This window comes from Nelumbo lutea, chromosome 1 (assembly GCF_056320005.1).
Source record: "Nelumbo lutea isolate HS-2025 chromosome 1, American lotus-T2T, whole genome shotgun sequence".
Lineage (NCBI taxonomy): Eukaryota > Viridiplantae > Streptophyta > Magnoliopsida > Proteales > Nelumbonaceae > Nelumbo > Nelumbo lutea.
This window is the reverse complement of record NC_142684.1, coordinates 50,700,051-50,772,139: the sequence shown is the minus strand read 5'-3', so window position 1 is coordinate 50,772,139 and position 72,089 is coordinate 50,700,051. Positions and strand designations below refer to the sequence as shown.

The window sequence follows — 72,089 nt, the reverse complement described above, 5'->3', positions numbered from 1 at the left end:
GTCTTTATATATCGAAGTCCTCGCGGGTTAGGTGGGTGAAAAGCCTCCAAACGGTAAGACTCATCACATCCTGTCAGAACCGTGGTACGGTGGTGAACTCTTCGAGGTCGTCAGGCTGCCGCTTGTGTTAGGCGGCCAAGTCGGCGCCTGAACGGGTTGTCAGAGGGGTGCCTGCGTCTGTCGGCGGGTCAATGTCTAGGCCAGGTCATCAGGTCGGCGCCTGTGTCAGTCGGCGGGTCAATGTCTAGGCCAGGTCATCAGGTCGGCCCCTGTGTCAGTCGGCGGGTCAGTGTCTAGACCAGGTCGTCAAGCTGGCGCTTGTGTCAGTCGATGGGTGCCTTGGCCGGATCATGCGCTAGGCTGGTCCAGCTCGGCCAGGTCGCGCAGGCCGTGCGCAGTTCGCGCAGGCCACGCGCGCGCGCCGTGCAGGTCGCGCGTGCCGTGCGCAGTTCGCGCAGGCGCGCGTCAAGCCGCGCACGTCAGGCCGCGCGCAGGTCGTGCCAGACCGGCCAGACTGGTGCCCGGGTGGGTCACTAACTTCGTAAATTTGTTGGCTGGGTATTTTCCTAATTGTCACGAGATGCCACGTGTCACAATTTCACTGGAGGGCCAAATCTGCTATCATCAAAAAGGGCTGCCAAAACTTACTGGTGCTATTTAGGGATCCATTCCAGCTGCTGTGATCAGCAGCACCATTTGGACTGAAAGGAACAAGTGGATATTCCAAAATATTACTAGAACTCAGGAGGATCTAATATATCTTCTTTTTATATTCTAAGTATTAGTTGTATCTCTGGTTTTCTATTATAGAAGATTAGTTTATTTAAGCTGAGTTAGCATTATCTAAAATAAAATCTAAATTTATTGGCATTCACTCACTTTGCAGATGTGGATTTGGCCATTTGGGTATTATAAATTATTGGGTAGTTAGACTTGAATTTAATTGAGGCATTATAAATTATTTTTTATATTTGTGATTACAAATGCATATATACTCCTTGTACTTCTTTGCAATCCATTAGACTCCTTGTAGATTCCTTGCAGTATAGGACATTTTCTCAGTATAGTAACAGCTTCCAAAATCATTTCTAGACCTAAATATCAACTATTTTCTTGTTATTGAAGTTACATGGTGTTTCAATGTTGAAACATTGAATCTCTGTCAAAAGCTGCATTATGTGTGGGACACCAATCCATGCTCAGTTTGAAAGAATGCTAAAGGGGTTAATTGAAAGAATGGAGTCCACCCCTCCCAAGACCCCAGATAGCTGGGACCAGCATTGGTTGCGGATTAATTTCAATTAGCTCTACGAGTCCTTGGTGAATATATGTCTCTGATATCAAGAGACCTGTATGAGGAGGGCATCACTTGGGATACTTAAAATGTTAGTGTAAATTCCATTCTTGACACATTGATATAACCAGCCATGTCCTTGCCATATATAGTAAAGCAAGGCACAAATTTTGGATTCTTAGGATACCTTCATGGTGGAGCCTCTCTTTTGTCATCTTCATCTTCCTTGTTGTGAAACTACACCACTGATCATGCCTTTCCGCGTGTTTGTTTCTTACTGTGATTTGTTTCTCTTATGTCACATATTTACAACATTTGGGGTCTTGATTGATATAACATATAGATGCTAAATAATGAAATGCATGATAGGGATTCAGGATGCATGTATTCATCGGACGTTTTTTGTACTACAAGTACATTATGAAAGGTGGAATAGTTAGATCAATTGTCTCTGTCTGAAAAAGAATATGCTCTCCCTTCTTTTCATAGATAAAGCCTCTTTAATTTTTTCTTTTTTTGAAACCCTTTCTTTATATATATTGCTTTTTAGTTCTAAACTTTGCTACCTAATTAATCATGTACATTAGAGACATCAGGTCCTGTTATTAAAATAAAACAATAAGTTACTATAAGCAAAATCAAGTATATACAAACATATAGGACAATCTTATCTATTTAAGACTAGAAAGAAATTAAAATAAAACAATAAGTTACTATAAGCAAAATCAAGTATATACAAACATATAGGACAATCTTATCTATTTAAGACTAGAAAGAACTCACCTTGACTAAAATGAAACCTTCATGGTAGGTACCAAAGAAACCTGGTTATACCCATAAAACGACAACAGGACTATGAGCTTTTATTGTATAAATTGTCAAATTATCATTCTCAAGAAGAAATATTCATGATCAAAGAAGAGATTACACAATAGGGTCTTTACCCTACCAAGGGCCCATGGTCATCCACCGAGGGTCCTTAACCTATTTTCATCCATCATCAATTGTTTGATGCTCAACCACTTTATCAAGCCATTTAGGAAGTAATTAAACAACCATGTCTAGAATAGTTGTTAATGTTTTCCTTCCAAAAATAACAATACAGGTTACCGAATACCACACATATAAACAGCAGAAAACAAGTTCCAAAGCTCTTCTTTTGGGAACAATAAAGATACACTAAGATATATATATATATATATTCTATGCTAAGCGACCGCTTTAGCCATACAGCTTTCCACATAAACACGTCTAGGGCTGGTGCGAAGGCAAGCACCAAAGCAGCTGCTTAGAGCTGAGAAAGAGACAAGGGTTCTGTGTTGTATTTGGGAAAGATTTAAGGTAGAGAACTCTGGGAAATTTTGGTAAGCATAGAAGAATATTGGAGAATATAGATCATTTGACAAACAAACTAAAACAGTAGTGATTACTGGTCTATAGAAGACTGTTCATGAAATCCCTTTCCATCCTCATGAAATCCCTTGGGCTTATCAGCAATGCCACAAGCAGCCTTCCTTCGAGCAGTTAGGCAAGGTTCAAAGTAAAACAGTAGTGATTACTGGTCCATAGAAGACTGTTCATGAAATCCCTTTCCATCCTCATGAAATCCCTTGGGCTTATCAGCAATGCCACAAGCAGCCTTCCTTCGAGCAGTTAGGCAAGGTTCAAAGTATCGACACGTATCTGCCGATACGTATCATTTTAGGAGTTCCCTGATATGCCCCTATAGAGGGTGTAACAGGGATCTGACCGGTTTAGGGGGTGGAGGAGCCTTAAATTGGCCCCTTGAGTCGGTTTTGAAAAAAATAAAAAAGTGGAAAAAACAATACTGATACCACCTGATACACCCGTACCGGCGTATCGGGCATATCGATATTTAGAACCTTGTAGTTAGGATTGAAGTGAGAGTTTGGATTTTCTTCTTGGATGATCTCTGAGATATAGATCTCTCCTTTTTAGTGCCTTCTTCTGTTTGAGTCGTTTCCTTTTTTGGGGCTTATCTCTCTTTTTTTGTTGCTATATGTGATTAGATAGTCAATGGCTATTAATTTACAAAAATTATACCTATTTACTTTGTTTTTTTCTTTTTGTTGATTTTCTTTGCAAGTTGTAGAGGAAGAAAGGGTTGGATGAAGACTACAAAGACCATTTTTTTGAGATGTTCAAAGGAATTTCTTTTGGACTACTGTATATTTGATTTATAGGTTGTTCAAAAAGGAAGACATCTACTCAAAAGGAAGAATGAATATAATGAGGGATGAATGTTGTGTTTTTTTTTTTTTTTGTTCTTAAAATGATAATGGAAGTCAATTAGAATTTTATGGATAAGGTGTATCTTTTTGGATTTTATATATATTTTTATACAGGTTTTATGTTTTTATTGAATATATTTTCATACAGGTGTATCAATTGGAATTTTTATATAGCAATATTCACAATATATTGCACATTTTTTTTTAAATAACTTTGGAACCTTTTTAGAGGCAACCAAAAATGCCTCTAAATATTAAAGCATACAAATTTTTTCTTTTCTTAGATTTCTTTTAGAAGCACATAAAATTGCTGCAAAATCATTTAGAGGAATTCAAATGTGCCTCTAAATTGAACTTTTAGAGGCACTTTTAACTACCTCTATACAGAACTTTTAGCGTCAATGCAATAGAGTTAGAGGCAGTTATGGTCACCTCTATACATTAATTTTCCAGTAGTGAAATTAAATATTTATGCCAAAATTATGGTTTAAAATATAAACATTTTATATTAGAGGCAAAGCATAGGTGGAATTCTACCTATGCTATGTTAGAAAGCTGTATATCTCATAAATAAATTCTTTCTAATTTTTATAATTTAAAAATATCTAATGATATGATATTTGTGGAAGATTGGGAAATGACAGTCTGTATAAGAGATTTTTTAAAACATTCTTATGATGCAACAAATGATTTATTTGGAATTTATTATCCAACTAGTTGTAATTTACCATATCAATTAATGATAATTAGTGATTGTTTTGCAAAATGTAGAAATAATCCACAATTTCAATGTATTATTGAAATTATGGAAAATAAATTTAAAAAATATTAAGAGAACATTTCTCCCCTTTATTGTTTAATTACAATATTAGGCTCTAGGATTAGGAAAGATGGTTTAGATATTTTACTTGAATCATACTGTGAAAATATGAATATTGGTATAGAAAATAAAAAAGAAGAAATTAATAATTTATTATTTGAAATGTATAGTTTGTATGAATATGCAGTTGTAGGAAATATTCCTACAATTTGTTCATCATCTTCTATTTTTGACCTTGAGCCTAGTAGTAAAAGAGAAAAACTTTTTTATTTAATAAGAAGAAGGCAGAAATCTGCTACTTCTACAACAAGTTCATTTACTGAACTTAATTTTTATTTACAAGCATTTTTTCTAATTTTGGTGAAGGATCAAATAATTTTGATATTTTAGCCCGATAGAATGAACATTCAAAAAATTATCCAGTTCTCACCGCCATGGCACGTGATCTACTAACTCCTTAGGTGTCTACGGTTCCATCGGAGTCTTGTTTTAGTATAGGTATCAAGGTGTTGGATGAAAAAAGAAGCTGCATGAATGATGAGAGCATAAAGATGTGCATCTACTTCAAGGATTGGCTAGATGCAAAAGATAGATTACAAGACAAGGGAGGGCATGATACAACACCGGACATTTCACCCGAAGCAGATGACGAAAGTCATGAATGATGATTCATGAATTTGACTACTTGAATAAAATTTTTCATTTTTTCAAATTATTGTAAATCTTTTTTAATTTTATTTAATTTATTTGATATATATATATTTTTTAATTTTTTAACAATGTAATTTTGTATTTTCAATTTGTAACCATATTGCATTTTTTATATTTTATTAACTTATTCCATTTTTATATTTCATTCATCCAAGTATGCAATGATCCAATCATTGTATTTGTAATTCACTAATTTATACCATTCAAATTTAAATGAAATAAAATTCCTATTTTTCTTCCATTTTGTTATTCCATCATTCTTATTTCAATTTGGTTAAGTATTTTTTTCATTTGTGTTAAATAACTTAAAATTCTCATTTCTTAATTTTTTAAATAGTTCCCAATTCCCAAAGTTATTCCATCATTCTTCCATTTTGTTATTCCATCATTATTCATATTCTCTTGAGTTTTGGCCTAGAAAAGCAACTACCATCAAGTGTTAGATCGTAATCATACATGTGAAACACCAAACCATTTCACTCAATTATATATCCTACACTCTATCACTATACATAGTTTTCCACAACATCCTACAACACATCCCCGCTGTGTATTGGAAACATTTCCTAATGATAATATCATAAATGTGGAGGGCTGATTTCAACTCGTCAGCAACTTACAAGTTATGACAGCTAACCAAACAACCAAACAAGCACATTTTTTAATGGATGAAATCGATTTCCGTTTAACTATAATTAGATTCGAAAATATGGTCCATTTGTTAATCGGATTGAATTTGGATAATGTGTGGACTAATTTATTAGAATGAAGCCTTCTGTAGAATTTCTTTATAATGTTCTTGAATAAGTAGTTTAAGAGATTTGAAAGAATCTATGATGCTTGAATGGTATGATATGGTAAGACTTTTGACCAATTAAAAACTTCAATAAAATGAATTTTGATTCAATGAATACCACCTAATTGGTTATTATTTTCATGATACCTATTGATTGGTTATGAATTTTTTTTCCTGTTATCATGTCCTTTGGGTATGATAATAGTACCGTTGAAATCCATGTCTTGTTATTCTTTTCTTACTTCAAAGTGTATGTTCTATAAATAAAGGAGGGTTTCATTAGGTTGGCGAGAAGTATTAAAACTTTTGCCAAATTCTCATGATGATAGATATTGATTTATCTTTTCATGTATAGATATAGTGATGGAGTGCAATCCGGCCGGTCCTAGCTATCAACGATCTTGTCTCTGATTGGAACAACGGGTAGCCTAAAACGGAGAAGATGAGGGAATTCCGGGGGAAACCCGGTGAGATAACTCCGAAGCTCAAGTTAGTATTCTCTCAAAGGCAAGATAAAGACCAAATAGTGCAAAGTTCACATACCTTGTTGTTGGGGGTAGGGGGCCTTTTATAACCACTTCGCGCACTCACTCCGAGGCCTCTGTCAGGTCGGGTATGATTACTTCTGTGTTTTTGCTAGTTCGGGTGTCATCCTTTCTGCTGGGAAAGAACCACCACTGCTCCTTGTCGGAGCCGTCTCTGTAACTGGAGATGGCGGTGGCAGGTGGCGGTGGCAGGTGGCCGTTTGAAGTGCAGCTATCAAGCGTCAGATCCCAAGTCAGTCAGGTGCGCCGCCCCTAGGTACGAACTTCTTCGGTGTCAGGCATAGTACGATTTGTTTAGTTTGGTGTCCTAGAGGTGAAGTGCTGGAGTGGTGAGCTAGGCGAAGTCTTGAGTTCGAAGGTATGTCCCGAACTGCCATAGGGTAGGTCAGTTCGGAGGTATGCCCCAAACTGCCATAAGGCAGGTCAGTTCGGTGAGGTGTGTCCTGAACTACTATAAGGCACGCCAGTTTGGTGAGGTGTGTCCCGAATTGCTATAAGGCATGCCAGTTCGGGTTTGGCTCGGGGCCTAAGGGAGAGTTCGGGTTCCTAGTAGTGAGTTTGGACTACTGGTAGGTAGTTCGGACTGTTGGTTCCTTCGCACCTTAGGCGCGCTGTTGTGCCGAGCTGTTGCCTTTGCCACGTGTTGCGTAATTACGAGGTCGGGCCAAATCTTCCTTCATCAATTGCCCCCCACTCCTCGTGCTAAGGGTCTTGCCCTAGCACGGGGAGTTCGCGAGGTGGCAGGTGGATTTGTCCCGTACTTCGAATCTTGATAGCGCGAGGTGTGTTGTTAGGGTTCTTCGGGCTTCTCAAGCACCAAAAAGGCGGGAGACACGCCTACCTGCTTACGAATGCTGACAGACGTGGCGGTGTGCGCTTATTTCGAATTTCAAAAAAGTGCGCCGCTGGGAGACATGACAGCAGGTCTTTTCGATTTTGAAAATACGTGCCACTGCCATTTCAAAAAGAGAGAAGTGCGCGATGTTTTGTCAGTTTCAGAAAGATGTGCGTCATCGTTTCGTCAGTTTTAGAAAGACGTGTGCCGACGTTTTGTCAGTTTCAAAAAGATGTGCGCCAATCACGTCTCGGTCTTAGGGGACGTGCGGTCAGCGCGAATGCGGGCCATCGGATTTGGCTCTGATCTCCACTATTGGTTCTCGGTTACTGTGGGTATAAATAGTAGGGGACCCCAGTCGCTTTGTCACTTCTACGTTTTGCTTCTTGAACTCGCGTCCAAGTTTCAGCTCGCGTCCAGGCCTTTCAGCTCACGTCTAGGCTTTTTAGTTCGCCTTTGAGGTTTTTTGCTTGTTCCAGTTTCCAGAGTCTTCAAACCTTTTTTCGGGTGAGTACTTTCCTGGAATCCACCTTTCTCCTTGATGTCTAGCTTGGATAGCTCAGACAGTTCTTCAAGTGGGTCTGATGTAGGTTCTATGAACCGAGTCGCATCCCTCGTAGGCCGAGCCACTTCGGGCAATTTTGCGTCTACCTCTTGTCGAGGTCGGATGCTAGATAGGTTTGGTCCTTCGACCATGACACCCGATCGGCTCCAATCTCTTATTATCTCTTACAATTTGCCTAGGGGGTACACCTATTTCATTCCTTCGGGTAGCTTTCCTTAGGAACACGGTCCTAATGAGATCGTGATATTTCGGGAGCAGCTCGCTATGGGGCTACAATTGCCTTTCCACCCCCTTCTTGTCAAGGTCATAAACCACTTCGGCGTTACCGTTGGCTAGCTTCACCTGAACTCTATTCGCAACTTGGTGGGGACAATCTCCCTTTTTTGCGAGCAGGGCTTCCCTTTAGACTTGGAGATATTCTCCTCCATTTTAATGCTCAAGAAACAAGCGGGTCCTCTTCCCGGGAGTAGGCAGGCGTATTACCTGTCTCCTCGCCCGGGTTTTAAGCTTTTGCACGAACTTCCCAATAAGGTCCCGGCGTGGAAGCAAAACTACTTTGGGGTGCAAAGTGCACAAGGGTGGCCTTTTCAGACCGGGTGGGGGATGACTGCCCCTGACTCCGGTGTCACTCTTGATAAAGAGACGGTGAAGGGCCTCCGGCAATGGGCATGAGTAGGGCTAAAATGCCATCAGTACCTGACGGAGGCCAAACCCATTGCGGCCGGCCTGAGTTCGGGTAGGTTTCTTGCTCAGAGGTTTCTTGTTTCGCTTTGTTCTTTTGTTTTTTTTGTTTTTTTTTTTTATGCCAAACTCTTTTTTGCAGGTGTGATGGACTCAAAGAGGACTCGCGGCGGGCACCTATTCCAAGGCATGAAGAGGAGGAAATGGGTCACCAAGCGAACTCGTACCGAGCTGCCCCAGGATGCGGAGCCTCAAGTTCCAAACTACACATCAGAGGATCCGCCCAAGGAGCCCGAGGTGGCTCCTTCAATGTAGGAAGCAGCAAGGGCCCTTATGCCGAGACAACTCACATGGGTGCTCCCGCCTACTCTAGTGCTCCTGCTTACTCTGGGTCCACTCATACGCGAGTTGGGCCCTCAGGCTCGGGAGCTTAGGGGGAGTTCAGGAGCGTGCTGTCGCCGAACTACGCTCTTCAAAAGAGTAGGGAGGCCACTTTCCTAGAGGAGATCATGGCGTGGACCGATCTTCCCTTGAACCAGATCGCCTGTCGTGCCGCAACTCATGCTATGGTGGTGAGTCAAATTTCTTGTCGGTCTTCTTTGTTTTTATCCTTCTTGTTGTCGTTCTCTTAATCACTTGTTCCTTTTGGTAGGTGAATTCTTCTATTCACGCCTTAGCGGCCTAGGTGGAGTGGAGCTCAAGGCAGGCGCGAGCTGCAGAAGAGGCCTTTTGTGCTACCGAGGTGACTACCCGAGCTGCTGAGGCGGTTGCTGCTCATGCTGCTGAGGAGGTTGCTCGTGCTGCTATGGCTAGGCAGGCGAGGTCTCAGAGGGATGCCGAGGCCATGGGGGTGGTTGTGAAGTATATGGTGGACCTGAGGCTGCATCTGCCGCAACAGGTCAAATACCTTCAGGAGAACATAAGGGAGAAAACACAGATCTTTTCCCAAGGCATCGAAGATGCCAAGAAGAAGGCCATTGATGACTGCATCGCCTTGCCGTGCTTTGACAACCTGATGGTGGATTCTTATAGAAGGGGATTCAAACTAAGCCAGTGGATGATCCAAAACACATACCCCGAGCCAGGAGATGGCCAACGCTGCTGATGGCGAGCCGGATTCTGAGGGCGAGGCAGGACCTTCGGGTATCGTTGAAGTGCCTTCTGATGAGGAAGAAGTAGTTCCAGGCTTGTGAATTTTTTTTTTCAAATGTACTCTTCCTTATCTTGCAATGTAATGGACTTTTCTTTTGGTTAAGTGTTGGTTGTTCTTTCTCCCGAACTGGCATATTTGCCGAACTGACAATATGCCCAATCAGTTTCTTGCCTAGGTTATTGCACTTGCGTGACCTGCTTCAGTGTTTGATACTTAGTCTTCGCTTTGCCTGAGTCTTTTGGCTGCATTTCCTTTGCTTGCCTGTGCCAAGGTTCCTCTGTTAGCTCGGCATCCTGACCCTTAGGCTCTTGTAGCGATTCCGTTCACTTCGCTTGGCGGACTATAGGTAGTATCACCGTAAGTTAGCGATGTTCCACGCTCGGGGTACTTGTTTGCCCTCTAAGGTTTTGAGCTCGTATGCCCCCTCGAGCACTCTTTTTACTCTGTAGGGCCCTTCCCAGTTTGGTCCAAGTTTGCCCACACCGGGTTCGGGCACCATAATCTTATGGAGAACCAGGTCGTCGACTGGGAAGCTTCGCTTCTTTACTCTGGCATTGTAGTACCAAGCTACTTACTACTAGTAGGCCACTGTCCGGATGTGCACGAGGTCTCTTACCTCGTCCAGTAGGTCAAGGTTGGTACGCAACTCTCCATTTGTCTTATCATCATATGCTTCTAGTCTCAGTGTAGGTATTTCGATTTCCACTGGGATTACCGCTTCAGTGTCGTAGGTGAGGTTAAAGTGGGTCTCTCCCATGGCGGATTTTTCTGTAGTCTGGTGAGCCCATAAAACACTTGGTAGCTCGTCCACCCATAACCCTTTAGCTCGGTCTAGTCATGCTTTCAGTCCGTGCAGGATGGTTCTGTTCATTACTTCTGTCTGATCGTTTTCCTGCGGGTGTGCGACCGATGTGAAGTTCTGATGAATTCCCATATTCTGACACCATTCTTGGAACTTGATATCCTCGAACTGCTTGCCGTTGTCGGAGATCGGTACTTGAGGTAGCCCGAAGCGACATACTATGCTCTTCCAAAAGAAGTTCTGTATGTCTCGGGTTGTAACTGTTGCCAGAGGTTCAACTTCTATTCATTTTGTGAAGTAATCTACTGCCACCACTAGGAACTTTCTCCCACCTGTTGCTAGCGAGAATGGCCCCAGAAGGTCGATGCCCCATTGCGCGAAGGGCCATGGGCTGGTGAGGTATTTGAGGTCGGAAGCAGGCTGATGGTGGATGTTGGTATGCTTCTGACACTTGTCGCATTTTCTAATGAGCTCGACAGCTTCTGTCTTCATCGTTGGCCAGTAGTATCCTTGTCGAAGTGCCTTTTGGGTGAGGGCTCTGCCCCCCAGGTGTCCACTGCATAGACCTTCATGAGTGTCACGGAGTACGAGCTCGGCTTTGGCAAGTCGCAGGCAATGCAAGTAGGGGAGCGTGTAGGACCGTCTGTACAACCGTTCGTCTATTATGACGTATTTGGCTGTCTGGCGCTGCACACTCTTGGCTGCATTGCGGTCTGCAGGGAGGGTTCCATCTAGCAAGAAGCTCACGAGTGGGTCAATCCAGCTCGGCTCTGCTTCAAGGATGGGAGCGACCTCCTCTACCCCCCCGAGAATGCTAGGCCAAGGTAAGTCCTCTATGTACACTGTTCTCATGGTGTTCTGATTCGTGCTGGCTAACTGGGACAAGGCATTGGCCTCAGTGTTCTCTGACCTCGGGATTTGTCTGATGAAGTGTGACTGGAAGTTGAGCAGAGCTACTTTTACTTTCGCCAAGTATGCGATCATAGAGAGCTCGCGTGCTTTGTACTCGCCCGTAACCTAGTTGACCACGAGCTGGGAATCACTGCAGATGACTATGTGCTTTGCTCTTACCTTTTGCACTAGGTTCAGCCCAGCTATCAGTGCCTCATACTCTACTCCGTTGTTGGATGCCGTGAACTCAAAGCGTAGTGCGTATTTTAATTTTGTGCCACCCGGGCCGCATAGGACTATTTCAGCCCCGCGTGCTTCGTACTCGCCTGTAACCTGGTTGACCACAAGCTGGGAATCACTACAGATGACTATGTGCTTTACTCTTACCTTTTGCGCTAGGTTCAGCCCAGCTATCAGTGCCTCGTACTCTGCTTCATTGTTGGATGCCGCGAACTCAAAGAATAATGTGTATTCCAATTTTGTGCCACCCGGGCCGCATAGGTCTATTCCAGCCCTGCTGCATTGCTAATTCGAGGAGCCATCTACGTGAAGGATTCAGGACTCCTCATCCCAGTTCGTGCTTGGCCTAACCAGGAGAGATGCCACACTGGCTACTACTTCATGGGATTCAGACTCTATTGGCTTGGGAGCTCCGGGTTTATTCGAACTGGGGATCTCGGGCTCAACCGGCCCCGGGGCTTCGAGGCTGAATGTGCACTCGGCAATAAAATCTACTAAGTCTTGGGCTTTAATGGCAGTCTGTGGCTTGTACTGGAGCTCGTACTTGCTGAGCTCGATGGCTCACTTCGTCAGCCGACCGGAAACCTCGGGCTTGAGTAAGACTTGTCTCAGAGGTTTGTTAGTCAAGACGACGACGGTGTGAGCCTGGAAATATGGGCGGAGTTTCTGAGCTGCAATCACCAGTGCGAACGCTAGCTTTTCTATCTGCAGGTATCTCGTCTCTGCTCCCTGTAGAATTTTACTAACATAATAGACGGGCCGCTGGACCCAATCTTCCTTTATTAGTACCAAACTAACCACCTCGTCGCTCGCCGAGAGGTACAGTTCTAAGACTTCTCCCTCCTCAGACCTAGCTAAGGTTGGCATAGTGGCGAGGTAGGTCTTCAACTCATCGAGCGCGAGCTGGCAATCACGGTTCCATTCGAACCCTTTGCCTTTGACTGCCTTAAAGAAAGGCAAGCAGCGGTCTGCCGATTTGGACATGAAGCGGCTGAGGGCGGCTATGCGGCCGTTTAGCCTCTGAACCTCTTTTACTTTTCAGGGTGGTCTCATATCTAGGATGGCATTTATTTTGTCCGGGTTGGCCTCAATACCTCACCGGTTGACAATGTACCCTAGGAATTTACCCGAGGTGACACCGAAGACACACTTGTTTGGGTTCAGTCTCATGTTATATTGACGCAGAATTTGGAAGACAGAATCTAAGTCTTTTATTAATTCCTACGAGAACTGCGTTTTGACGACCATGTCGTCTACATAACACTCTATTTTCGTGCCAATTAAGGGCCAAAAAAGCTTATTTACATGTCTTTGGAAGGTCGCCCCAGCATTCTTTAGTCCGAAGGGCATGACCTTTTAACAGTACAGGCCGAACTCGGTTATGAAGCTGGTTTTTTCCTCATCAGACTGGTCCATCTTAATTTGGTTATAGCCTGAGTAGGCGTCCAAGAAGCTTAGCAGCTCATGTCCTGAGGTCGTGTCCACTAGGCGGTCAATTCGGGGCAGGGGGAAGCAGTCTTTTGGGCAAGCATGGTTCAGGTCGGTGTAGTTGACGCACATGTGCCACTTGCCATTTGCTTTTTTCACCAGCACCGGGTTGGCTACCCAACTTGGGTAATGAACTTCCCTTCTGAAGTCCGCTGCGAGGAGCTTTTCGACCTCTTCGTTGACCGCCCTCCAACGCTCTGGGGTTAAGTTACATTTCTTCTATCTAATGGGTCTGACTACAGGGTCAGTGTTAAGTTTGTGAGTTATAAGGCATGGGTCAATACCGGGCATATCCACCGCGGACCATACAAAAATATCTAAATTTTGAAGTAAGAAACTCACCAGTTCAGTTCGTAGAGGCTCTTTGACGAAAGCACCGATCTGTAGCGTTCGAGCCGGATCTGTAGTCGAGGTCGGGATCGCGACCGTTTCCTTTGTGGGTGCAGCTCATTCCTCGCCCTGCTCCATAGGTCACTCCAGTTCGAGATCGTCGGCTGCCTTGGTTTTTCCCTTCAGGGTAGCAACATAACACTTGCGGGACTCAAGTTGGTCGCCCCACACTACCCCCACACCGAATTCCGTGGGGAACTTCATTGCCAGATAGTAGGTGGAGACCACTACCCGCAGAATATGCGTAATTGGCTGCCCTATTTATGGCATTGTATGGGGAGGGGGTCGCGACCACCAGGAAATCGTGGTTGAGTCTGACCGCGCAAGGCCATGTGCTGACTTCCACAGGTACTGTTATCTTCCCGAGGGGCCTGACTTCCTCTCCACTGAAACCCACCAGAGGAGTGTTTGCGGGCTTCAACTCGCTTCTCTACAACTGTAGCTGGTCAAATGCCGATTTGATGAGGATGTTCGCCGAACTACCTGAGTCCACAAGTACACGTCGGACTTCGAAGTCACTAATCCTTAATTTCTATGATGAGTGCGTCATCGTGGGGATAGTGGACACCTTACGTATCGTCTTCCATGAAAAAGATCGGTTCTTCTATCTTCGACCTCTTTGGAGGGTTCTGTTCTTCTTGAAGCGATAGGAAATCCATCACATGGACGCCCAAAGATTGCGGAATAAGGGGGCGAATTTCAAAAATTTTTCTCTCCCTTCAACTGGGAATCGAATTCCCTATTTAGAAAATCATATTTTCAAGGATCATTCTTGAACCACAAAATGAACCAGATCTGAACCAAAAGGAGTAGGGAGAGATAATACCTGATACAGAGAAGTAGTATCTCCCAATGGAGGTGTTCACACCCAATGAAGGATCCAAAATCTGCTCCCACTGAAGATGGCGCAGTGTAGGGAGGAGCAGAATCAGCAGTGTTCTTCCAAAAGAACTTGACCCTTTTAAAGAATCACCTGGACGGCTTGTGAATACAACTCCCACCAATCTTTTCTCCAAAAGATTGGTATCAAGATCCAATCTTGATATCCCCCAAGAACTGGAGATCGAACTGCTGTAGGCGGCGGCTGCAGGAAGGAGGCAGCAAGAGAGTATTTGCAGGGTGCAGAATTCTCTCTTCTGTGATTTCAACTCTGAAAACAAGACTATCTATTACTTTCTTGGGATGTCTAAAGGCTGCCGCCCCCTCTTCCTTTTATAGACTTAAAGGGATTAGCTTCTAATCCCATTAGGAATTGCTAACCCAAATCATATATGGATTAGAAGTCCCTTTAAGATAAGGGATAACCCTTATCTTATCTGCAGATTAGATCAGCCATCTCCTAATCTAATTAGGAAGTTTCCAAATCTAAATCTTATTTAGATCTTGGACTCTCTAAGTGGATAGGGTGTGGCCCAATCCTATCAGCTGATCCATCTCAGAATTCACCCCTTAAGTGACTAATCAAATTACCCCAGTTCAAAATGGGCTTAAGGCCCATTTAAGGTTATGTATTCATTTATCCTTCCAAACTGCTACCCAGTTGGGCTTCCGTGTATGGCGTGGGACCCAAACATTGATCTACACATCAGCCACATGGGTTCGGCCCAGCCTTTGTTACAAGGCCTGGCCGAATACATTGTTACGGATAGTGCACTCCCTGAAAACCATCTCATGGTCTCTATGGGCCCAACACTTACCCTAAGTGGTCCCTGGGCCAAGCCACCTTGTAACACCCAGGGACTATGGGCAGATGCAAGATTAGCCCATCAGGTATTATCCTCAATGGTTTTACACTTAACCTCTCAGCCCATAATGATCATACACTGCCCGACAAGAGAGGACCTCTCCCTTGGCTGCAAGGAACAGTGTTGCACTCTCTGCTTATATGGATCCCGGGAATTAAAACCTTTTGCAAATCATTTCGAAACCATAGTTTATATACTTTTATATCTCATATAAAATATATTTTGCAAAACAAATCTCAATGATTGAAATCGGCTGCCGGCAATCTTGGTTTCCATCAGTGAGAGTGCATCCTCGATCATTACCTTTGTCCGACAAAGGGACTGATCCTATCACTATGATCACCCACTCAGATGAATTCTCGGACTGTCCCAACATACCCAGGTTTTGACTCCCGCTAAGGATCTCACTGATTGGTACATCAAAGATAGCTCAATCCGACACCTAGTTCAGTATCATAATCGAGTCTAGGGGTCGTGTGTAACTTTTCAATTTTGCCCATCAATGTCCAAGGTCCAGGGCAATACTGGAAATCTGGTCCAATTCAAAATTTCAATTAATCCTACATTGTAAGTGCCTAGGGTCTCACCCCGGTGGCTGAGACAAGCCACCCCAACCGACTTGGTGGCACCACAGTGTCTGCCTTGTCAAGATAGGTCTCCCTAAACCGACCCACTGGCTGTGAACATTCAAAACTAACACGAGTCTCATTAAATGTCCAGTTTAAGGGTCTTACACAGAAACATACCAAGGGAACATGAACCAAATATGCACTTTTATTCATTTACAATAAACTCATAAAGTACATCATTTTGATTGAAGCTAAGGGCATACAAAACTATCTAACAGCTCCCACTTGCAATTAGGTCCAATTAGGTACTAGCCGGAGTCCCATGCTTTCCACGTGTTTCTCAAACACTTTCTGTGATAGTAGATTCGTCAATGGGTTTACCACATTTTCCGCTGATGCTACCTATTAATATCATCCTCCCGTAGGTCCAGTGTTGTCATACAACAGTGGAATAGGTGATGTGCTGAATTCCAAATTCAGGAATGAACACCTTCATTCATAAGGCAGCCTCAGTTACAGCAATGCACTCAGCTTGGATTGTTGACTATTAATTTTCTACTCAGGACCCCTGTTTGCTGACATTCAAGAAACAACACACGATCCTATAGTAAAAACATATCCGGATGTAGACTTTCTATCATCTGGATCCGACTGGAAATCGGCATCAGTATACCCTTGGATCTGTAGTGAATTACCATTGAATAATAGACAAAACTTTTTTGTCCTTTGAAGGTACTTAAGTATGTTTTTCATAGCAGTCCAGTGCTCTTGCCCTAGGTTGGCCTGAAATCTACTTACTACACTCACCACCTGAGCAATGTCAGGACGAGTGCACAGCATGACATACATGATGCTCCCTACGGCAGAGGCATAGGGAACGTCTTTCATGCCATCAATCTCCTCAGAAGTCTTGGGAGACATCTTCTTGGAGAGAGTGACTCCGTGCCTGAAAGGAACATTTCCTTTCTTGGAGTTTTCCATGCTGTATCTTTTGACTATTTTGTCAATGTAGGCAAATTGGGATAATCCTATTATCCGCTTCGATCTATCTCTATAGAGTCGAAGACCCAGTATATAGGAGGCTTCTCCAAGATCTTTCATGGAGAATTGCTGTGAAAGCCATACTTTCACCGTAGTCAACATTCCTACATCATTCCCAATGAGTAGAATGTCATCTACATACAGAACCAAGAAGGTAACCTTATCTCCATTGTACTTCCTGTAAACAAAGGGTTATCTGGATTCTGCTCGAAGTCAAACGATTTGACAGTAGAGTCAAAATGGATGTTCCAACTTCTAGAAACTTGCTTAAGTCTATAAATGGATCTATTAAGTTTACATACCATGTTTTCTTGACCCACAGCTATGAAGCCTTGCGGCGGCTGCATATAGATATTTTTAGTAAGATCTCCATTCAGGAATGCAGTTTTGACATTCATCTACCAAATCTCATAATCATGGTATGCTACTACAGCTAGCAGGATCCTAATGGATTTAAGCATGGCCACAGGCGAAAATGTTTCCTCATAATCGATGCCCTCTTTCTGAGTGTACCCTTTCGCCACCAGACGAGCTTTGAAGGTCTCAACCTTACCATCGGGGCCCTTCTTCCTCTTGTAAATCCATTTGCAATCGATTGCCTTTACCCCAGAGGGCGGATCTACTAGAGTCCAGACTCCATTGGTCTCCATTGAGTCCATCTCTGCTCTCATGGCCTCCACCCACTTCTGTGAATCTATGTCCAACATAGCTTCCGCATAAGTCACAGGATCCTCCTCACTAGTCAAGGTTGCCACCAGGTAACTATCCTAATCATAACCATAACGGACAGGTGGCCTGGATACCCGAGTGGATTTTCTAGGTTGGTTACTACTTGGAACTTGTGGGACATCTCCCACTGCTCCTGAGCTCTCCTCATCAAGAACAATTTCCTGACGATGGGTGTCCAGGATGTAATCGGTTTCCAAGAATTCGGCATTTTGATTGCAGAATACTTTCTGCTCACTTGGGTCATAGAATAGGTAACCTACAGAGCCTCTCGAGTAGCCTACAAATAGGCAACGGCTGGTCTTGGATTCCAACTTGTCTGCACTCGTTCGTTTAACGTGTGTTGGACAACCTCAAATCTTCAAGTGTCTGACACTTGGTTTCTTTTCGGTCCAAAGTTCATATGGAGTGTTCGGAACCGATTTGATTGGAACCCGATTCAGCATGTAAATCGCAGTCTCTAATGCGTAACCCCAAAAGGATGTGGGTAAGTTTGAGTGTATGAGAAGTGACCAGACCATATCCAATAAGGTCCTATTCCTCCTCTCTGAAACACCGTTAAGTTGTGGTGTAGCAGGAGGATCTAATTGTGATACTATCCCATTGTCCTTTAAGTAGTCCATGAATTTGTCAGAGAGATACTCGCCACCTCGATCAGATCGAAGGGCTTTAATTTCTCTCCCCAACTGTTTCTCGACCTCTTGTCTAAACTCTTTGAACTTTTCAAAGGATTTAGACTTGTGTCTCATTAGGTACACGTAACCATATCGTGAGAAATCATCTGTGAAGGTGATGAAATACACGTGTTGATTTCGTGTCCTAACACTCAGGGGACCACCAACCGACTTGGTGGCACCACAGTGTCAGCCTTGTCAGGATATGTCTCTGCAAACCGACCCACTAGCTGTGAACATTCTAAACTAACACGAGTCTCATTAAGTGTCCAGTTTAAGGGTATTACACAGAAACATACCAAGGGAACATGAATCAAATATGCACTTTTATTCATTTACAATAAACTCATAAAGTACATCATTTTGATTGAAGCTAAGGGCATACAAAACTGTCTAACACTTCTCGGGCTGCCTTGTCAACTGACGTCCGAGCTGCTGTCGAAGTGCACCCTGCTATACCGAACCTCCCACTATCACATGGATGGTTCCCCGAACTGGCCTCTCTTCTGGAGGAGGCCGCTGCAACGCTTCGGCCGGTCTACTGCTGGACTCGGGGGTGTCCTTTCCATGCTCCCCTTGCCGACTTGCCTTATTATTATCATTATGTTGTAGAAAATTTCTCAAGTATCCACGACGGATGAGTCCCTCTATCTCATCCCAGAGATTATTACACTGTTCGGTACTATGACCGTGATCTCTATGAAAATTACAATATATATTTTTGTTTCTTTTGTTTGGATTACTTTTTAGGCGAGTTGGCCATTTTACATATGGGGCATCCTTGATTGTCATCAAGATCTCGGTCCGCCTTGTGTTTAACGGCGTGTAATCCGTCCGAACTGCTAAGAGAGCTCGGGACGGCTGGCTTGGCTTTGCCTCCCGGACCTGGTTTCTTCTGTCGCCTGGGTTGGAGGGCTCACCTTCTATTTTTCTTTTCTCGACCCCACCTTCAGTTTTTTGGTTGATTTCTTCCTCCATTCTCATGAACTTGTCTGCGAGCTTGAGGAAATCGGCCACGATTGTGGGCTGGCTGGCCACCATGTGCCATTTGAACTCCTTATGCGTTACCTCTCTCTTGGCCGCCACAAGCTGTACTGCGGGGTCTAATCGCAGTATCTGCAGGCATGCTTCATTGAACCACTTGATGTAGCCCCGGATGGATTCTCCTTCCCTCTTGACTACTCCGAAGATGCTTTCCTCGGTCATGGGGCACCGCTTGCTGGTAATGAAGTGTGCGGTGAAGACCTGCACGAACTGGGTCCAGCTTCATATTGACCCGAGGGCTAGGTTCCGGTACTAGGTGCGGGCCACCCCCCTGAAGGTGGTGGTGAAGGCCACGCACATGCATGACTCATTGGCCCTAGCGAGGTGCATTTGTGACTAGAAAACGTCAACATGGTTGTTGGGGTTAAAATACCCATCATACTTGTTCAAAGATGGAAGCTTGAAGTCTCTGGGCATGGGGACTGCCAGGAGTTCTGAAGCGAGGGGGGAAGGAACCGAGAGAATTGGGACAGTTTTTACCTCGTCCGAGCTCGTCTCTTCCTTGCCTCTGAGCTTGGGTAGGACACGGGTAGCAGTTCGGCGACTTCGTCGACGACTTCGTTGAGCGGGCCTAGTGCTAGTGCTGCTGGCCTCCGTGTTACCAAGCTCGATGGACCTGGAATGTTGGTCCACTACTAGGGCACTGAACCGGTTCTTCATGAGTGGGAACTCAGGCTTGGAGCGCCGAGGTGCATACTTTGTGGGCGGGGAGCCTGACCCAACTGCGAGCTGCAAGGTAGGGGTAATTTTTCTTTGCTTTCGACCTAGGGATGAAGCTTGGCTATTAGGGGGGTTCTGGAGTTGGGAAGCTTCTCCTCGGTGAGGGCATCCACCTTGAGGGGAAGCTTTAATCGGCCTCAGAACAGGGTGTCGAGGTGGAAGCAGTGACTGGTTTAGGGGTAGCTGAGGGAACTGCTGCTGATAATGGTGCTGGGAGAGGTGGTGTAGTACCTAGTGCTGCTAGAGTTGATTGTTAGACAATTTTGTATGCCCTTAGCTTCAATCAAAATGATGTACTTTATGAATTTACTGTAAATGAATAAAAGTGCATATTTGGTTCATGTTCCCTTGGTATGTTTCTGTGTAATACCCTTAAACCGGACACTTAATGAGACTCGTGTTAGTTTAGAATGTTCACAGCTAGTGGGTCGGTCTAGGGAGACCTATCCTGACAAGGCTAACACTGTGGTGCCACCAAGTTGGTTGGGGTGGTTTGTCTCAGCTACCAAGGTGAGACCCAAGGCACATACACTGTGGGATTAATTGAATCTTTGAACTGGACCAGATTTCCAGTTTTGCCCTGGACTTTGGAGATTGATGGGCAAAACTGGAAATTTACACCCGACCCCTAGACTCGATTATGATACCGCACTAGGTGTCGGATTAGGCTGTCTTTGATGTACCAATCAGTGAGATCCTTAGCGGGGGTCAAAACCTGGGTATGTTGCGACAGTCTGAGAATTCATCTGAGTGGGTGATCATAGTGACAGGATCAGCCCCTTTGTCGGACAAAGGTAATGATCGAGGATGCACTCTCACTGATGGAAACCAAGACTATCGGCAGCCGATTTCAATCGTTGAGATTTGTTTTGCAAAAATATATTTTATATGAGATATAAAAGTATATATTATGGTTTCGAAATGTTTGCAAAAATGTTTTAATTCCCGGGATCCATATTTGAGAGAGTGCAACACTGTTCCTTGCAGCTGAGGGAGAGGTCCTCTCTTGTCGGGCAGTGTATGATCATTATGGGCTGAGAGGTTAAGTGTAAGGCCATTGAGGATAATACCTGATGGGCTAATCTTGCATCTGCCCACAGTCCCTGGGTGTTACAAGGTGGCTTGGCCCAGGGACCACTTAGGGTAAATGTTGGGCCCATAGAGCCCATCTAAGGGGTTTCAGGGGGTGCACTGTCCATAACAGTGTATTCGGCCAGGCCTTGTAACAAAGGCTGGGCTGAATCCATGTGGCTGATGTGTAGATCAATGTTTGGGTCCCATGCCATACAAGGAAGTCCAACTGGGCAGTAGTTTGGAAGGCTTAATAAATACATAACCCTAAATGGGCCTTAAGCCCATTTTGAACTGGGCTTATTTGATTAGTCTTTAAAGGGGCGAAGATAAGATCAGTTGATAGGATTTGGGTCACAACCTGTCCACTCAGAGAGTCTAAGATCTAAATGAGATTTAGATTTGGAAACTTCCTAATTAGATTAGGAACTGGCTGATCTAATCTATAGATAGGATAAGGATTATCCCTTATCTTAAAGGGACTTCTAATTCATATATGATTTGGGTTAGCAACTCTTAATGGAATTAGGAGCTGATCCCTTTAAGTCTATAAAAGGAAGAGGGGGCGGAAACCTTTAGAAACAATATCCAACAGACTCAAGTCTTGTCTTCAGAGCTGAGATCACAGAGGAGAGAATTCTGCACCCTACAAATTCTTTCTAGCCGCTTCCTTCCTGCAGCCGCCGCCTATAGCAGTTCGATCTCCATTGCTTGGGAGAAATCAAGATTGGATCTTGATTCCAATCTTTTGCAGAAAAGATTGGTAGGAGTTGTATTCACAAGTCGTCCAGGTGATTCTTAGGAAGAATCAAGTTCTTAGGAAGGACACTGCTGATTCTGCTCCACCTTGCACTGCGCCATCTTCAGTGTGAGCAGATTTTGGTTTCTACCTTGGGCGTGAACACCTCCATTGAGAGATATTGTTTCTCTATATCAGGTATTATCTCTCTCTCCTCCTTTTGGTTCAGATCTAGTTCAGTTTATGGTTCAAGAATGATCTTTGAAAATATGATTTTCTAAATAGGGAATTCGATTCCTAGTTGAAGGGAAAGAAAAATTTTGAAATTCGCCCCCTTTATTCCGCAATCTTGGGCATCCATATTATAGATTTCCTATCCCTTCAGTGGTATCAGAGCCATGGTTCAAATCTTGAACCATTCTGTTTCAGATTTGAACCTGCGCAAATAGGGAGAAGGCGTTCTACCCAATTTGCGCAGATATGGGTTTTGGGAAATTTGTTCCCAAAACCGATGGGCAAATAATCTGAAATTAATTTTAAATAAATCTTATTATTATTTAGAATAGTTCTTTATAATTTTCTTGATTTATGGGCTGTTCGTACAAGAGAAGATCGAAATCTTGGTTTACATAGGGAGAACTACAAGATTTGCAGTTTATTGAATTTATTTATTACATTTGGTCTGTAAATAATTTTTTTTTTATTTTTAGACTCAATGTATAGGCATTCAATCTGATGTAATAATAAATAGAAATACGATTTCTATATATTTTTAATTCTAGATCGAAGATGGCAGCGCAGAGAAGGAGATTTTGCAGATGGGAAATTCCCTATCTGCGATTTGCAGTTTGAGAAACTGCAATCTGTGATCTAACCTTTGTTTTGCAGGATGGAGTGTGCGAACAGCCCTGATTAACTGTTTTTTTTTATTTTCTTTTATCAGTTATTTAATTTCAAATTATTTTCTTGAATTAAGGATTTAATTAAAAATCAAACCCTATACCCATTCGAACCAAGATTGGTTCAAACTGTTTGGACCAATTCTAGGGTTTAATCAAGGCTGAAAGTCAGCCCTAATTTTCCCACTAATGGGCCTAAGGATTGATATTTAATTAAATGGTTAATTCGGCCCAGGCTGTAAAAGCCCAGTTTTAAATAGTTAAAACTGGAAAAGCCCATTTTAAAAGATAAAGCTATATGGGCTGAACTGGGTAACCCTAATTCAACCCGTATACCTAGATAATATTAATGGTTAATATTATGGAATTTTAATGGGCTTCCAATGGGCCTTACAGATAATTAATTGATTGGATCAATTTATCCCTGCATGAGATGTATGGATGTGTGATGTGCTTCGTACATGGGCCATAAGTACTTGGCCCATGCTCATTCAACAGTGGCTCTTGTGCACACCATGGCTGAATGCACATCATTGCCATGGTGTACCTTTTGGTCATTGGATGACCTCCCTCAGTGGTGGGCCCCACACCTCATCGAGAGGTTACATGCAGAACCCTAGCCGATTTAAGGCCCATCAAAATTTGGCTTTATGAAAGTCAGTGGGAGCCACTTTGGTTTGACCTAAATCAAACTAGGGCGTAATTATTTGTTCCCTCCAGCTAATATGAGTGCAAGTGATAGGGAGATTCATATGATGAACTCTCTAAAGGCCTTCCATCATTAGCATGAGGATGGGTCCTTCAGTAATGAGGAAACGCACTAGAAAATGGGCTATCCATTTGCTATTGGGCTTGTCCGAGTGTTTCATAAGATGATAGGGGTGTCATAGACCGATGTGGGAGGGGCTTCACCAGAAAATGGGAACTCTCTCACGGTACCTTGGCGTTCATGAATATGATGGGTAAGCACTCACTGGACAGAAAGGTTTACCTAAAAATGGCTCTAAACCTTGTCTGATAGAGGCCAAAGGAAAAACTCATATGATGAGTGGATATGATCCTTCACAGAAAGGTTGTGGGGTTATGCAGCTGAAACAGTTGGCTCCATGCACCCTATGTGATTTCCCACATTTCCAGAGACAACTTGTAGTCTCCATCACTGAGAAAGGAGGGAAATCTCATAGATGAATAAATGGAAATGGATCGTAGATTGAAAGCCATATCTATGAAATGAACATGAATCAAATTAGGTTGTGGACTGATTTTTGCTCTTTTATCAGAAAATGGCAAACGGATCTTTTGGAAAGCTTCTTGATGACAACAAGCTTAAGGGCCCAAACTACGCCGATTGGTACAGGAACCTTATGCTAGTTCTAGCTTCAGAAAAGCTGAACAAAGTGGCAAAGAATCCTGCCCCGGAGTGTCCAGGAGACAGGGCTTCTGAGGCCCGAAGGAGATACTATCAGGAATGGGAGGAGAAAAACTCCCTAGCCTGGTGTTACATCATCGCCTCCTTGGACAACCCAATACAGAGGCAGTTCGATCAGATCGAACTTGCCAAGGACATATTGGATAGGCTGAGGATGATGTATGAAGAGCACAATCGTTCTACTCGGCAAAAGGTCTTGAAGCACTTCATGACCATTCAAATGTCCAAGGGCCAACAAGTTCACGACCATTGTCTTCAGATGATGGGTTACATCAGCGAACTGGAGGCTCTTGGATCCTGGCTGGACCTCGCAACCCAGATAGACGCTATCCTTAATTCTTTGCTTCCTTCCTTTAATCCGTTCATCATGAACTATAACATGAACAAGCTGAATGTCAGCTTACAAGAGCTCAGCAATATGTTGCAAAGATCTGAAGAACTGATTAAAAAGGATGAGCCTGTATCTATACTTGTTGAAGCTAGCAAAATAGGCAAGAGAAAGTGGAAGGCAAAGAAGCCTCAGAAAAAAGCCACTAAGGGCAAAAGGCAGAAGAAAGACAAAGCATCGGATGCCTGTCACTTCTGTAAGAAGACCGGCCACTGGAAACGGAATTGTCCTGCCTACCTGGAATCCAAGAAAAGTAATTTCGAAACTTGTGTTATAGAAACCAACTTATTGGTAGCTTCTATGTCCTAGTGTATTGACTCCGGGGCTTCAACTCATGCGTGTAACTCACTGCAGAGGTTCAAGGTAAGCAGAAGGCTGAGTGAAGGAGAAGTCACTCTCTACTTGGGGACTACTGCAACTGTTGCAGCCGCGCAATAGGAACCGTAGAGTTAATTTTTAGAGAAGGAAAAGTTGTACTGAAAGATTGTCTTTATGTATAAAACTTAAGAAGAAATTTGATTTCTGTTTCAAAACTGTGTGCAGATGGTTATTCTGTCTTCTTTAGTAATATGATTACTATTAAAAGAAACAATAGATTCATCGCATACGGGGAACTGGAGAACGGTCTCTATGTTCTACATCCTTCTCTAGAAACTAACATAACTGAAACTACGTCGGCTGAAATCCCCAAGAAGAGAGCCCGTGATACAGTTAATTCCACGTGTCTGTGGCATTACCGACTTGGCCATATCAGTGTTGACCGAATCACAAGGTTGGTAAATGATGGTCCTTTGGATTTTCTAACTATAGAAGATCTTCCCACCTGTGAGCCTTGCCTGTAAGGCAAGATGACGAAACGGCCATTTAACGGTAAGCATGAAAGATGTACAGGCACGCTTGACCTAATACATACTGATGTATGTGGTCCCCTGAGTGTTAGGACACGAAATCAACACGTGTATTTCATCACCTTCACAGATGACTTTTTCACGATATGGTTATGTGTACCTAATGAGACACAAGTCTGAATCCTTTGAAAAGTTCAAAGAGTTTAGACAAGAGGTCGAGAAACAGTTGGGGAGAGAAATTAAAGCCCTTCGATCTGATCGAGGTGGCGAGTATCTCTCTGACGAGTTCAGGGACTACTTAAAGGACAATGGGATAGTATCGCAATTAGCACTTCCTACCACACCACAACTTAATGGTGTTTCAGAGAGGAGGAATAGGACCTTATTGGATATGGTCCGATCACTTCTCATACACTCAGAGTTACTCACATCCTTTTGGGGTTACGCATTAGAGACTGCGATTTACGTGTTGAATCGGGTGCCAACCAAGTCGGTTCCGAACACTCCATATGAACTTTGGACTGGAAAGAAACCAAGTGTCAAACACTTGAATATTTGGGGTTGTCCAGCACACGTTAAAAGAATGAGTGCAGACAAATTGGAATCCAAGACCAGTCGTTGCCTATTTGTAGGATACCCAAAAGGCTCTGTAGGTTACCTTTTCTATGACCCAAGTGAGCAGAAAGTGTTCTGCAGTCGAAATGCCCAGTTCTTGGAGACCAATTATATCCTGGACACCCATCGTCAAGAAATTGTTCTTGATGTTGAGACCTCAGGGGCAATGGGAGATGTCCCACAAGTTCCAGGTAGTGACCAACCTAGAAGATCCACTCGGGTATCCAGGCCACCAGTCCGTTATGGTTATGACCAAGATAGTTTACCTAGTGGAAACCTTGACTAGTGAGGAGGATCCCGTGACATACGCGGAAGCTATGTTGGACATAGATTCCCAGAAGTGGGTGGAGGCCATGAGAGCATAGATGGACTCAATGGAGACCAATGGAGTCTGGACTCTAGTAGATCCGCCATCCGGAGTAAAAGCAATCGGTTGCAAATGGATTTACAATCGGAAGAAGGGCCCCGATGGTAAGGTTGAGACCTTCAAAGCTCGTCTGGTGGCGAAAGGGTACACTCAGAAAGAGGGCATCGATTATGAGGAAACCTTTTCGCCTGTGGCCATGCTTAAATCCATTAGAATCCTGCTAGTTGTAGCAGCGTACCAAGATTATGAGATTTGGCAAATGGATGTCAAAACTACATTCCTGAATGAAGATCTTACTAAAGATATCTATATGCAGCAGCCGCAAGGTTTCATAGCTGCGGGTCAGGAAAACATGGTATGTAAACTTAATAGATCCATTTATGGACTTAAGCAAACTTCTAAAAGTTGGAACATCCATTTTGACTCTGCCGTCAAACCATTTGATTTCGAGCAGAATCCGGATGAACCCTGTGTTTACAGGAAATACAGTGGAGATAAGGTTACCTTCTTGGTTCTGTATGTAGATGACATTCTACTCATTGGGAATGATGTAGGAATGTTGACTACCATGAAAGTATGGCTTTCACAACAATTCTCCATGAAAGATCTTGGAGAGGCCTCCTATATACTAGGTTTCCGACTCTATAGAGACAGATCGAAGCGGATAATAGGATAATCCCAATCTGTCTACATTGACAAAATAGTCAAAAGATGCAACATGAAAAACTCCAAGAAAGGAAATGTTCCTTTTAGGCACGAAGTCACTCTCTCCAAGAAGATGTATCCCAAGACTTCTGAGGAGATTGATGGCATGAAGGATGTTCCCTATGCCTCTGCCGTAGGGAGCATCATGTATGCCATGCTGTGCAGTCGCCTTGATATTGCTCAGGTAGTGAGTGTAGTAAGCAGATTTCAGGCCAACCCAGGGCAGGAGCACTGGACTGTTGTGAAAAACATACTTAAGTACTTTCGAATGACAAAATAGTTTTGTCTAGTATTCGATGGTCGCTCACTATAGATCCAAGGGTATACTGATGCCGATTTTCAGTCGGATCCAGATGATAGAAAGTCTACATCTAGATAAGTTTTCACGATAGGATCATGTGTTGTTTCCTGAATGTCAGCAAACAGGGGTCCTGAGTAGCAAAATAATAGTCCACAACCCAAGTTGAGCGCATTGCCGTAAGTGAGGCTGCCATTTGAATGAAGGTGTTCATTCTTGAATTTGGAATTCAGCACATCACCCATTCCGATGTTGTATGACAACGCTGGATCTACGGGAGGATGATAGTAAGAGGTAGCATCAGCGGAGAATGTGGTAGACCCATTGACTAAGCCACTTTCACAGAAAGTGTTTGAGAAACACATGGAAAGTATTGGACTCCGGCTAGTACCTGATTGGACCTAAGTGCAAGTGGGAGCTGTTAGATAGTTTTGTATGCCCTTAGCTTCAATCAAAATGATGTACTTTATGAATTTATTGTAAATGAATAAAAGTGCATATTTGATTCATGTTCCCTTGGTATGTGTAATACCCTTAAACTGGATACTTAATGAGACTCGTGTTAGTTTAGAATGTTCACAGCCAGTGGGTCGGTCTGGGGAGACCTATCCTGACAAGGCTGACACTGTGGTGCCACCAAGTCGGTTGGGGTGGTTTGTCTCAGCTACCAGGGTGAGACCCTAGGCACATACAATGTGGGATTAATTGAATCTTTGAACTAGACCAGATTTCCAGTTTTGCTCTGGACTTTGGAGATTGATGGGCAAAACTGAAAATTTACACCCGACCCCTAGACTCGTTTATGATACCGCACTAGGTGTCGGATTAGGCTGTCTTTGATGTACCAATCAGTGAGATCCTTAGCGGGGGTCAAAACCTGGGTATGTTGGGACAATCTGAGAATTCATCTGAGTGGGTGATCATAGTGACAGGATCAGCCCCTTTGTCGGACAAAGGTAATGATCTGGGATGCACTCTCACTGATGGAAACCAAAACTATTGGCAGCCGATTTCAATTGTTGAGATTTGTTTTGCAAAAATATATTTTATATGAGATATAAAAGTATATATATTATGGTTTCGAAATGTTTGCAAAAAGGTTTTAATTCCCGGGATCCATATTTGAGAGAGTGCAACACTGTTCCTTGCAGCCGAGGGAGAGGTCCTCTCTTGTCGGGCAGTGTATGATCATTTAGGGCTGAGAGGTTAAGTGTAAGGCCATTGAGGATAATACCTGATGGGCTAATCTTGCATCTGCCCACAGTCCTTGGGTGTTACAAGGTGGCTTCGCCTAGGGACCACTTAGGGTAAGTGTTGGGCTCATAGTGCCCATCTGATGGGTTTCAGGGGGTGCACTGTCCTTAACAGTGTATTCGGCCAGGCTTTGTTACAAAGTCTGGGCTGAACCCATGTGGCTGATGTGTAGATCTATGTTTGGGTCCCACGCCATACAAGGAAGTCCAACTGGGCAGTAGTTTGGAAGGCTTAATGAATACATAACCCTAAATGGGCCTTAAGCCCATTTCGAGTTGGGCTAATTTGATTAGTCTTTAAGGGGGCGAATTCTGAGATAAGATCAGCTGATAGGATTGGGCCCACACCCTATCCACTCAGAGAGTCCAAGATCTAAATGAGATTTAGATTTGGAAACTTCCTAATTAGATTAGCAACTGGCTGATCTAATCTATAGATAAGATAAGGATTATCCCTTATCTTAAAGGGACTTCTAATCCAGATATGATTTGGGTTAGCAACTCCTAATGGGATTAGGAGCTGATCCCTTTAAGTCTATAAAAGGAAGAGGGGGCGGCAGCCTTTAGAAACAACATCCAACAGACTCAAGTCTTGTCTTTAGAGCTGAGATCACAGAGGAGAGAATTCTGTACCCTGCAAATTCTTTCTAGCCGCCTCCTTCCTACAGCCTTCGCCTATAGCAGTTCGATCTCCATTGCTTGGGAGAAATCAAGATTGAATCTTGATTCCAATCTTTTGCAGAAAAGATTGGTAGGAGTTGTATTCATAAGCCGTACAGGTGATTCTTAGGAAGAATCAAGTTCTTAGGAAGGACACTGCTGATTCTGCTCCATCTTGCACTGCGCCATCTTCAGTGGAAGCTGATTTTGGTTTCTACCTTGGGCGTGAACACCTCCATTGAGAGATATTGTTTCTCTGTATCAGGTATTATCTCTATCTCCTCCTTTTGGTTCAGATCTGGTTCAATTTATGGTTCAAGAATGATCTTTGAAAATATGATTTTCTAAATAGGGAATTTGATTCCCAGTTCAAGGGAAACAAAAATTTTGAAATTCACCCCCTTTATTCCGCAATTTTGGGCGTCCATATGATGGATTTCTTATCCCTTCATTGATGCTGCTGGAATTGTTGCATTTGGGCTTGCATTGCCCGCATGCATTGCATTAGGTCGTCCAGCTGGTTCTGGCGTGTTGCTAGTGGGACAGTAGTTGGTTCAGCGAAAGTTGTTTCGATGGGGAGTGGAAGAGGGACGTTCAAGGAAGGAAGGTTCAGGGGCGCCACTGCTTGTGGCACATTCAGGCTGGGGATCCCATCCACTGAAAGAGGGATGGTGAACTGCCCGATTTACACCACGGGAACTTGAAGTTGTTCCCCGGTGGTATTTGTTTCTGTGCCACGTCCGACATTGTTGGAGGAAGCCATGGGTGTTGGAGTTTTTTGGAAGAAGAGTAGGTAAGAGTAGGTAAGAGAGATTTAGAGGGAGGCTTTTAGAAGCATTCCCACAGACGACGCCAATTGATGGAGCGCAATCTGGCCGGTCCTAGCTGTCAACGATCTTGTCTCTGACTGGAGCAACAGGTAGCCTGAAATGGAGAAGATGAGAGAATTCGGAGGGGAACCCGGTGAGATAACTCTGAAGCTCAAGTTAGTATTGTCTCAAAGGCAAGATAAAGACCAGATAGTGCAAAGTTCACATACCTTGTTGTTGGGGGTAGGGGGCCTTTTATAACCACTTCGCGCACTCACTTCGAGGCCTCTATCAGGTCGGGTATGATTACTTCTGTGTTTCTGCCAGTTCGGGTGTCATCCTTTCTGCTGGGACAGAACCGCCACTGCTCCTTGTCGGAGCCGTCTTTGTAACTGGAGATGGCAGTGTCAGGTGGCGGTGGCGGGTGGCCATTTGAAGTGCGGCTGTCAAGCGTCAGATCCCAAGTCAGTCAGGTGCGCCGCCCCTGGGTACGAATTTCCTCGGTGTCAGGCATAGTACGGTTTGTTTAGTTTGGCATCCTGGAGGCGAAGTGCTAGAGTGGTGAGCAAGGCGAAGTCTTGAGTTCGGACGTATGTCCCGAACTGCCATAGGGCAGGTCAGTTCGGAGGTATGTCCCGAACTGCCATAAGGCAGGTCAGTTCGATGAGGTGTGTCCCGAACTGCTATAAGGCAGGCCAGTTCGGTGAGGTGTGTCCCGAACTGCTATAAGGCAGGCCAGTTCGGATTTGGCTCGGGGCCTAAGGGAGAGTTCGGGTTCCCAGTAGTGAGTTCGGACTGCTGGTAAGTAGTTCGGACCACTGGTTCCTTCGCGCCTTAGGTGCGCTGTTGTGCCGAGTTGTTGCCTTTGCCATGTGTTGCGTAATTACGAGATCGGGCCAAATCTTCCTTCATCATATAGTATTGAGAAGGTTTAGTATAAGAAATGCAAGGTATATCAAAAAGGAAAGTATCAAGACACACTATTATATACATATTTATATAGATTAAAAATCAAGAAACACACATAAACAAACTAAAAAGCTCAAATAAATCCGAAAATAATATATTAATGACAGTAAATATGAATTTTATATTACATAAATAAATTATTTAAATATAAAAGATCTATTTTAATCTATATCTATATATTAAAATGGAATGCACTAAGTTGTCACTTTCATACTTTATGGTTTCTTCTCAAAGACACCTATCTTTTTTTTCTTTTTAATTTTTCTAATTCTAAAATTAAACAAAATAACTCAAATGGCCAATCACCTTAATACTTTTAACTATCAAATCATTCTCTCTTTCTCTCTCCGCTTTTTGAACTTGCATCTTACGACGATCGCCAATCAAAATTGAACACGCCAATGTTTATCATTTTCATTTTTAATGGTAAGTTAACAGGCGGGACTCATGTAAACGTTAAAAAACACGTTAGCATGTTTTTGAGTTCCACTATTCCAACACTCCTAAATCACTCCATTCGTTCTCATTCTTTCCCATGCCTTCTCTGAGCTACAAACCCCACCCCCATTCCCCCCCCCCCCCCCCCTTCTCTGAGCTACAAACCGACCCCATTCTCACTCTATGTTCTAATTATTTTCTCTAAGCTACAAACCCCTATCCCTATTCTCCACTCTGACATCTACCCCTTCTCTGAGCTACAAACCCAAAATTAGAAATAAGGCCGAGTGATGGTTTGAATGGTTTAACTATCCGAGTCAATAACAGGTTGAAAATATTGAATAAAGCATCGTAGAAATAATAGTCTATTTAGTAAGTTACTTAAATAAAATAAAAAATTATTAATTATTGCTATTGATAAAAAACATTTTTATTCATATAATAAAATAATTTAATTAGTGAAAAGGAATATGATAAATTAAAAAAATATTATCAATTTAAAATTAATATAAACTAATAAAAAACTATCTAACAATTATTAGTTTTGTAATTATTTTTCACTAATTTAAAACCAACTTAGGTTCCACTAAAAAAATAAAAACTTGATATAGTTAATTAAATTTAATAAGGATTGAGAAAAACAAAAATTAAGAAAAAATATTAATTTTAGGTATAGTTGAATTAATTTAAAAGAAATTTAATTTCCATTTAAAAATATGGAAATTATAAAAGCCTCCTTGGGTTTTCTAAAAATCCTATAAAGCTCCCTTGTGTTTTGACCTTGACAAAAACCTCTCCTATTGTTTTGAAAAAATGTGCAAATACCTTCCTTTCATTAGCATCAAATGTTGATATAATGCATATTTTTTAAATACCAAATTTACCCTTAACTAACTTCATTTACATGTAAAATTACTAAAATACCTTGAAAAAAAAATCTACTTCCTTTTACTTAATTTCAAACTTTTTACCTTACTTTGTCCAAGAAAAGTAGGGAGAACAACTCTTTGAAAGTTGTCTAGCAAAACAAATTAGTAAATGGTAAAATAGGACCTTTAAATTGTATATAATAATGCCTTAACAATGATAAAGATATTTTGGTAATGTCAATGTCTTTGTTATTAAAAAGCCAAGGAAAATGAGGTATTTGCATTTTCTTTTAAAACTATATGGAAGGCCTTTGTTAGGGTCCAAACACAAAGGTGGTTTAAATTGTTATAAGAAGAGTTTTTTTATAATTTTACCTAAAAATAATATGAATATAATAACAAACCAATAAAAATTAGCATTAAAATACAAAAAATACAAATTTATCTAGAACATAGAAAATTGACCACTCTCACTAAAGTGCAACTTTAACAGTGATTGGATAAACTAGACATAATCCAAACAATAATACTTGAATTGGACTTAGATGGGTACCACTTAATTGGAAATGTCATAAAGCTCTATCCTCATTTTTTCTTATAAATAAAGCTCATGCATCGCACAAGTCATGACTAATAGTTTATATAAAATGTAAGATATTAAAAACATTGGTAAGGGTTGAAAAATGATGGAAGAACTAAATGTATATATCCATACCTTAATTTTCAAAAAATCTATAAAATTTATGTCAATACTAATAATTAATTTCATCATTTATTGACAAATAGCCACTAAAAAAGTTTAATTGAGAATCAAAATAGTGGTGGGTTTATTGTCATTACAAATTAATGAAACAAATGGTTGGTTGCAAAGTTTTAACATTGGCAATTGGCAATTAAGAACACAAAATGGTAATAAGATTGATATAATTAACTCAAATGAGGCCATGGCTTCATTCTTATTAGAATAAAAAATCAACCCATAGCACAAAAATTGAAGTAGCTTGCGCATGAAAAATAATCATGTCCCTTTGTTCTCATTTTCATTCTTTAAAGGAACTCTATACCAGTGGTCATAAACCATTGACCTAGGTCTACATAGCCACCACCATAAATGTTTATTGGTAGTCTTTCCATGGAAATTTATGTCAAATGGCATTGACCACCTGCCATCCATTGGTAAACATCTATACCATGATTTTGGAGACCTAGGCTAGCGGTTTATGACCACTAGCACCATTTTTATTTTAATTTTTATTCTTTATTTTTTAATAATGAAAATGAGCAATACAGGGCATTTGCCAATTTGAAAAGAATTCACATTTTTTGAGAAATAAGTGTTTGGTTCATAGCAATATTTTCTCATATTTACCCATTCTTGTCTATTTTAGAATTTCATCTTAGATAAGAATGGGAGTTGAAACATGATCTTAAGTGATGATGATGATGATGATCTTGTTTTTATTTAAAAATATATTTTAATTTATATTAAGCTTTATAAATTTATACTTGTTGTCCAAATTGAATTGGATTCAAATTAGATAACATTATATGTAAATGAACCGAATTTGAACCCATATTTTACATATCCATTAGATATCAAAGCGAATTTGGGTTTGTTAGATTCGGGTATTATCTGTATCTGAAATCAGTCCAATTCGTTTGTAGTCTAGTCTCTAAGCATAGGGATGGCAATTTCTACCCTACTTGGTGGGTACCCGCCTCTACCCTCCCCGATTAGGCAAGTTTTTTTTGCTAAAATGATTGGTTTTGGGGTGGGTACGGGTTTTGAGATTCTATAACCCGTATGGGTACAGGTAGGGTGCGGTATTAGGCTAAACCCGATCCTCCCCAACTCCCATATTGTTGGAAAGCATATAAATTTTATGTACTAAGTGTTGAATTTAATAATATTTTGAATTTTATGTGAAAGATAATTGCTAATTTATGTATTTCTTACATGCATTAAATCAAGTAATAAGAAATCTTTGATGTTTATTTGTATTATTTTACTTATTCATTACTTATATATAACAAGAAATAATAGAACATTAGATGCGGATTTTAAACCTAACCCGCCTCTACCCTTGAATGCAGGGAAGATAGGATTGGGGAGGGTTTTGTATTCTTATGTACGAAGAGGGTTTAAATTCTCAAAATCCAACCTACAACGAGCGGACCCTGAACCCACCCGTTGCTATCTATTTTAAATGTTTTGTACGATTTTTTTTCACCTCAATGCCAATAGGCGCCACTAAACGCCATATAAGCCAAACTGTGACGTTAAAATTAGTATTTTTTTAATAAACGGATTCACACGATATTTTGAAAAGCCTCAACCAAACAACTTTTTAGGCGTTTTTCTGTTAAAATCATCTCCAGAGCTGGCACCGTTTCTTGGAAAGGCTACATCATACCAAGCACCATCCTAGCGAGCAGGATACTGACTCCACCTTTCACCCACTACTCTACTAGCCGCCTCCAGTGAAGTGGGTTGGTGGAGTTATGTGGGCCCTACATTTCGCACATGCGAATAAGGCTGACACGAGCCAGATCATCCTGTTGCCGTACAAATTATAAAGAACGTTTGTGGGGCCCGCTTCAATTGAGATTGGGACCATGTGAGAAGAGCAAATGGAAAAGCATCCACACGTTCGGAGATCAACGGCTGCCTTACGTTTATGGCTCAGCCGCTCCCAGATTCTTCGGGTATAAATAGGAGCCATCTTACTCGATTTCCCCACCCGGTTCTCCGCTTTCGGTTCTCTTTGTGCTGTCCGTTTGGACTCTCTTTGGTGAGAGGGTCTGTTGCTTTGGTTCTTCAGTCTTCTATCATTTCCAAAACTTGTTGCGGTTTTTTCTTTGGCCTCTGTCATAGATTCGTCTTACTCATCTGGGTTTGCTCTCACTCTTTATCCGGGCACCTTTGAATCTGAATTTGTTTTTTCCGTGTTTCAGAACTGGTTTTGAATTTTGGGTGTTTTGGTGGGGGTGTGTTTCTCTGGTTCTTCATTCTTTCAAAGACTTGGTTTCATTTTTTTCTTTGGCCTCTGTAATCTATCCATCATATCCATCTGGGTTTGACCTCACACTTCATCCGGGTAACTCTAATTCTGAATTTATTTTCGTGTTTCATAACTGGGTTTTGATTTTTTTTTTTTTTTGGTTCAGTGGTTCTGTGTTCTATTCCTGATTTGGGTCGGTGTAGTTTTATAGTTTGTGGGAATTCGTTGTCTGTCAATGGGCGCTTTGGATGGGGGGCATTTTAATGGAAGCCTTGAGAATGGAGTGAAGCTAGAGTCTCTTAAGCTGGATCTAGAGCACGAATCGGAGACTGCCGTCATCGAGGACGCCGTCAAGGTTCTGTTGCAGGGCTTGGGAGAGGATTCTAATAGAGAAGGTCTCAAGAAGACTCCACTTCGTGTTGCCAAAGCCCTTCGAGAGGGAACAAGAGGTAAGAGGTTGTTAATCCTATAGTCTTCTTTAGATCCCTTTTTTATTCATTAATTAAGTATCTTATGGAAGGAATATTAGTTTTTATTCCTCTTAGATCTATTCATTTGGTTTTTTTATTTGTTTAAAGTTGAATCTTATTTAATTAGTCATTATCTCTGTTCAATTACATAGGGTTTTGTTTATTTATGTTGCTGCTTTTTTTTTTTTTTTGGCTAAGAAGACACGGGTAGGCGCTGAAATTTGGGATCTGCTTTCAGTATTGGCAGAATTTCAGTATCTAAACAGTACTTCCAGTGTATCCGCAAACATATATAATCGTAATGGATCCATTCTTGGTCATCGAATTCCTATATTTTCAGCTCTGTTTCTATATTTTTAATGGGATTTTTGTCTTCTTAGTTTGGTTGCTTTATTGAAATTGTCTGTTCTGTATTACCTAAGAGGATGTGCTAGACTATTGATTATATTAGAGATCTAAATTTAACTCACAAAACCAGCTTTGTCTTTCAGAACTTGTGGGAGTCACTGTTTCTGAATGTTGAGCTCAAATTCATTTTATTGTTCTTTTATATCGTATTTTCCTTTTCCACTTCTTTTTGGTGAGGGTTGGATGTGAGGCAAGGAGAGGTTTGGATTGGAATGTAAACACACCTTTTGAGTGAGTACTTTGGAATGGTGACGGACCAGAAGTTGGTTATGTACTGTGTAGAATTAGGTGTGAATGGCGGAAAGTGCACTCCTTTTGGCCCCAGATCCTTCATTATTGTTTCTTGTTCCTGGTCAGACAGCGGTAGTTGGTGACTTAGTGGTCAATTCATATATTGAAAGGAACCTACAAATAATACAATTTCAGTTTATGTCAAAAATTATATTATTTGTGTGGCAAACGCCAACTCTCGTGATATTCAATTTGAATATGTCTTCCTTATTAGATGCTGTGTGGTCCCTAAGTTAACATGTTTCTTGTGGGGTCCCATTCTGATTTTTCATTTTTTTTTTTTTGTTTTTTGATGGCCACATCCAAATCCAATCCGATTATTGAACCTTCAAATCTGAAACCAATCTAATATCCAATATGTTGGACTTGAATCTAATTCGGATTTAATCTGAATCCACGTTATTTTGTTTAGAAGAAGAAAATTTTAAGATAAAAAAATAATTAGTTTTTAACTTGTATATATATATATATATCTTATTGAACTTTTGTAGGGAAAACACTGAATTTATTAATTATAAACTTTAGGTAATTATATATGATATCTAGATACATATATAATTGTGTTATATAAGTATTAAATTTTAATCAGACTCAGACTACATTGGCTATGGTGTCAGATCAGGTTTTGGATTTTTGGAGTCCATTGTATATATATATATATACATATATATCTTATTGAACTTTTGTAGGGAAAACACTGAATTTATTAATTATAAACTTTAGGTAATTATATATGATATCTAGATACATATATAATTGTGTTATATAAGTATTAAATTTTAATCAGACTCAGGCTACATTGGCTATGATGTCAGATCAGGTTTTGGATTTTTGGAGTCCATTGGCAGCCTTAGGTTTAGGAAATTCAAGTGTAAGGGGAATAACGTCTCAAAGCATATCTTGTTATTTTCTCCTTTCAGTATCCTTTATGATGTATACCACTAAATCTGTGTTGTCCCTAAGTTGTGTGGGAGTGGGACCAGTGGGTGTGGAGTGGCTAAGGCTTCTTTTTCTATATGTGGTTCTTCTCTCCCTTCTCATCTGGACCACCCTAATACTGGGACCTACCTTACAAAATGGAATATAGACAAACCAACTAGACACAAAGTCTCTCGGTATTTTTCTTTTTTGTTTTTGATTATTCAAAGGAAGCTATCAGGTGGTGTAGCATATAGACTCCTTTTTCTAGGGTCCATTCATTATGAAAGTCTTAACTTGTAAATCTGCTTGCTAAATCTGTTCTATACATGCTATGATGCTATTAGTAAAATGATAGAAATCCAGATATATCTTAAGCAATTTATGATTTTTTGTGCTAAAAATTTGAAAGGAAAAAAGTAGGAATTGATAGACTTGGTTACTCCTGAAATTTGTAACAATAGGAATATTGCTGTTTACTCTTTTTCTAGCTGTACATAACATATTATTCCATGGGCATACATGTGCAAAGTAAGTTTGGGGATGCCAAGTTACAAATGAATTGTTTGGTTAGGTAAATGACTTGTGGTTGTTTATCTAATTAATTATATGTTGAGTTATTGCATAGGAAACCAAAATAAGTCTTCCTCAAGAACTACATCGATATTAGTATTGGGTTTTTTATAATTTAAAATAAGATTATTAATAAAATAAATTGGACCTTTTGGATTTGTCTTATGTGACATCATGTTTCAAGTTTCTTCAACCAATCTCAGGCAACTGAATGAATTATCTCAGTTTCCTAGGCACCATTTGGATCCAACTTGTAATGAACTGCACATGGATGTTACAGTAATTCAGAGAACTGATTTTTTAAATATCAATTGCCTGTAATTTGGTCTTCATGGATTTGTCTTATGTTGTATTCATTTATCAAGTATTTTCGACCAAACTGTAGGCAACTAAACTGAGTTATCTCTGTTTTGTGGGTACTATTTGAGTTCAAATTGTGATTAAGTGTGCATGGATGTTGTAGTAATTTATCAAAGTTTTGACTTCTGTGACATTTTTGTTGCCCAAGTCTCAAAACAGGATTAAAAAATTACAATCCTTTTTTGTAGTTTTAATGACAGGCATGATCACGTGTATAGATGATCATCAACAGCACCTATAAGAAAGTGATTTTGTTGCAAGTTGAAGGGGCTAGAAGGGTTAGGAGTAGACCAAAAAGGACTTGGGTAGAAGTAGTAAAAAATGTTTTAAGCACCAATAGTTTAACAGTGGACATGGCTTTAAAAAGAATGGAATGGAGAAACAGGATTCATGTAGTTGATCTCATATAGTTGGGATAAGGCTTGGGTGATGATCAATGACAGGCTTTTGTCATGCTTTTATCAAGCTAATCAACCAAACCTGAGCAGATTCTTAAAGTCTGGATGCTCTTTTTTGGTTACAGTTACACATTCTAAGTGAAGTACTGAAGTTGGGTTTGGGTTGGATTCATCAGATTGGGGTTTGGGTTAGGTTAGGGTTGAGGTGCCCTTGACTTGGGTTGAGTTGGATTGACTCATTGACTTGAAGCTGACCCAACCTGACCTAAGGTTATGCCCCTTAACAGGGGATTAGGTAAGTTATAATTCAGCAAACAGTTATTTGGCTCCCACTGCATGCTTTTGCCAATATAAAGGACAACCTAGGCTTTCATATGCCCCTTTTTTTGCAGTAACTGGTGTGAAGCTGGGATTTGGTCAAGTAACAATCCAGCTGAACTGTTATTCTACTCCTGCTGCATATTTTCACCTGTTTGAAGCAAGGCCACTGATCTGACCTCTTGGTATTTTCTTTGAATGGGATACCCCCACCCATTCTAAATGGACTTGTTTATTTTCCTTTTTGGTTGTGTGAATAAAAAAGCAAAAAGAAAACTAATATTTTATCTGATTATTTTAACAAACCCTGGATTCTGCAATTTACATGCATATAGGGATGTGAAGCTGACCCAACCTGACCTAAGGTTATGCCCCTTAACAGGGGATTAGGTAAGTTATAATTCAGCAAACAGTTATTTGGCTCCCACTGCATGCTTTTGCCAATATAAAGGACAACCTAGGCTTTCATATGCCCCTTTTTTTGCAGTAACTGGTGTGAAGCTGGGATTTGGTCAAGTAACAATCCAGCTGAACTGTTATTCTACTCCTGCTGCATATTTTCACCTGTTTGAAGCAAGGCCACTGATCTGACCTCTTGGTATTTTCTTTGAATGGGATACCCCCACCCATTCTAAATGGACTTGTTTATTTTCCTTTTTGGTTGTGTGAATAAAAAAGCAAAAAGAAAACTAATATTTTATCTGATTATTTTAACAAACCCTGGATTCTGCAATTTACATGCATATAGGGATGTGAGCATGTATTTTAAATTATTTCAATATATAATTTTAAGTGCAATTCTAGAAATGACAAATAATAGAATATTCCCTTTTTTCCAGGTTACAGGCAGAAGGTAAAGGATATCGTGCAAGGTGCTTTGTTCCCTGAAGCTGGCTTGTATAATGGAGTTGGGCATGCAGGAGGAGCAGGTGGACTTGTAGTTGTTCGAGATCTTGACCTCTTCTCCTACTGTGAATCATGCTTGCTACCATTTCAGGTTAAGTGTCATGTTGGTTATGTTCCATCTGGGCAACGGGTGGTAGGCCTAAGCAAGCTCTCCAGGGTGGCTGATGTCTTTGCCAAGAGACTTCAAGACCCACAGAGACTGGCAAATGAAGTATGTTTGGCTTTACACAATGCAATCAAGCCAGCAGGTGTTGCAGTTCTACTTCAGTGTTGGCACATTCAATTTCCTGAAGTAGAATGTAGTAGTGCAGAGCAAAGTAACCATCTTACAGAAGTGGACATGCCAGGGTGGGTGAAGATCTCTGTTACTTCAGGGTCGGGAGTGTTTGAGAATGAAAATGGAGATTGTTGGGCCGACTTCCTTTCTCTTCTGAAGTTCAGAGGTGTAAATGTAGAGAACAATAGTCAACCTTCTTGGTGCCCATCTAGGTCTCTGGATGTGCTGACCTGTAATGGTCATACAAGCACAAGGAACTCCAGTTGTTGGGCTTCCACCAATATGGTACCCACGCAGCCTGCTATGATCACTGCAGTAACTACAATTCTCCAGTCTTTGGGTGAAGACCCATTAAGAAAAGAGCTTGTCGGAACCCCACAACGTTTTGTGCATTGGATGATGAACTTTAAGAGATCCAATTTGGAAATGAAACCGAATGGTTTCTATTCTAGTAGAATGGGTCTGCTTAAATCAAGCCTACAAAATGATAATGGTAATATTAATTCTAATCTGGATGAGATACGGTCTGTGCTGAATTTGCCATTCTGGTCCCAATGTGAGCATCATCTCCTACCATTTCATGGTGTGGTACATATAGGATATTTTCACCCCCATGGAGCTGATCGTGTTGGAAGATCAATTTTGCAGTCAATAACACATTTTTATGGTTGCAAACTCCAAGTGCAGGAGAGGTTGACAAGGCAGATTGCCGAAACAGTTTCTTCAGTGTTGGGAGAGGATGTGATGGTGGTAGTGGAAGCCAACCACATTTGTATGATTTCCAGAGGGATTGAGAAGGTGGGAAGTAGTACAGCCACAATAGCTGTATTGGGTCGGTTCTCAACTGACCCTAATGCTAAGGCAATGTTTCTGCAAACTATTTCGAATAGTACTGGTTATGGAAGGACATAGTTGCATTTCTCTGTTCCTAATTTCTCCTAATTTTCCCCCAAGAAGTTGTTAGTTACCCTTCTACTAGTGCTTGCAGTTGTGTAGATTATGCCAAGAATAAATCACACATTCTTTCACGGGCAAATGCACAGTGATCTGGGTTTTTGCCAGATTTTCTATCGGTGATTCAACAATTACATTCAGTAGCTGGAGTGAACAAGGGTATGATAGTTTAAGTTCAATGTACTCAATTTTTTTTTCCCGCTCAAAATCTTCCTGTAGGATATACCTTCCCAAATGAGGATGAAGGAGAAAGTTTAATCTCTGTATAACATTGCTTTGATATTGAAATCGAGTTTAACATCCGTCCAGAGCAAAACATGTCTCAACAATTAACAGTTACACCTATCATAAGAAGTCATTATTATAACCCACCAAAATAGAATGCTAAGATTTCAGTAACTCGACTATCAAATCTGCAACTGAAAATCATTATCAAATCTTACAACGAAGACAAATTTGGTAATTTCTCCAGAAGCATCTAGCCTCTCCATTGTTTTTGGGTGGTTATCCTTGATAAGAAAATAACCTTGAAAACCTATGATAGATAATTGGTAGATATTATCCCTACCCATAACCATTTACGAAAATAACCTGAGAATATGTCCTAGTTGTCACGGCGGATTGAAGCCTAGACTCCAAGCTTCAGAACCCGTTTGGAAATTGGAAGGACTTGTGTTAACTGAACTGCTTTGGAGAAGCTACCTGAAATATTTTCATAGGAAAGTCAATTTTACAAGTTTTGTAAGTATATTTTCAATATTTTGGATTTTTAGTTTTTACCAAACATGGCTTTATGGTGTTTCAGATTTCTCAGCTCATGTAACGTCAAAACCCACTGCATCAATGCCCTTCCAAACAAAAGCCACTGTGTCAAAGCCCTTCCAAACAGACACTCAAACAGTATATATCTACTGTTGTTGCCTTGGATGGGATGAGGGAAACAAGGTAAATTTGCATCTGAGCCCAGGGCTGATTGATGAGTCCGAGGTCCATTGTGGCCGAGGGCCTATAAGTCCGACCTGTGGAGGAGGAAACACGTCAAAGGCCCTGGGTGTTATCCCGGGGGCAGAGACTTCGACAGTCAAGTTAGTAAGAGTGTAGCAAAGAAGGTGGACAGGCCTGAGTAGAGTAACTCAGATGAGGTTGGAGTAGTGGGTGTTCATATCCCTTACCTTAGGGGGATCATCCCCTATTTATACTTGAGGCCGCCTAGAGGTAGGTGTGTGTAGATAGCTAGGATGTAGTTTGGCCATGCTCGCACAACCATCTAAGGTCACCATGTGTGGTTGTGCCATTGGATCCGCATCGCACATCGGCTTCTGCACAACGCAATGCCCTTATTGGATTTGCGCTGTACGCTGCCCTCAGCCACGTGTGGGCATGCTACTGGTCTGCCATAAGCGCTTACATCATTTGCCCCCCACTCTCGAAACCGTGGTGGAAGTCTTTGTGGTGACCTCGACTTCGACCGAAGAGAGTGTATTGTTCTTGCTAGGAGGCGCTAAGTGGCTTGCATTAACGGGGACCTTAGCTATGGCTTGGCTGGTGAGAGTGGTCTTCAGGTGCGGAGGCATCGACCTCGACTTCGGGGGGCTTCCCTTGTCTTAGTGGTAGCTACTTTGTCGATTCCGCCTCTTGAGAAAGCTGTGGAGGGCCGAAAAGCGCGAAGGCATTGGCTTTAGCTTTAGAGAGCTTGGTACTGTATATTGTGAAGGGATGGGAGATCCATCGTATGGATGGCCGAACCATGCAGGGTGGTTGGGCGAAATTTCAAAATTTCTTTCTCCCATCCGGGAATCCTATTTCCTGATTTAGAAAAATTGCATTTTTCAAAGTTTATTCTTGAAACAAACCAGGCCAAATCTGAAACCAAGATTAGGGAGAGGAATACTTGATACAGAATCCACACAAAAAGATCCTACCAACGTAGGTGTTCATGCCCAAAGAGGGTACCAAATCCTTCCTCCACTGAATATGACACAACTTTGGGTGAGGTAGGATTAACAAGTGAATTCTTTAGCAAGAACCCAATTCTTCAACAAGAATTGTGTAGGGATGTGAGCACAACTTCAAGATTGTTTCTTCCACCAAGAAACAATATCAAGATCCAATCTTGATCACTCAAAGAACTAGAGATCGAACAGGGTAGGGTGGCAAGAGTAGAGGGAGAGAGAACTGAATGCAGAAAACTGTGAAACTGTGTAACATTTTCCCAATTTGCCCTCCTCCTTTTATATAAACTTAAAGAGTTAATCTCCTAATTTGATTAGGAGTTTCTTGATCGAAATCTTTATTTGGGTCTGGAATCCTTAAGTGATAATGCTTATCCCTTATCTTATCTATAGATCAAAATCAACTTTTCCTAATCAAATTAGGAGTTCCCTGATCCAAATCTTTATTTGGATCTAGACTCTTTAAGTGGATAAGAGTTATCCTCTTATCCTTATCTGCTGATCCATACCCAGATTCGCTCCCTGTTTAATTAATCAAATTAAACCCAGTTCAAAAATGGGCTTTAAGCCCATTAAACTTTTAGGTTCACTTCCTTTAATGCTAACTAGTTTGGCTCTCTTTGTATGGCTTGGAAACCTATCATTGGTCTCCACATAAGCCACATGGGTTCAGCCTAGCCTCTGTTACAATGCCTAGCCGAATTCACTGCTGAATGCAGTGAACCCCTAAGTCCATCAGTATGGGCTCTTAATGGGCCCAACATTTACACTAAATGGTCCTTGGGTCCAACAATCTTATGAAGGCCCAAGGACTGTGGGCAGATGTGAGATTAGCAATAAGGTTTATTATCCCTAAATGATCTTACACTTGACCTCTCAGCCCTTAATGATCATACACTGCCCAACAAGAGATGACCTCTCATTTGGCTGTAAGGTACAATGTTGCACTCTCTACTCACATGGATCCTAGGAATTAAAACCTTCAGCAAACAATTTGTGAAACCATAATATATATGTATATTTCTATATAAATATATTTTTCAAAACAAATCTCAACAAATTTGAAATCAACTACTGGTAGTTTAGGTTTCCATCAGAGAGAGTGGATTCCCCGATCATTCACTTTGTCCAAAAAAGGGGCTGATCCTGTCACTATGATCACCCACTCAGGTGAATTCTCAAACTATCCCAACATACTCAGGTTTTGACCCCCGCTAAGGATCTCACTGATTGGCATATCAAAGACAGCCTAATCCGACAACTAGTGCAGTACCATAGTTGATACTAGGTGTCAGGTGTAACATTCTAGTTTTGCCCATCCGTCTCTAAGGTCTAGGACAATACTAGAATTTAGTCCGGCTCAAGGTTTCAAGAAAACCCACACTACATGTGCCTCAGGTCTCACATTGGCAACTGAGACAAGCCACCCCAACCCACTTGGCAGCACATCAGTGACAGCGTTGGTAGGATAAACCTCCCCAGGTCTATCCAATGACTGTGAAGATTCTAAACTAACACAAGTCTCATTGGTGTCAAGTTTAAGGGTATTACAAAAAAATACACCATATAACATGAATCAAATATGTACTTTAATTCATTTACAATAAATGCCATAATGTACATCAAGCTGATTGGAGCTAAGGGCATACACTATCTAACATTTTGTATGGGTGGAGGTGCATGTTCCCCCCCAGTCGTTTCTTTATAGATGAAATGATGAGTGAGGGCATGGGTCAGACGTCAGCCTTGGCCGATCACTACTATGTGAGGTACAGATGATGGGCGGGCATGTCATGGCTGTGCACGAGACGAGTTTTGACGTCAGGTATCGTCTGCGCGTATGACGGGTCTTAGTGTCGGATCGAATTACTGAGGTGGTTGCTCTAGGCTGTTGGATTGGAGGTGATCTGAGCCATCCATTTTCCTTTAAAGACTTTGCAACCATGTCTTACTCTGATTCCAGTCTCGAGTGCTACGAGTGTCCTGATGAATCAGCTGCTTTCTCGTTTTCCTTTCCCACCTTGGTCCGCGGTAGTGAAAGCTATGCAAGTGAGTTCGAGGGCCTTGCTCCAAGGCCTGAGATCCATGTGTTGAGGGAGAGGACTGCCGTTGAATGCCAAGGACTTGCTACTCGAGAAGGCCAAGTTGCTGAAGAAGACATTGGGCGAGGGCTAGTCTAGGAAACAAGCGCCAAGGAGGGAGGCGCCAACCAAGAGGGCACCTCGGCCATAGATGCAAGCTAGTGGTGCCGGAGTTGGGAAGGGGGAAAGGCTGGTCGAGGGGAACCGGTGGAGAGAACCTGCTCCCAAGAGGCCATCCAAGTCACTTCAGCCCCCAATGGGCAAAAGGCTGACAACAAAGGACCGCCCGGTCGAGGGCGGTGGTAAGGACATGAGCACGCCGAGGGGTGCCCAGTCGAGGGGATTGACAAGCATGCCCCAAAAGGGGTGTACAGGGTGTTCACGACACCCTTACAGACAGCATAGCCGATGTGAGTACTTGCTCTGTTACTTAGAGAATTTCTTTGTTCTTGCCTTTCTTTTGTTGATGATTGTGCTTCCATTGCAGGCTACTTGTTATGTCGTCGGCCTATGTGACAAGATAGAGGTTTTTCTATCTCCACTAAAGACCTCCAAGGAGAAGAGGGAGCAACTCGAAGTACAGGTTTCTAAAGCAGAGAGCGGTCGTGAGTCGATTGTTTCGGCAATGCACAAGGAACAATAGCTAAGGAAGGCTCTTGAGGACAAGATCACCATGACCGAGAAAGAGCTGGTAAGGACTCTAAAGGACGCGCTGAAGGCGGCGGACAAAAAGCTGCAGGCATCCGAGGTGATGAGTCTCCAAGCCGAGGAGAGGCGCACGACTGCTGAGAGGTTGGCAAAAGAGGTCGTCGAGGAGTGGTAGGCATCGACGGAGTGCAACCCGGCCCTGGCTGACTATAGGGCAGCTGCTTACTTGGAGGGCACTGAAGATACTGAGACCCAAGTGCTTAATTTGATGTCTGAGTTTGATGTCAGCCAACTGGGGCTTTTTCCTAAAGCTAGAGGCCGAAGTGCTTGTGCTAGCCCATCAGGGAGTGGCCTGCACCAGCCAAAGGGAACACTGAGATCTGAAAGCCATTATGAGTAGCTCTTTCTTCTCTTTGTTTTTTTGTTCATAACTTTTGTGAGGGGCTTGGCCTCCCCTTTCCGAGGCCAACTTTTGTAAAACCATGCATAATTGACATTTACGAAATATAATTTTTGCGTATCTTGTGCCTTTTTGTGCTTACATTTTTTCTTTCTTTTTATGCGCATAGGGGCCGATGCCCCCTAATGAGAGGTCGCAAGTTGCAAAAATTAATCGCTCACAAAGCCATTCAATCAAGAACTCAAGTGAGTCAGGCTGAGGCCAAGCATTGCTGCCGATGACACGGGGCCCCTTTCCTTAGAGAAAAGTAAAGGGAGGTGAATGCCTTAGCTCTCCTGGCTTGTTCTTCATCCCTGTGAAGGTAGTTAGGTGGAGGCTGAGCTTTACCACCGAGGAAACGGGGCCCCTCTCCTTAGCAAGAAGGAAAGGGAGGCACACGCCTTAGCTCTCCTGGCTGAATTTTCCTTAGGGACATAGCACATGGACCTATGTGCAGCTGAGGCCAAGTGGGTGGTGCTCGATCGGTGTCGTGGAGTGCCCTTGTCTTCGTGAAGTGGCATTTTTCTCTTTGCCGTGTCTGTTTTGCCATGATTTGTGTCAAGCGGAGGGCCGATGCTAGCTCTTCAGCCTGGATAAAGACTTGCTCGCCAGGAGGGTCTTCCAAGGCCAAGGCCAATATCAAAGGCCACTTCATTAACTACGGTCGAGGTCCTTTAGATCCTTTTCTAAAAATGGTGAATTGGCTTGTGACCCTTAGAGGGTCGTATGCCTTGGGCCAATGTCCAGTCCGGGTCTGTAACCTAGATAGAGGTTGTGGTCCGTGGCCAGTCGTTCGACCGAAGGGGACCTATTAACTAGGCGTATGACCTCCGAGGGCCGTGTGCCTTGGACCAACACCCAGTTCGAGCATATAACCTTGGTGAAGGTTGTATGCTACTGCCAGTCACTTGATCAAGACGAGAACATACACACTAAGGACTTGAGTTGAGGTGAGAGAAACTTGCTCGCTTCAATACAAAAAACTTGTTTACATGGTTGATCGTACATTGCGAGGCCATTGGAGTTCCTGGTGTGAGGCACAAATGAACAAAATGCTAGAGAGCCAAATTGGGCCATAGACGGGGCTACACCGAAGGCTGATCCCTTGATGATGACGTTTATCACTCCTACCAGATGTTGCTATTGCGGGGGCAAGGTGGCAATGTCACTTTCAACATATTTCAGATGCCTGCGACGGATAAGGGACTCGATCTCGTCTTGGAGCTTGTAACAGCCCTCGGTGTCATGGCCGATGCCGTAGTGGTACTTGTGGTATTTCCTTAGGTTATCCCTCTTGGGGTTCCTCTTCATCTTCTCAGGCCACTTCATGTACCCCTCCTTCCCTACCTACATGAGGATATGCGCTCGGGTGGAGTTGAGTGGTGTGTACTTGTCGTAGGACAGGGCCGGCGACCTCTTGTTAGTATCTTTGTTGTTGTTGTCGTTGTTGCGGCCGTCTCCATTCTTCCTCTTCTTCTTTGAGCTCCCATGGTTGTGGTTGGCCTCTCCTTCTTGGCGCTAGCTGGCTGAGGCCTCCTCGATGATGATGTACTTCTAAGCCTTTTTCAAAAATTCCATCATGGTTTTAGGCGGTGTCTTGGCAACAGAGCACTTGAGGGCCGACCCGGGTAGGAGGCCATGGAATGGAGACCATGGGGTCGAGGTCCCAGACCTCAAGCTCTTCTTTCTTGAAATGGTCGATGTATGACCGTAGACTCTCGTCATGCCTCTGTCGGACGGTCATGAGCGAGACGACACTCTTTTGAAGTGGGCAAGGAAAAGATTGACGAACTTTTCCCACGAGCTGATAGAGCAAGATGGGAGCCCAGAGAACCATCGACAGGCTGTCCCTTTGAAGGTCACCCAGATAGCTCAACACGTCAAGGCATCGAAATATACATAAAGGGGCATAAGCGCCCAAAATCTTTCCAAGTGATCGTTCGGGTCTGTAGTGCCTTCATACATCTCCAGTGTGGGAGCTTTAAAGTGAGGTGGAAGGGACTTCGAGGTGATGGCATCGGTGAAGGAATCCATTCTGTTGGACTAGGGATTCTAGCTTGCCAAGGCATTACCTCAGCTCTCCTTAACTTGCCAAAGTTCATCTTTCATCCTTCATCTTACCAACCTCGTCCTAGTCCTCTCAGATGCGGAATGGGTCGGCCCTATTCCCTAAGTACTCTGATGTGGGCACATCCTGGTTCCTTCTGGCCCATCGGTCATTTAGGAGTTCTCGAAGGTCTAAGACATGAGAGGGAGAGGCATGGCGTCGGTCCCAGCCCTCGGAGGAGGGCTACAGTAGCCAGACCACCCACCTTCGTCCCGCGGGTTCTCTGATTGATGGTGTCATCCTTGGTCTTGGTGATGGTTGCAAGACCGCGCTGAGTCATCCCCTCATTGGCTAGGGGGTTGGGAGGTCCTTGGCGCTTAAATGGCGCATCAGCTACTATCGCTAGACCCCAAGGGGTCGGCCCTATTTTGTCCAACTGGGCGTTGAACCAACAGAGCTTGGGAAGAGCGTCCGTTGTGGCGTCCCAGGCTTCTAGCATGGCAGCCTCCTGCCGGTTGCCCCACATTGTCCAATTTTTGTGTGATGTTGTTGAGTCGGTCGAGGACTGCTTGGAATTGGTCCACCATGACTAATTGTTTCTAGCCATTTTGTTGGAAGCTTAGTAGTCGATTTTTAGAGCAAGTGTTTAATTGAGGGAAGTCTTAGTAGGCGTTCCCACATACGGTGGCATTTGTTGCTGCCTTGGATGGGCCAAGGGCAGCAAGGTAAATTTGCTTCCAAGCCGAGGGCTAATTGATGAGTTTGAGGTCCACTGTGGCTGAGAGCCTGTAAGTCTGACCTGTGGAGGAGGAAACTTGTCAAAGATCCCAGGTTCTATCTTTGGGGTGTAGATTTCAACGGTAAAGTTAGTAAAAGCATAGTAAAGAGGGCGGACGAGGCCTGAGTAGAGTAGCTTAGATGAGGTCGCCAAGAAGTTAGAGAGCTTGGAGTAGTGGGTGTCTAGACCCCTTACCTTAGGGGGGTCATCCCCTATTTATACTTGAGTCCGCTTGGAGGTAGGTGTGTGCAGACGGCCAGGGTGCAGCTCGGCCTTGCTCACATGACCATCTGAGGTCACCGCGTGCGACTATGCCATTGGGCCAGCATCGCACTCTGGCTTCTACACAGTGCAACACCCTTATTGGATCTGCGTTGTACGCTACCCTCAGCCACATGTGGGCATGCTACTGGTCTGCCATAAGTGCCTACATCATCTACCAAACTTTTCTTGTGAATCAAAGGCTCAGTTTAGAAAGAGTATAAATACAAATATGTACAGTGTAAATATATACATGTTAGTACAAAATACAAGATTTTTCACTCTACATAATTGTATTTGTACTCTTACCAGGCGGGTAAGAGTACAAATACAAAGATGGATAGTGCAAATACAAGGTTTACAACAACAATATACAAGGTTTTGTGCTATACACATTTGTATTTCCAGCTTAGTTTGGAATGAGTGTGAACACAAATATGTATTGTGCAAAATACAAGATTTAGAAATATTGTATATAAGGATTTGCACTGAGCATATTTGTATTTGCACTCTTTCCAAAATAAGGTTCCTTTAAGAAGAGTGTAAATACAAATATATTTAGTACAAATACAAATATGCACGATTCATATACATAGACTCCATTTGTATTTGCACTGAACATGTTTACATTTGTATTCTTCCCACATGAAGCTTAACAGTTCGTTTGGTTCGTGCGACCTGGATAAGAAAATAGGAATATTATTCACTAAATATTCCTATTTTCTCATGTTTGTTTTCGGAGACATCATGCGATTCGATGAGAATAGCATTCTCAAAATATGGGACATAGGGTCTCACCAAATAGGTGCGACCCCACTGAGAAATGAAAGTTGTGTGACAACAATGAGAAAATTTTATGAGGGGTGGACTGTTCTCATCTCCCATCTCTGCAGGTCCGAACTCCGACCACCTTCCGAACTCCGACCACCTGTGTCCTTCATCTCTAGCAAAGTTTATGACCTACGATAAGTACTTCCATCCCATTTCACACCGTTAAGGTTATTTGGTATTTTATTCCACCGAAAAATCTCATTCCCTTCCTCCCTTAACTTCGACTTCAGATCTTAGACGACAATGAGATTATGTCCCCGAATCATATATGATCTGTCTCCCCTCCCACATTTTTCTCTCGATAGCCAAATCAAAGTGATGTTAGATAGCGTATGCCCTTAGATCCAATCAGATTGATGTACATATACATTTATTTTAAATGAATAAAAGTACATAATTGATTCATGTTATATTTGGTGTGTTTCTTTGTAATTACCCTTAAATTGGACATTTATGAGAGTTATGTTAGTTTAGAATGTTCTCAGCCGCGGGATAGACTTGGGGAAGTTTATCCTGCCAAGGATGACACTAATGTGCTGCCAAGTTATGCCCTAGACCTTGGAGATTGGTGAGCAAAACTAAAAAGTTACACCAAACCTCTAGACTCGATTATGGTACTGCACTGGGTGTCAGATTGGGTTGTCTTTGATATGTCAATCAGTGAAATCCTTAGAGGGGGTCGAAACCTAGGTATGTTGGAGCAGCTTGAGAATTCATTCAAGTGGGTGATCATAGTGATAAGATCGGACAAAGTGAATGATCGGGACTACACTCTCTCTGATGGAAACCAAAACTGCCGGCAATCGATTTCAACCATGTTTGAGATTTGTTTTTATAAAATATATTTATACGAATATATATATATATATATATATATATATATTCGTATATATATATTTGAAAAATGTTTGCAAAAGGTTTTAATTCCTGGGATCCATTCGAGCAAAGAGTGCAACACTACACCTTGCAATCGTGGGATCGGTCCTCCCTTGTCGAGCAATGTTTGATCATTAAGGGTTGAGAGGTTAAGTGTAAGACCATTTTTGGCTGTTATACCTAATGGGATAATCTCACTTAGGCCTTCATAAGATGGCTGTCTCAATGACCATTTAGTGTAAATGTTGGGTCCATTAAGAGCCCATACAGTGTGATGCCACCAAGTCAGTTAGGGTGGCTTGTCTCAGCTACCGGTGTGAGACCCTAGGCACATACAGTGTGGGATTAATTGAATCATTGAACTGGACTAGATTTCTAGTATTGCCATGGACATTGGAAATTGATTGGCAAAATTGGAAAATTACACCCGACCCCTAGACTCGATTATGATACTGCACTAGGTGTCGGATTGGGATGTCTTTGATGTACCAATCAGTGAGATACTTAGCGGGGGTCAAAACCTGGGTATGTTGGGACAGTCTGAGAATTCATCTGAGTGGGTGATCATAGTGACAGGATCAGCCCCTTTGTCAGACAAAGGTAATGATCGGGGATGCACTATCACTGATGGAAACCAAGACTGCCGGCAGCCGATTTCAATCGTTGAGATTTGTTTTTGCAAAATATATTTTATATGATATATAAGAGTATATATATTATACTTTCGAAATGTTTGCAAAAGGTTTTAATTCCTGAGATCCATACTTGAGAGAGTGCAACACTGTCCCTTGCAGCCGAGGGAGAGGTCCTCTCTTGTCGGGCAGTGCATGATCATTATGGGCTGAGAGGTTAAGTGTAAGGCCATTGAGGATAATACCTGATGGGCTAATCTTGCATCTGTCCACAGTCCCTGGGTGTTACAAGGTGGCTTGGCCCAGGGACCACTTAGGGTAAGTGTTGGGCCCATAGAGCCCATCTGATGGGTTTCAGGGGGTGCACTGTCCATAACAGCGTATTCGGCCAGGCCTTGTAACAAAGGCTGGGCTGAATCCATGTGGCTGATGTGTAGATCAATGTTTGGTTCCCACGCCATACAAGGAAGCCCAACTGGGCAGCAGTTTGGAAGGCTTAATGAATACATAACCCTAAATGGGCCTTAAGCCCATTTCGAATTGGGCTAATTTGATTAGTCTTTAAGGGGCGAATTCTGAGATAAGATTAGCTGATAGGATTGGGCCCACACCCTATCCACTCAGAGAGTCCAAGATCTAAATGAGATTTAGATTTGGAAACTTCCTAATTAGATTAGGAACTGGCTGATATAATCTGCAGATAAGATAAGGATTATCCCTTATCTTAAAGGGACTTCTAATCCATATATGATTTGGGTTAGCAACTCCTAATGGGATTAGGAGCTGATCCCTTTAACTCTATTAAAGGAAGAGGGGGCGGTAGCCTTTAGACACACAACAACCAACAAATTCAAGTCTATTCTTTAGAGCTGAGATCACAGAGGAGAGAATTCTACACCCTGCAAATTTTCTCTAGCCGCCTCCTTCCTGCAGCTGCCTATAGCAGTTCGATCTCCATTGCTTGGGAGAAATCAAGATCGGATCTTGATTCTAATCTTTTGGGGAAAAGATTGGTAGGAGTTGTATTTACTAGCCGCCCAGGTGATTCTTGGGAAAAATCAAGTTCTTAGGAAGGACACTGCTGATTCTGCTCCACCCTACACTGCTCCATCTTCAGTGGGAGCGGTTTTTGGTTTCTACCTTGGGCGTGAACACCTCCATTGAGAGATATTATTTCTCTGTATCAGGTATTATCTCTCTCTCCTTCTTTTGGTTCAGATCTGGTTCAGTTTATGGTTCAAGAATGATCATTGAAAATATGATTTTCTAAATAGGGAATTCGATTCCCAGTTGAAGGGAAAGAAAATATTTTTGAAATTTGCCCCCCTTTATTCCGCAATCTTGGGCATCCATATGATGGATTTCCTATCCCTTCATTCCTGGAGCGCATGTATGAGAGGAAGAGATTTTTGCAGAAAAACTCTGCAATCTGTGATTAACAAATTTCTTGCAGGTTTGTAGTTTGTCTGGATCAGATTCGGACCATCACACTTGCAGCCCTAGATTATGTGTTTTTGCTATGATTGATTGTCAATTTTCAACTGTTAATAATTTCATATCGAAATTTTGAGAATTGAAACATGTTTTAGACACCAAACCCTAGGCCGAGTTGACATAGTTTGGTCCTAACTACTTGGACCGAACCCATGGTTCAATGGGATTTGATCTTAGCCCCATGGGTCACGTTTTAGGTGGCTCAAATTCGGTTATGGGCCAAGGGTTTGATAGCCCATTACATGATACAATTTGGCCCTCCCTTGTAAGACCCATGGTCTTTAAAACCGATCCAGTGACCGAACTGGTCAGGGGTCCGGTTACCGATTCGAACGGTTGGCCCGTTCTGACAAAAAAATTAAAAAAATGAAAAATGGTCAAAACCATTCGAACGGTTCGAATGGTTAACCGGCTGGTTTAGCGGTTTGCTAACCAAAATCAACGGTTTTGGGGAAAAAAGAGGTTTTGGGAAAAAAGGAATTGGTCAGGTGACCGGTTCCCAATATTTTTGGTCCGGTCCAGTTTTGAAAACCTTGGTAAGACCTAATCTCTGCTAAGTTAAAGCAACATCAGACCAATTTTTTACATAGTTGCTATATGGGCCGAACTATTTTTTGTAGTTTAGCCCATATACCTAGATGTTATTATTTGATAAAACATGGGCTTAATGGGCTGATTGTGTGTTAAATTAATTAGGATCTTTACAAGTTATTAATTGAGTGGATCAATTTGTGGATGTGAATATATGTGATGTGGTGAATGTGATTCACACATGGGACATAAGTACTTGGCCCATGTTTAAACGTGTGTGGCTCTCTACGAACACCATGGCTAAATGCACATCATTGCCATGATGCCCTCAGATCATTGGATGATCTCCCTTCTCAATGAGTCCTCTGATTAGATTCCTCTCCAAGAGGAATCCCGTGGAACCCTAGCCCATTTAAGGCCCAATTGAATTTGACTTTATGAAAGTTAGTGGGAGCCACTTTGGTATGACCTAAATCAAACTTAGGGATTATTTTAACTTGTTCCCTCCAGTTAATATTAAGTGCAAGTGATAGGGAATTTCATATGATGAATTCTCTAAAGGCCTTCCATTATTAGCATGAAGGCAGGCTGAATCGGCATTGAGAGATGCACCATAAAATTTGGCTATCCATTTGCTAGTCCACTTGGCTAGATTGCTTCATGAGATGATAGGGGTGTCATAAACTGATGTGGAAGAGGCCTATCCTAAAATGGAAGACTCCTTCATAGAAAGTGGTAGGGTTTTGCAATTGAAATAGTTGGCTCCATGAACCTATGTGATTTCCACATTTCTAGAGACATGCACCGTGTTTCCATCACTGAGATAGGAGGAAAATCTCAGAGATGAATAAATGGAGATGGAATATAGATAAAAGACCTTTCTATGTAAACATTTATCAATTTTAGGTCATGGACTAATTAGTGTTGCCTTTTATCAGAAATAGCAAACGAACAATTCGCCAAGTCGTTGGATGACAATAAGCTTAAGGGACTCAATTATGCTGATTGATTTCGTAACCTGAATCTGGTTTTGACGTTCGAGAAATTGGAGAAGGTAGCCAAGAACCCCGCTCCGAAACATCTGGGTGACAGGGCTTCTGAGGCCCGTAAGAAAGAGTATCAAGAATGGAAGGAGAAGAATTCTCTTGCCCGATGTTTCATCATAGCATCTTTGGACAATCTGATCCAGAGACAGTTCGATAAGATCAAATTGTCTAAGGATATCCTGGATAATCTGAAAGCGATGCATGAGGAGCAAAACCGTTCTTCCTATCAAAAGGTCCTCAAACTGTTGACAACCACCTAGATGACCGAGAGCCAACGGGTCCATGACCACTACTTAAAAATGATGGGTTATATCAACGAACTGGAGGCTCTTGGTTCTCATCTAGATGAGGACACTAAAACTAATGCCATCTTAAACCCTCTACTTCCCACCTTTAATCAGTTTGTCATGAACTACAACATGATCAAGCTAAAAGTTAGCCTTCAGAAACTTAGCAATATGTTGTAGAGGTCCGAAGAACTGATCAAGAAGGATAAGCCGATAGCCAGGTTTGTTGAAGGTGACAAGTCAAGCAAAAGAAAGAGGAAGGGCAAGAAGAAACCTCAAAAGAAAGTAGGCAAGTAGAAAAAGCAAAAGAAAGACAAAGCATCGGATGCATGCCACTTTTGCAAATAAATCAGACACTAGAAGAGGAACTGTCCTCCGTATCTAAATACCAAGAACAAAGAAGGTAATTTCAAATCTCTTGTCATAGAGACCAATATGTTGGTCACTTCTGCATCTTGGTGTATTGACTCCGAGGCTTCTACTCATGCATATAACACATTGCAGGGGTTCAAAGAAAGTAGAAGCCTTTACTTAGGGACTTCTGCAAAATTTCAGCTACAACCATAGGAACTGTAGAACTAGTTTTCAAAGAAAGAATTATTAAACTTAAATATTGTCTTTATGTACCCACTTTGAGAAGAAATTTGATTTTTGTTTCAAAATTGTGAAATGATGGTTATTCTTTTTTGTTTAGTAATATGGTTATTATTAAACTAAATAACAAATTACTCACTTATGAAGAACTTGAAAATGGTCTCTTTGTCTTTTGTCCTTCTCTAGAAACAAATATAACCGAAACTACGTTAGAAATTATCCCCAAGAAAAGATCACATGATACGATTAATCCCACGTGCCTATGGCATTACCGACTTGGCTACATTAGTATAGATCGTATCACAAGGTTGGTAAATGATGGTCCTTTAGATTTTCTAACTATAGAAGATCTTCCAAGTTGTGAACGTAGCCTTCAGGGTAAGATGACGAAACGATCATTTGTGGAAAAGCCAAAAAGATCTACAGGCACACTTGACCTGATATATACTGATGTATATGATCTCATGAATGTTAAGACATAGAACCAACACGTTTATTTTATAACTTTCACCGATGATTATTCTTGGTATGGTTATGTGTTCCTAATGAGACATACATTTGAATCCTTTAAAAAGTTTAAAGAGTTTAGACAAGAGGTCGAGAAATAGTTGTGGAGACAAATTAAATCCCTTTGATCAGATCGAGGAGGTGAATATCTTTTCGATGAATTCAGGGACTACTTAAAGGACAATGGGATTGTATCACAGCTGTCCCCTCTTACTACACCACAATTAAATTGTGTATCGGAGAGGAGAAACCAGACTCTATTAGATATGTTTTGTTCACATGTCGTCCACTCAGAACAACCTATATGCTTTTGGGGGTACTCATTGAAGACTGCGATATACCTACTAAATCGGTTTCCAACCAAATTCGTTCCTAAGACTCCTTATGAGCTTTGGACTGATAAGAAACTAAGTGTAAGACACTTGAAGATTTGGGGTTGTCCAACACATGTTAGAAGAACAAGTACTGACAAATTAGAATCCAAGACCAGTCGTTGCCTATATGTAGGCTACCCCAAAAGTTTTGTAAGATACTTATTCTATGACCCAAGAGAGCAAAAGGTGTTTTGTAGTCGAAATGCCTACTTCTTGGAAGAATATTACATCCTTAACAATCATTACCAGGAAATTGTTCCAGATAACACCCAACCTAGAAGATCTACCCGAGTTTCTAGGCCTCTAGTTCGTTATATCTATGATCAAGAAAGTTACTTGATGAAAGCCACGATCAGTGAGGAAGATCCCTTGACTTATACAGAATCTATGTTGGACATAGATTCCTTGAAGTGGGTAAATGCCATGAGAGCCGAGATGGACTCAATGGAAACCAATGGAGTCTGGACTCTCGTAAACCCACCTCTTGGGGTGAAAGTAATTAGTTGCAAATGGATCTACAAGAGGAAGAAGGGCCCCGATAGGAAGGTTAAGACAAACAAAGCTCATCTTGTAGTGAAAGGGTACACTCAAAAAGAGGGAATCGATTATGAAGTAACATTTTCTCCAATGGCCATGCTTAAATCCATACTGATCTTGCTAGCTGTAGCAACACACTATGATTATGAGATTTGGCAAATTGATGTCAAAACCACACTCCTGAATGAAAATCTTACTGAATATATATATATATGCAGCAACCGCATGGTTTCATTACTACAAGTTAGGAGCACATGGTGTGTAAACTTAACCGATCCATTTATGGGCTTAAGCAAGCTTCAAGAAGTTGGAACATTCAATTGACTCTACTATTAAATAGTTTGACTTTGAGCAAAATCCAGATGAACCCTATATTTACAAGAAATCAGTGGGAGATAAGGTTATGTTCCTAGTTTTATATGTAGATGACATTCTAATGATTGGGAATAATGTAAGAATGTTGACTACGGTGAAGGTATGGCTTTCATAGCAATTTTCCATGAAACATCTTGGAGAAGCCTCCTACATCTTAGGACTTCGACTTAATAGAGATTGATCAAAAATGATAATAGGATTATCTCAATCTACTTACATTGACAAGATTGTCAAAAGATACAGCATGGAGAACTCCAAGAAGGGATTTGTTGCTTTCAAACATGGAGTCACTCTCTCTAAGGGTACGTCTCCCAAGACTCCCGAGGAGATTGAGGGCATGAGAGAGGTTTCCTGTGCCTCAGCCATAAGGAGAATCATGTATGCCATGTGTATTCGGCCTGACATTGCTCAGGCTGTGAGTGTAGTAAGTAGATACCAGTCAAACCCAGGACAGGAGCATAGGACCGCTATAAAGAACATACTAAAATACCTTCAAAGGATAAAAGAGATTGTTTGGTATTCGATGGTAGTTCACTACAGATCCTCGGGTATACTGATGCCGATTTACAGACCTACCCAAATGATAGAAAGTCTACATCTGGTTACATCTTCACGATGGGGTTCTGTGCAGTTAGCTGGAAAAGCAGCAAACAAGGGTCCACAACAAATTCCATAACTGAGGCCGAGTACATTGCCACAAGTGAATCTGCCAAGGAAGTAGTATGGATGAAAAAGTTCATTCATGAATTAGTAGTAGTTCCGTCCAGTGCATCACTCATTCCACTGTTGTGTGACAACGCTAGAGCAATTTCTTAGGCTAAGGAGCCAAGATCCCACTCAAAATCAAAGCATATCGAGAGGAAGTACTATGCAATGTGGGAAATTGCTGGTAGAGGGGACATCTAGATTTAGAAGGTAGCATCAGCGGAGAATGTGGTAGACCCATTGACTAAGCCACTGACACGGAAAGTGTTTAAGAAACACGTGGATAGTATGGGACTCCGGCTTATACCCGATTAGACCTAAGTGCAAGTGGTAGTTGTTAGACAGTTTATACCCTTAGTTCCATTCAGATTGATGTACATATACATTTATTGTAAATGAATAAAAGTACATAATTGATTCATGTTATATTTGGTGTAATTACCCTTAAGCTGGATAGTTATGACACTCGTGTTAGTTTAGAATGTTCTTAGTCGTTGGATAGATTTGGGAAACTTTATGCTGCCAAGGCTGACACTAATGTGCGGCCAAGTTGGTTAGGGTGGCTTGTCTTAGCTACCAGGGTGAGACTCAAAGCACATGTAGTGGGTGTTTGTTTGAAACACTAAACCCAAACCATTTTCTAGTTATGCCCTGGACCTTGAAGACTGGTGGACAAAACTGGAAAGTTACACCTAACCCCTAGACTTGATTATGGTACTGCATTGGGTGTCAGATTGGGTTGTCTTTGATATGCCAATCGGTGGTATCATTAGAGGGGGTCAAAACCTTGGTATGTTGGAGTAGTCTGAGAATTAACTCGAGTGGGTGATCATAGTGACAGGATCAGCCCCTTTATCGGACAAAGTGAATGATCGGGACTACACTCTCTCTGATGGAAACCAAAATTGCCGGCAATTAATTTCAACCATGTTTGAGATTTATTTTCGCAAAATATAATTATATGAAAATATATATATATATATATATATTATACATTATGTTTTATGAAAAATTTTTGCAAAAGGTTTTAATTCATGGGATCCATCTGAGTAGAGAGTGCAACACTGTACCTTTCAGCCGAGGGAGAGGTCCTCCCTTGTCGGGCAGTGTTTGATCATTAAGGGTTGTTATACCTGATAGGCTAATCTCACTTAAGACCATTGTCCCTGGGCCTTCATAAGATGGCTGGACTCAATGACCATTTAGTGTAAATGTTGGGTCCATTAAGAGCCCATACAGATGAACTTAGGGGTTCACTATGCTCAGTAGTGAATTCGGCTAGGCTTTGTTACAAAAGCTAGGCTGAACCCAAATGGGCTTTCGTGAGGTCAATGTTGGGGTCCCATGCCATACAAAGAGAGCCAAGTTAACCAACAACTAAAAGGGGATGTGAGCCACTTACTTAATGGGCCTAGAGCCCATGATTAATTGGATTAATAATGATGTTACATGATAGCTTGAAGCAGTCATGTGACATGGGAGAATATGGATATGGATATGGGCTTGGATTAGTAGATAGGATAAGAGGATAAGACTTATCCACTTAAAGAGTCCAAATCTGAATAGAAATTTGGGTTAGGAAGCTCCTAATTGGATTAGGAGAGCTGTTCTTTAAGGTATATAAATAAAGGAGTGCGAATTGCTCCCGGTTTACACACTGCTCTCAGTTTTCTCTCTCCTTCTGCTCTTGCCGCCCTAACCCTAATTCGACCTCCATTCTTGAACTGATAGAAATCAGTTGTGATATCTGATTTTGCAAGAAAACATCTAATTTATTTTGTGTTCATTCCCTTTGCTTGATCCAAGCTGTTAGATTGTAGTTCTTGCTGAAGGACTGCGCTGTTGAACCAGCTTCACCTTAAGCTGCGCCATCTTCAATGGAGACTGGTTTTGGTACCCTCTTTGGGCGTGAACACCCACTTTGGGAACTAGCTTCTCCCTTTCTTTTGGTTTCAGATCTTGTCCAATTTGGTGCAAGAATGATCCTTGAAAAATGCAATTTTTCTAAACTAGGAATACGATTCCTGTAAGGGTAAAAGAAATTTTTGAAATTTTGCCCAACCATCTAGCATGATTCAGCCATCCATATGATGGATTTTCCCTTCCTTCACTTGTCGCCATACCCGAACTCGAAGCTCCGGAGATAAACCTCAGGTATTTTTTTTTTCTTTTTTCTTTTGTTTTTTTATGTTAATGCTTCCTTGAGCAGAGTGCAAAGATAGCTCGCCATTCTCCCACCTTCCTTCATTTGCTTCTTCTAGATTGACTTTTGATGTTCTTCTGAACTTTTCCATCCTTTGTTTCCACATCTAGTAATTTATAAGTTCTGTTTAACAACCTCTCAACTCAGAAACCTTTGTTGCTCTACTTTCTTCGTGCAAGGAACCATCACTCATTTTATTTCTAAATTTTTTTTGGTATAAGAAATATCTTGTTTTAAGCTAATTTTGGTGTCGATGATGTGCTATTTGCTCACTCCCTCATGTCAGTGACTAGACCTGCACCAAGTTCTGATCTGGCAATGTCGAGCTGGTAACTGTAAGTTCGAGCTGAGAAGGAAAGCAAAATGGGAAGAGTTAGAGTGCCTGGGTAGTTTTACCTAGGAAGACACTCTGATGCTTAAGTTAGTAAGGGGATTTTAGTGAGAATATGTGAGAGAGTTCAAGAGCTTCTGTGTGCATACCTTTCATAGTGATCTGGGGGTCTTTTTATAGTTATCTAAGGTTCAAGGCCATTAGGTAACATCTCTGAGTCTTATGCGGAGCTGTTTCCACAGTTTGGGGTGTGCTGGACCGTTAGTTGCTAGATTCGTGCAGCAATTACTAGTCACCCGTGGGTCTTGTGGTGGGTGGTTCGGTGAGTTATTCCTATAGTCGCGGTAACGGTGTTTGTGAGGGTGTGGTAAACAGAACGGTTTTGGACAAGTAGGTGTTGTCGGCAGACCGAACTCGCCCGAACTCAGCTACACACCTGATGTCAGTTGCCATGTGTTGGTTTGTCAAGCTATCTTGTTGAGCTGGTTGTCGGTCCAGTTCACTCATGTCACTGGCTCGGTTTGCTTCTAACACCATTTTAGTTCGCCCAGTTCGGTTTTGGCCTGGAACACTCTTTTTGGAATGTTCTGGCGCAAACAACATAGTTCACATGCGCGAGATGGTGGGCTTTTTGAATTTTTGAAATGGGTGCGCTAATGGGTTAGGCACGCGTGCCGAATCCCAGTTACAGTCAGGCTGTCACGCACTAGCGCCGTTTGATTCTTGATAGCGTGCTCCTGCTAGTTGTGGCTCTTCATCTAGGCCATTGATTTTTTTTAATCCGCAAGCTATAAATATGGGGCCCCTTGAGGTTCCCACTCTGCCACTATTTTTGGATTTTTTTGGAGAGAAGAGAGTGATCTACGAGTGGGTTTTGGGTGTTATTCTACTGAGGTGAGCTCCATTTTTCACCGACAAGCTCTGGTTCCTTTTTCTCTCGAGTTCGATTACTGTCATTATAGGTCCCTTTCTGCATTTTCTGGTGAGTATTTCTACTTTCTTCTCACCATGTCTCATAACTCCACCAACGATAGGGTATCCGGTAGTGGGTCAAAAGAGGATTCTAGTTCCTCTGGCAAAGATACTTCGGAATTCTTTTTCGAAGGGGCCTTGGTGGGTAAAAGGGATGTGGTAGAGGTTGTGATAGGCTCGCTTAGGCGAAACCAATTATTCGAGGAAGAGATAGATGAGTTGTGCCATATATACGAGATTCCTGATGAGTACCAATGGATCGCACCCGCTTCTAGTCATTATCCTTGGGACCACGACAGCGAGGGACAGTGTGTTTATGAGGAGTCCTTGGCAGCTGGACTCCGCTTCCCCCTCTATCCTTTTATCATTGCTATGTTAAGACGTTACTGTTAGACAGTGTATGCCCTTAGCTCCAATCAGAATGATTTACATTATGATATTTAATGTAAATGAATAAAGTACATATTTGATTCATGTTATTATGATGTGTTTCTGTGTAATACCCTTAAACTGGACATATATGCGACTCGTGTAAGTTTAGAATCTTCATAGCCATTGGATAGATCTAGGGGGATTGATCCTGCCAAGGCTAACACTGATGTGCCGCCAAGTTGGTTGGCGGGGCTTGTCTCAACTGCCAGGGTGAGACCTGAGGTACATGCAGTGTGGATTTTCTTGAAACCCTAAACTGGACCAGAATTCCAGTATTGCCCTGGACCTTGGAGATAGATGGGCAAAACTGGAATGTTACACCTGACCCCAAGACTCGATTATGATACTGCACTAGGTGTCAGATTGGATTGTCTTTGATATGCCAATCAGTGAGATCCTTAGAGGGGGTCAAAACCTGGGTATGTGAAGGGATAGGAAATCCATCATATGGACACCCAAGTACCCGAAATAAAGGGGGCGAATTGCAAAAATTTTTCTTTCCCTTCAACTGGGAATCAAATTCCCTATTTAGAAAATCATATTTTCAAGGATCACTCTTGAACCATAAACTCAACCAGATATGAACCAAAAGAAGGAGAGAGAGATAATACCTGATATAGAGAAATAATATCTCTCAATGGAGGTGTTCATGCCCAAGGTAGAAACCAAAATCTGCTCCAACTGAAGATGGCGCAGTGCAAGGTGGAGCAGAATCAGCAGTGTCCTTCCTAAGAACTTGATTCTTCCCAAGAATCACCTGGATGGCTTGAGAATACAACTCCTACCATTTTTTTCTGCAAAAGATTGGAAACAAGATCAAATCTTGATTCCTCCAAACAATGCAGATCGAACTACTATAGGCGGCGACTGCAGGAAGGAGGCGGCTAGAAAGAATTTGTAGGGTACAGAATTCTCTCCTCTGTGATCTCAGCTCTGAAGACTAGACTTGTGTCTATTGGATGTTGTGTGTCTAAAGGCTACCGCCCCATCTTCCTTTTATAGATTTAAAGGGATCAACTCCTAATCCCATTAGGAGTTGCTAACCCAAATCATATCTGTATTAGAAGTCCCTTTAAGATAAGAGATAATCCTTATCTTATCTGTAGATTAGATCAACTAGTTCCTAATCTAATTAGGAAGTTTCCAAATCTAAATCTCATTTAGATCTTGGACTCTCTGAGTGGATAGGGTGTGAGCCCAGTCCTATCAGCTGATCTTATCTTAGAATTTGCCCCTTAAATAGTAATCAAATTAGCACAGTTCGAAATGGGCTATATCTGTATTAGAAGTCCCTTTAAGATAAGAGATAATCCTTATCTTATCTGTAGATTAGATCAACTAGCTCCTAATCTAATTAGGAAGTTTCCAAATCTAAATCTCATTTAGATCTTGGACTCTCTGAGTGGATAGGGTGTGAGCCCAATCCTATCAGCTGATCTTATCTTAGAATTCGCCCCTTAAATAGTAATCAAATTAGCCCAGTTCGAAATGGGCTATATCTGTATTAGAAGTCCCTTTAAGATAAGAGATAATCCTTATCTTATCTGTAGATTAGATCAACTAGCTCCTAATCTAATTAGGAAGTTTCCAAATCTAAATCTCATTTAGATCATGGACTCTCTGAGTGGATAGGGTGTGAGCCCAATCCTATCAACTGATCTTATCTTAGAATTCGCCCCTTAAATACTAATCAAATTAGCCCAGTTCGAAATGGTCTCAAGGCCCATTTAGGGTTATGTATTCATTAAGCCTTGCAAACTGCTACCCAGTTGGGCTTCCTTGTATGGCGTGGGACCCAAACATTGATCTACACATCAGCCAAATGGGTTCAGCCCAGCCTTTGTTACAAGGCCTGGCCGAATACACTGTTATGGATAGTGCACCCCCTGAAACCCATCAGATGGGCTCTATGTGCCCAACACTTACCCTAAGTGCTCCCTGGGCCAAGCCACCTTGTAACACCCAAGGACTGTGGGCAGATGCAAGATTAGCCCATCAGGTATTATCCTCAATGGCAATACACTTAACCTCTCAGCCCATAATGATCATACACTGCCCGACAAGAGTGGACGTCTCCCTCGGCTGCAAGGAATAGTGTTGCACTCTCTCAAGTATGGATCCCAGGAATTAAAACCTTTTCCAAATCATTTCGAAACCATAATATATATACTTTTATATCTCATATAGAATATATTTTGCAAAACAAATCTCAACGATTGAAATCGGTTGCCGGCAGTCTTGGTTTCCATCAGTGAGACTGCATCCCCAATCATTACCTTTGTCCGACAAAGGGGCTGATCCTGTCACTATGATCACCCACTCAGATGAATTCTCAGACTGTCCCAACATACCCAGGTTTTGACCCCTGCTAAGGATCTCACTGATTGGTACATCAAAGACAGCCCAATCCGACACCTAGTGCAGTATCATAATCGAGTTTAGGGGTCGGGTGTAATTTTCCAGTTTTGCCCATCAATCTCCAAGGTCCAGGGCAATACTGAAAATCTGGTCCAGTTCAAAGATTCAATTAATCCCACACTGTGTGTGCCTAGGGTCTCACCCTGGTGGCTGAGATAGGCCACCCCAACCAACTTGGTGGCACCATAGTGTCAGCCTTGTCAGGATAGGTCTCCCCAGACCGACCCACTGACTGTGAACATTCTAAACTAACACGAGTCTCATTAAGTGTCCAGTTTAAGGGTATTACACAGAAATATACCAAGGGAACATGAATCAAATATGCACTTTTATTCATTTACAATAAACTCGTAAAGTACATCATTTGGATTGAAGCTAAGGGCATACAAAACTGTCTAACAGCTCCCACTTGCACTTAGGTCCAATCAGGTACTAGCCAGAGTCCCATGCTTTTCACGTGTTTCTCAAACACTTTCTGTGATAGTGGCTTTGTCAATTGGTTTGCTACATTTTCCACTGATGCTACCTTCTTAATCAGGACGTCCCCTCTACCAACAATCTCCCTCAGTACATGGTACTTCCTCTCGATGTGCTTCGACTTTGAGTGGGCTCGTGGCTCCTTAGCTTGAGCAATAGCTCCATTGTTGTCACACAACAATGGGATGGGTAATGTGCTGGATGGAACTACTCCCAACTCGTGAATGAACTTCTTCATCCACACGACTTCCTTGGTAGCCTCACTTGCGGCAATGTACTCAGCCTCGGTCGTGGAGTCTGTAGTGGACCCCTGTTTGCTGCTTTTCCAGCAAACAGCACATGATCCTATCATGAAAACATATCCAGATGTAGACTTTCTATCATCTATATACCCTTGGATCTGTAGTGAGCTACCATCGAATACTAGACAAAACACTTTTGTCCTTCGAAGGTACTTAAGTATGTTTTTCACAACAGTCCAATGCTCCTTCCCTGGGTTGGCTTGAAATCTGCTTACTACACTCACTGCCTGAGCAATGTCAAGGCGAGTGCACAACATGGCATACATGATGCTTCCTACGGCAGAGGCATAGGAAACGTCCTTCATGCCATCAATCTCCTCAGAAGTCTTGGGAGACATCTTCTTGGAGAGAGTGACTCTGTGCCTGAAAGGAACATTTCCTTTCTTGGAGTTTTCCATGCTGTATCTTTTGACTATTTTGTCAATGTAGGTAGATTGGGATAATCCTATTATCCACTTTGATCTATCCCTATAGAGTCGTAGACCCAGTATATAGGAGGCCTCTCCAACATCTTTCATGGAGAATTGCTGTGAAAGTCATACTTTCACAGTAGTCAACATTCCTACATCATTCCCAATGAGTAGAATGTCATCTACATACAGAACCAAGAAGGTAGCCTTATCTCTACTGTACTTCCTGTAAACACAGGGTTCATCCAGATTCTGCTCAAAGTGATACGATTTGACGGCAAAGTCAAAATGGATGTTCCAACTTCTAGAAGCTTTTTTAAGTCCACAAATGGATCTATTAAGTTTACATACCATGTTTCCTGACCCGCAGCTATGAAGCCTTGCAGCTGCTGCACATAGATATCTTCAGTAAGATCTCCATTCAGGAATGCAGTTTTGACATCCATTTGCCAAATCTTATAATCATGGAATGCTGCTACAGCTAGCAGGATCCTAATGGATTTAAGCATGGCCACAGGTGATTGCTTTTACCCCGGAGGGTGGATCTACTAGATTCCAGACTCCATTGGTCTCCATTGAGTCCATCTCTGCTCTCATGGCCTCCACCCACTTCTGGGAATCTATGTCCAACATAGCTTCCGCGTAAGTCACGGGATCCTCCTCACTAGTCAAGGTTTCCACCAGGTAACTATCCTAGTCATAACCATAACGGACTGGTGGCCTGGATACCAGAGTAGATCTTCTAGGTTGGTCACTACCTGGAACATGTGGGACATCTCCCACTGCTCCTGAGCTCTCCTCATCAAGAACAATTTCCTGACGATGGGTGTCCAGGATATAATCGGTCTCCAAGAACTGGGCATTTCGACTGCAGAACACTTTCTGCTCACTTGGGTCATAGAAAAGGTAATATACAGAGCCTTTTGGATAGCCTACAAATAGGCAACGGCTGGTCTTGGAATCCAACTTGTCTGCACTCGTTCTTTTAACGTGTACTGGACAACCCCAAATCTTCAAATGTCTAACACTTGGTTTCTTTTCGGTCCAAAGTTCATATGGAGTGTTCAGAACCGATTTGGTTGGAACCCGATTCAGCACGTAAATCGCAGTCTCTAATGCGTAACCCCAAAAGGATGTGTATAACTCTGAGTGCATGAGAAGTTATCGGACCATATCCAATAAGGTCCTATTCCTCCTCTCTGAAACACCGTTAAGTTGTGGTGTAATAGGAGGAGCTAATTGTGATACTATCCCATTGTCATTTAAGTAGTCCTTGAACTCGTCAGAGAGATACTAGCCACCTCGATCAGATCGAAGGGTTTAATTTCTCTCCCCAACTGTTTCTCGACCTCTTGTCTACACTCTTTGAATTTTTCAAAGGATTCAGACTTGTGTCTCATTAGGTACACGTAACCATATCGTGAGAAATCATCTGTGAAGGTGATGAAATACACGTGTTGATTCCGTGTCTTAACACTCAGGGGACCACATACATCAATATGTATTAGGTCAAGTGTGCCTGTACATCTTTCAGGCTTACCGTTAAATGGCTGTTTCGTCATCTTGCCTTGTAGGCAATGCTCATAGGTGGGAAGATCTTCTACAGTTAGAAAATCCAAAGGACCATCCTTTACCAACCTTGTGATTTGGTCAAGACCGATGTGGCCAAGTCGGTAATGCCACAGACACATGGGATTAACTGTATCATGGGCTCTCTTCTTGGGGATTTCAGCTGACGTAGTTTCAGTTATATTAGTTTCTAGAGAAGGATGTAGAACATAGATACCGTTCTCCAATTCCCCGTATGCGATGAATCTGTTTTTTATTTTAATAGTAATCGTATTACTAAAGAAGACAAAATAACCATCTGCACACAGTTTTGAAACAGAAATCAAATTTCTTCTTAAGTTTTGTACATAAAGACAATCTTTGAGTATAATTTTTCCTTCTCTAAAAATTAACTTCACGGTTCCTATTGCCACGGCTGCAACAGTTGCAGTAGTGCCCAAGTAGAGAGTGACTTCTCCTTCACGCAGCCTTCTGCTTACCTGCAACAGTGGCCGGTCTTCTTGTAGAAGTGACAGGCATCCAATGCTTTTTCTTTCTTCTGCCTTTTGCCCTTAGTGGCTTTCTTCTGAGGCTTCTTTGTCTTCCTCTTTCTCTTGCCATTTTGCTAGCTTCAACAAGCATAGCTATAGGCTCATCCTTTTTAATCAGTTCTTCATCTCTTTGCAACATATTGCTGAGCTCTTGCAAGCTGACATTCAGCTTGTTCATGATGAACAGATTAAAGGAAGGAGGCGAAGAATTAAGGATAGCGTCTATCTGGGTTGTGAGATCCAGCCCGGATCCAAGAGCCTCTAGTTCATTGATGTAACCCATCATCCGAAGACAATTGTCGTGAACTTGTTGGCCCTTGGACATTTGAGTGGTCATGAATTGCTTTAAGACCTTTTGCCGAGTAGAACGATTCTGCTCTTCATACATTGTCCTCAAGCTGTCCAATATGTCCTTGGCAAGTTTGATCTGATCGAACTGCCATTGTATTGGGTTGTCCAAGGAGGCGATGATGTAGCACTGGGCTAGGGATTTGTTCTCCTCCCATTCCTGATAGTCTCTCCTTTGGGCCTCAGAAGCCCGGTCACCCGGACGCTCCGGGGCAGGATTCATTGCCACTTTGTCCAACTTTTCTGAAGCTAGGACCAGCATAAGGTTCCTGTACCAGTTGGCGTAGTTTGGGCCCTTAAGCTTGTTGTCATCAAGAAGCTTTGCAAAATAATCCGTTTGCCATTTTCTGATAAAAGAGAAAACAGCAGTCCACAACCTAATTTGATTAATGTTCATTTCATAGATATGACTTTTAATCTACGATCCATTTACATTTATTCATCTCTGAGATTTCCCTCCTTTCTTAGTGACAGAGACTACGGGTTGACTCTGGAAATGTGGGAAATCACATAGGGTGCATGGAGCCAACTGTTTCAGCTACATAACCCCACCACATTTCTGTGAAGGATCATATCCACTCATCATATGAGTTTTCCCTTTGGCCTCTGTCAGACAAGGTTCAGAGCCGTTTTCAGGTAAACCTATCTGTCCAGTGAGTGCTTACCCATCATATTCGTGAACGTCAAGGTACCGTGAGAGAGTTCCCATTTTCTGGTGAAGCCCCTCCCACATCGATCTATGACGCCCCTATCATCTTATGAAACACTCAGACAAGCCCAATAGCAAATGGATAGTCCATTTTCTGGTGCGTCTCCTCATTACTAAAGGACCTATCCTCATGCTAATGATGGAAGGCCTTTAAAGAGTTCATCATATGAATCTCCCTATCACATGCAGTCATATGAGCTAGAGGGAACAAATATTACACCCTAGTTTGATTTAGGTCAAACCAAAGTGGCTCCCACTGACTTTCATAAAGTCAGATTTTGGTGAGCCTTAAATCGGCTAGGTTCTGCACGTAACCTCTTGATGAGGTGTGGGGCCCACCACTAAGGGAGGTCATCCAATGACCAAAAGGGACACCATGACAATGATGTGCATTCAGCCATGGTGTGCGCAAGAGCAACTGTCAAATGAGCATGGGCCAAGTTCTTATGGCCCATGTACGCAGCACACCACACATCCATACATCTCATGCAGGAATAAATTGATCCAATCAATTAATTATCTGCAAGGCCCGTTGGAAGCCCGTTAAAATTCCATAATATTAACCATTAATATTATCTAGGTATATGGGCTGAATTAGGGTTACCCAGTTCGGGTTGGGCTGAATTAACCATTTAATTTAATATCAATCCTCAGGCCCATTAGTGGGAAAATTAGGGCTCACTTTCAGCCTTGGTTCGAATGGGTCTAGGGTTTGATTTTTAATTAAATCCTTAATTCAAGAAAATAATCTGAAATTAAATAACTGATAAAATAAAAATCAGTTAATCAGGTTTGTTCGCACACTCCATCCTGCAAAACAGAGGTTAGATCACAGATTGCAGCTTCTCAAACTGCAAATCACAGATAGCGAATCTCCCATCTGCGAAATCTCCTTCTCTGCGCCGCCATCTTTGATCCAAAATTAAAATAAATAGAAATCCTATTTCTATTAATTATTACATCAGATCGAATGCCTATGCATTGAGTCTAAAAATAAAAAAAAAATTATTAACAGACCAAATGTAATAAATAAATTCAATAAACTGCAAATCTTGCAGTTCTCCCTGCGCAAACCAAGATTTCGATCTCCTCTTGTACGAACAGCCCATAAATCAAGAAAATTAAAAAGAACTATTCTAAATAATAATCAGATTTATTTAAAATTAATTTCAAATTATTTGCCCATCTGTTTTGTGAACAAATTTCCCAAAACCCATATCTGTGCAAATTGGGTAGAATGCCTTCTCCCTATTTGTGTAGGTTCATATCTGAAACAGAATGGTTCAAGATTTGAACCTGGCTCCAATACCACTGAAGGGATAGGCAATCCATCATATGGACGCCCAAGATTGCGGAATAAAGGGGGCAAATTACAAAAATTTTTCTTTCCCTTCAACTGGGAATCAAATTCCCTATTTAGAAAATTATATTTTCAAGGATCATTCTTGAACCATAAACTGAACTAGATCTGAACCAAAAGAAGGAGAGAGAGATAATACCTGATACAGAGAAATAATATCTCTCAATGGAGGTATTCACGCCCAAGGTAGAAACCAAAATCTGCTCCAACTGAAGATGGCGCAATGCAAGGTGGAGCAGAATCAGTAGTGTCCTTCCTAAGAACTTGATTCTTCCCAAGAATCACCTAGACGACTTGTGAATAAAACTCCTACCAATTTTTTCTACAAAAGATTAGAATCAAGATCCAATCTTGATTTCTCCAAACAATGGAGATCGAACTGCTATAGGCAGCGGCTGTAGGAAGGAGGCGACTAGAGAGAATTTGCAGGATGCAGAATTCTCTCCTCTATGATCTCAACTCTGAAGACTAGACTTCTGTCTATTGGATGTTGTGTGTCTAAAGGCTGCCGCCCCCTCTTCCTTTTATAGACTTAAAGGGATCAGCTCCTAATCCCATTAGGAGTTGCTAACCCAAATCATATCTTGATTAGAAGTCCCTTTAAGATAAGGGATAATCCTTATCTGTAGATTAGATCAGATAGCTCCTAATCTAATTAGGAAGTTTTCAAATCTAAATCTCATTTAAATCTTGGACTCTCTGAGTGGATAGGGTGTGGGCCCAATCCTATCAGCTGATCTTATCTCAGAATTCGCCCCTTAAATACTAATCAAATTAGCCCAATTTGAAATGGGCTCAGGGCCCATTTAGGGTTATGTATTCATTAAGCCTTGCAAACTACTGCCCAGTTCGGCTTCCTTGTATTGCGTGGGACCCAAACATTGATCTACACATCAGCCACATGGGTTCAGCACAGCCTTTGTTACAAGGCCTGGCCGAATACACTGTTATGGATAGTGCACCCCCTGAAACCCATCAGATGGTCTCTATGGGCCCAACACTTACCCTAAGTGGTCCCTGGGCCAAGCACGTTGTAACACCTAGGGACTGTGGGCAGATGCAAGATTAGCCCATCAGGTATTATCCTCAATGGCCTTACACTTAACCTCTCATCCCATAATGATCATACACTGCCCGACAAGAGAGGACCTCTCTCTCGGCTGCAAGGAACAGTGTTGCACTCTCTCAAGTATGGATCCCGAGAATTAAAACCTTTTGCAAATCATTTCAAAACCATAATATATATACTTTTATATCTCATATAAAATATATTTTGCAAAACAAATCTCAACGATTGAAATCGGCTGCCTGCAGTCTTGGTTTCCATCAGTGAGAGTGCATCCCCGATCATTACCTTTGTCCGACAAAGGGGCTGATCCTGTCACCATGATCACCCACTCATGAATTCTCAGACTATCCCAACATACCCAGGTTTTGACCCCTGCTAAGGATCTCACTGATTGGTACATCAAAGACAGCCCAACCCGACACCTAGTGCAGTATCATAATCGAGTTTAGGGTTTGGGTGTAACTTTCCAGTTTTGTCCATCAATCTCCAAGGTCCAGGGCAATACTAGAATTCTGGTCCAGTTCAAAGATTCAATTAATCCCACACTGTGTGTCCCTAGGGTCTCACCCTGGTGGTTGAGACAAGCCACCCCAACCGACTTGGTGGCACCACAGTGTCAGCCTGTCAGGATAGGTCTCCCCAGACCGACCCACTGGCTGTGAACATTCTAAACTAACACCAGTCTCATTAATTGTCCAGTTTAAGGGTATTACACAGAAACATACCAAGGGAACATGAATCAAATATGCA

At 42.1% G+C, this 72,089-nt stretch overlaps 1 protein-coding gene across 5 annotated transcripts; it reads left to right on the top strand.

The window, feature by feature from the left end:
- Positions 1 to 35,077: 35,077 nt before the first annotated feature.
- Positions 35,078 to 41,530, top strand: LOC148874611 (GTP cyclohydrolase 1-like). Of its 5 annotated transcripts, none has more exons than XM_088966158.1 (3): positions 35,079 to 35,437; positions 35,553 to 35,790; positions 39,917 to 41,530. In XM_088966158.1, exons 2-3 carry the CDS (start codon positions 35,577 to 35,579, stop codon positions 41,170 to 41,172), a joined length of 1,470 nt encoding a protein of 489 aa, XP_088822284.1. In that variant the 5' UTR covers positions 35,079 to 35,437; positions 35,553 to 35,576; the 3' UTR covers positions 41,173 to 41,530. The 5 variants fall into 5 exon arrangements, with proteins under 5 accessions (XP_088822100.1, XP_088822284.1, XP_088822347.1 ...); XM_088966221.1 differs by having other exon boundaries at positions 35,088 to 35,233; positions 35,508 to 35,790; XM_088966100.1 differs by having other exon boundaries at positions 35,088 to 35,437; positions 35,545 to 35,790.
- Positions 41,531 to 72,089: the final 30,559 nt, after the last annotated feature.

Bases quoted from the DNA above. Each gene is read 5' to 3' on its own strand.
- LOC148874611 (XM_088965974.1), top strand. From the start codon at position 35,577: ATGGGCGCTTTGGATGGGGGGCATTTTAATGGAAGCCTTGAGAATGGA. The intron at 35,791-39,916 runs GTAAGAGGTTGT...CCTTTTTTCCAG, and splicing joins CCTTCGAGAGGGAACAAGAG to GTTACAGGCAGAAGGTAAAG.